At 38.6% G+C, this 72,089-nt stretch overlaps 4 protein-coding genes and 1 pseudogene across 5 annotated transcripts; 4 read left to right on the top strand and 1 right to left on the bottom strand.

Annotated features, from left to right (window-relative positions):
* Positions 1-7,896: 7,896 nt before the first annotated feature.
* Positions 7,897-15,598, top strand: LOC121997647 (O-fucosyltransferase 2-like). Of its 2 annotated transcripts, none has more exons than XM_042552167.1 (10): positions 7,897-8,445; positions 9,582-9,668; positions 9,772-9,871; positions 10,051-10,112; positions 10,841-10,929; positions 12,398-12,518; positions 12,626-12,769; positions 13,428-13,756; positions 13,891-14,131; positions 15,081-15,598. In XM_042552167.1, the coding sequence occupies exons 1-10, from the start codon at positions 8,023-8,025 to the stop codon at positions 15,411-15,413; spliced, it is 1,929 nt and encodes a 642-aa protein (XP_042408101.1). In that variant the 5' UTR covers positions 7,897-8,022; the 3' UTR covers positions 15,414-15,598. The 2 variants fall into 2 exon arrangements, with proteins under 2 accessions (XP_042408101.1, XP_042408100.1); XM_042552166.1 differs by having other exon boundaries at positions 7,897-8,475.
* A 2,255-nt stretch (positions 15,599-17,853) lies between these two features.
* LOC121997645 (glucan endo-1,3-beta-glucosidase-like) lies at positions 17,854-20,545 on the bottom strand. Its single transcript, XM_042552165.1, has 4 exons — positions 20,452-20,545; positions 20,305-20,368; positions 18,878-20,227; positions 17,854-18,050 (listed from the first exon to the last, which is right to left on the bottom strand). Exons 1-4 carry the CDS (start codon positions 20,455-20,457, stop codon positions 18,016-18,018), a joined length of 1,455 nt encoding a protein of 484 aa, XP_042408099.1. The 5' UTR covers positions 20,458-20,545; the 3' UTR covers positions 17,854-18,015.
* A 3,720-nt stretch (positions 20,546-24,265) lies between these two features.
* On the top strand, positions 24,266-42,472 carry LOC121997643 (mannosylglycoprotein endo-beta-mannosidase-like). Its single transcript, XM_042552163.1, has 11 exons — positions 24,266-24,479; positions 27,015-27,153; positions 28,653-28,880; positions 32,266-32,324; positions 38,009-38,057; positions 38,474-38,704; positions 39,686-39,855; positions 39,943-40,147; positions 40,345-40,995; positions 41,072-41,299; positions 41,380-42,472. The coding sequence occupies exons 1-11, from the start codon at positions 24,307-24,309 to the stop codon at positions 42,163-42,165; spliced, it is 2,919 nt and encodes a 972-aa protein (XP_042408097.1). The 5' UTR covers positions 24,266-24,306; the 3' UTR covers positions 42,166-42,472.
* On the top strand, positions 26,170-26,346 carry LOC121998907 (annotated as a pseudogene).
* Positions 42,473-42,676: 204 nt separating the features above from the next.
* On the top strand, positions 42,677-48,558 carry LOC121997644 (peptidyl-prolyl cis-trans isomerase FKBP53-like). The gene is made up of 12 exons (XM_042552164.1): positions 42,677-42,825; positions 42,915-42,988; positions 43,082-43,317; positions 43,402-43,544; positions 44,698-45,007; positions 45,087-45,302; positions 45,407-45,595; positions 46,247-46,478; positions 47,141-47,225; positions 47,313-47,354; positions 47,435-47,483; positions 48,149-48,558. The coding sequence occupies exons 1-12, from the start codon at positions 42,813-42,815 to the stop codon at positions 48,225-48,227; spliced, it is 1,668 nt and encodes a 555-aa protein (XP_042408098.1). The 5' UTR covers positions 42,677-42,812; the 3' UTR covers positions 48,228-48,558.
* The last annotated feature ends 23,531 nt before the right edge of the window (positions 48,559-72,089 follow it).

The raw sequence follows: 72,089 nt of genomic DNA, 5'->3' as shown, positions 1-72,089 counted from the left end.
TAAGCATGAACATAAATATAAATGTGATCACTACATAAACATAGCTAAGGTATCAAACATGATTGGCTTCATATAATTTTAAATCCCTAAAACAAATCAGTCACTAATCTAACATGCAAAGCTTGCCCACACATTGTTGATGTCGTAGCATTCAATTTCTAAAAATCAGTAGCTATTTTATCATGCAAAGGTATCCAAAATTGAGGTTGATGTCATAGCATTTTACTCCTAAAAAAATCAGTGACTAATGTAACATGCTAATGTATCAAAACACGGTTGGCTTTATAGCCACATAACCCTAGTTCAAAATTAATTTGTATTGTAATGATATCAAAACATAATTGTTAACTTTTAATTGAAAATAAGTAGAAGCAAAGTAAAAATATGATTATTAACCCCTAAAATCAGTGAGGAAAATAATTCCTACATAATCCGAAATTTATAAATTTTACAAACCCTTTCAAACATAAGAAATTTACTAACTTCTAAGTAGAAAAAATAACATGATTATGATTGTAGAGCAAGAACATGTTTAGCAACCCCTAACAACGATGAGAATAATAACTTTCATATGAACGACATTCCACCAAGTTACAAGAAGTAACTAATGCACGTACAAGATAGAGAATGTGCAAGATCACATGGTATGATACAACTATCAAAATATGAAGATTTCAGACCTCCTAACACCATTAAAACCGAACTTCAAGGGTATCTAAACATTCATGAATTTAAGGAACTAAATAAAGTATAACAAAGTATAGAACATGCCTTAAACCTTTGTTACCAAAACCCCACTACAAAAAAATGGAGGTTTCAGCATCGGTTTTTTAGAACCGGTCAAATGACCGCTCTTATGGCTTGAATCGGTTTTATAGAAACCGTTGCTATATATCTTGATTTGCAGCGGTTCACAAAATCGACTCTAAATTATATAATTTGCAGCTGCCAAATGTGGTCGCTACATGATATCAATATTAGAAGCGGTTTGTGACCGCGGCAAAAGGCATATTTTAGAATCAGTTTCTATAACTGCTCCTACAGCTGTAATGAGAACATTTAATTAGTAGCGGTATGTAACTGTGACAAAAATTATGTCAGAAAAACCCTTAAATAGTTATTTTGTGGGTCGATTGCATCCCTGTCTATACAATCTTGACTATGGGAAAAGTTGTGTTTACTAGCGAAAATATTCCGTCTAAATTGAATTTGACTGGTAAATAAAAGATTTACCAGCTAAATTGTACTTTGGCTAATAAATAATTTTAATTATCGACAAAAATTTATTTGGCAGACAATTTTAATTTATTATTGACGCAAGTTTAATATGGTAGGTAATGTGTAATTTTTTTACCTATCAAAATTAGATCTGGTATGTAATATTTAATTTGTTTACTAACTAAAATTTGATTTGGCTAGTAATAATTAATTTTTTACTTAATAATTATTATAATATAATTAAACTTTTAATCAACGCATGACCAATCTTAATTATTTAATTGTTAGTCAATAATTTAAATGAGTTTATAATCTGTTTGTTTTATTTTAATCCAGTCATACCTAATATTTTTTTAAAAATTTTCTTTATATCATTTTATTTCTTTCTTTTTTTTTAATTTTTATTCTCTTAGGTTTCTTTTCCCAAACCTCCTCAACGCACAACCCATCTCACGCGACCTTTCCTCTCCTCTATTCCCGCCGAAAAACCCTTCTTCTTCCTCTACTCACACCGAGAAGCTATAAATCTCCGTTAATCCTTCGTTCGAACAAGGTATAGTCATTCCTTGCAATTATCACTCGCTCCATTCTTTGGTTTTTAAATGTTCCTTTTAATTTGATGAATATCCTTTTGCGTTTGTGTCTTCTGTGCACTTATTTGAATAAACAACAAGGTTGGAATCCTAAGGTTTAGGGTTCTGGAAGCTAAGGCTTAGCGTACTTATCTGTATTTTTTTTTAATATGCAACTCCTCTCTTCACAGTTGTGAGTTGAAATCGCTACAAGAAGCAGCGACGCTGAGAGACCCCAAGAATCCAGAGTTTCTTCTTCCTCTTTACATCAAAGAAAATTGTAAGTGTAGGGATCATTTCGTTTATATTATATATTAGTATATTACTTTGTTGTATCTGATTTCATGTGAGTTTTTTTTCTTAGACAAAATAAATGTAATAGAAACAATAGTGAAAGTATAAGATGACCTATTCAGCCTTAATGGATCTTTATTGATACTAGATAAAGATCAAATTGAGTACTTATCTAGTTAAAATTTAAAATAAGAATGTCAATTAATGTAAGTAAGAATAAATTTAATCCTTACGAACTCAAATAACACTTGCCAATTTATACTTATACGAAATGAAAATAATCTATGAACATTTTATTATGACTTCTTTTAATTAGGACTAGAAGGAGGCACGGGAAGTACAGAGGCGAATAGAAACAGAGCAAATGATAAGGCAAATGCATGACCAACAACTTCAAAATTTTGCACATATTATGCAGAGTATGATATCCGGAGTTGTTGGGGGATCTCGTGGCCCAGAATTGTTACCGACACAGGTAATAAAAATATTTAATATTTATTTTTAACAATTGAACAATTCAAAAATATATAAATACATGCATCATTTTAACTAATATCTTTTTTTTAATAGATGTCGGCTATAATGACAGAGATTATGCAACGAAATATAGATGCTCCACCAAATGCAAAAGGAAATGATCCTACACCTCCACCGCCAACAGATCCATCTAATAATTAGATAAACGTTTTAGAGAAAACTTTCTTTAAATTATGTTGCCACTTGTTAGTGCTATTGTGTTATGTTGCTTTGGGGTTGCACATTTTTGTAAAAGAATTTTGTACTTGTTACTGATATGGTGGTGTTTTGGGGTATGCAGATTTTTGTAAAAGAAGTTCGTACTTGTTGCTGATATGGTGGTGTTTTGGGTATGCAAATTTTTATAAATGAATTTCTTATTGGTTTTGTGAATTGAAAGATTTAATATGAATGTTTTTTTGGATAATCTATTGGTATTTTAATTTTTTTTGTTGAATGTTTTGTATTGATTATTAAAAATTAGGAATTCAAAAGATTTTGTAAATAAATATTTGAAAAATGGAATGATTATAGGAGCTTCGTTGGGGTCCATAATTTGAAACATGGCTGGTTTTAAACTGTTGCTAATACACTTATTAGAAGCGGTAAATAACCGATCCAGATAAATAAATTTAGAAGCGGCTTAATAACCGCTCCTAACCATGGTACGCAGGAGTGGTTAAAAACTGCTGCTGAATTACTTTTGGAGCGGTTACAAACCACTACACTATTTAACTTCAGAATCGGTTTAATAACCGCTTCTACTACATACCAATGGAAATGGTCATTAATCGCATTTGTAGTAGTTAACAAGTGTGGTTAGCAGCCGCATCAAACCACATTTGGATAGGTTAAGGACCGCTGGTATTATAACCTATTAAGGCGGTTAATAACCGCTTCTATAGAGACATCAGCAGCGGTTGTTCTGTTTTCACCACCGGTTGCTATAACCAATGACATTGATTCTAGGAGAGCAAGCTGTTGGATCGGTCAAGTAAACGATTCAAAAGCTTTAGGATCGGTTGAAAACCACTTCTATAGTTTGTTAAACCCGCACCTAAAGACCTATTTTTTTGTAGTGCCCCCTCCCTCTCCTCTCCTTTGTTTGGAGCTTGATGACTGATAGAAATTGGTGAGGGTGAAAGCTCTAGGACCAACAGTTTGGAAGGGTTAAGGGGATCCTTAATTTTCTTTCTTCCCAAAGCTCCCTATCCGAATATCATAGGGGGATTTATATACAAGGTTGTGCCAAGTATATTCCAAAGAAAATTTGAAAGATTACATAGCAAACTAAAATTTTATACACATTAATTAGCTTGAGTCTTTGAGGGCAAAGTTTTTGGAAGGGTTGTGTCTACTTCTGGTTCTGAGGAGCTCACGAAGTTAAGCCTCATGCCTGTAAGTTCTTATGCCTTGTAATTTAAGTATAGGTAGCAAAGATGCTAGCTTAAATGATAAGTTAGGAGACTTGTTATGAGCTAAACTTAAATTTAATACATGTTGATTTTTGACTGTAAACAGCAATGCCTCCTAGACATTACATCCATGGGAACGCCGTCATGAAAGTGGAATAGTATGGTTAGCGTGTACCCAATCTAATGATTTTTATTTTTCTTTTTTCCCATAATATAGATATAGCTAGAACTAAACACATTCTTAGCATCCTTCGAGGAGCAGCTAAAGTTCAAAAGACTCTAGAATGAATAGCGAAGTTACACCTGTTCAAGCAGTATGAAATGGATATCAGACACACAATACCTCAACATCTCGAAGTTTGGAAGGAGAAACACCTATATCTGGTACATCTAGGACACCATTTTGAAGATAAGGATATAGTTTGATTTATGAGAGATTCTCTGCCTGGACGTTGGAAGAGCATTATCGATGAAATACTTAACCAAAGAGGAGCGATTATCTTCCTTAGCACGATAAGGCCATCGATGATTCTGAGATAGAGGAAAGAGATTTCAATTGAGACAAGGAAGTCACTAGCTTTAAAAATAAATGCTTTTACCCACAACTTGAAATTCGCCCCAACAGATAGCCTCTCATAAGAAATAATCAATATGATAATCTGCATGTGCAATGAAAAGAAATTAGATTATTTTTGTTGCTATAAATAGGACGATTGGTTATTATCTATCTTTATGAAAGGTTAACTATGTAAAACATGACATGTTTTGGGTTTCATAAATAAACAATAATGTTTGTTTTTATGTTGAGTTAGAAATTATTATGGTTAAAAATAAACAAGCTAAATCTAAACGTATGTTAATTTTATAGTAGCTTGGACTGAATGCAGGTATACCTCTTAGACATATAATGGTGGGACCCCGGAGGGGAGGCATGAGGAGGCTCCCCCGCCACTGCCTCAAGTGAGTCAGGAGCAAGTGCTCGTAGGGATGAATCGGTTCTTTGCATAGTTTAGTGGGCCTAATGCGAGGTTGAGTTGGAGGATGAGGTTGGAGACCATTTATGAGGGTTTCCGTAAGATGAACCCAAAGAACTTCACTGTAACTACATACTTGATGGTGGCGGAAATTGAATCAAGTCTGTCGTGGTTATCTTTCGATTCATGGAGTTGGACGATATAGATAGGGTGAGATGCGCTACTTATCTCCTCAAAAATGATGCTCTGCTATGGTGGGAAGAAGCAGTCGCAGGTATGGATCTTGTTATACTTTCGTGGGAGGGATTCAAGGAAGTGTTCTACACTAAATACTTTATGGAGGATGTGTGATCAAGACTGACTCGAGAATTCATGACATTAAGACAAGGAAGTCAAGCTGTCACTGAGTTTGTCAGGAAGTTTGAGCAAGGGTGTGGCCCTAATAGCTAACGACCTTAAGGAGAAACTAAGGTATTTTCTTGACGGTTTGTGACATGTTCTATGCCATGATGTAAGAATGGTCACCCTAAGAGTTTTGCGGAGATGGTGATTAGGGCCTTGAGGGCAAAGTAGGATCAGAAAGATATTGAGGCCGATAAAGCAAGAAGTCATACCCGACGACCTATCAATAGGCTAGTGGCAGAACAAGAGGAAAGTTGATGACCCACAAAAGGACCGATCTGAAGCCTAATAATTTTTCAGTATGTCTGACGCGCCAGCAAAACACCCAAGCGTCTGCAGAAAGGGATCGAGTCAATGCTACAAATGTGGGGTCACTGGACATATAATAAGGGAGTGCCCCCAAAATAAATCGCTCACTTGAGGGAGAATTTTTGTGATGCAAGTTAAGAGGGCAAAATCAGACACTACTATTACTACAAGTAAGATGCAAACTCAACGATTTTAATTATATTGACGGCGTAAGATACGAAGTTAAGTGCTAGAATAGTTACTACCCTTGGGTTCAAATGAAACTTTAGGGGGTTAACTTCCAAGCAGTAGTCGATAAACTTAGGAGAATCAAGTGAGTCATGAGAAATCGTTGTCCAGAATTATTTGGCAAGCTTATGTTTTCGAGGACGAAAATTTTTTTAGAGGGAGGGGGGGGGGGGGGGGGGTAATTGTAGTTCGAGGCGAACTTATGCTTCCATGTTAACAACATGCATAACTAGAGTAGGTCAAACTGTTTAATTGAAACAATGTTGATTTATTAGTCATAATTATGAATTTTCAGAAAAAGACCTCTCATCTAGACCGTTAAATAAAAGAGATTGTAGTTAGTTTAATGGATAAAGGAAAAACTAGTTAAGAGAATATTTTAGATCCACAACTGTAGGATGTCAATCTCAAATTCAGTGAATTAACAAATAATTTTTTCTTAATAGATAATTAACTTAAAACTATTGGGTTGATGGTATTGTGCCCAAAAGATATTCATATATCTCCATAATGACATGATATTATCCACTTTGGGTCTAGACTCTTATGGCTTTGCTGTTAGGTTCTACCCAAAAAGTCTCATGTCAATAAAGATATCTTATATCATTTTAAACTCATGATATTTTCCAAATTTTTCCAATGTGAGACTTTGATTGAATCTCGACAATCATCCCCTCAATGGTCCGGGCCTCTCTAGGAGCATCCGGTCACTCTAACCTGCTCTAGGCCTTCCTATGAGTATCTGCTTCCGGTTACTCTTAACCTACTCCAGGCCTCCCTGTAAGTATTCAATCACCTTGACCTGCTCTGGGTATTCCTCGCGAGCATCCGGTCATCTTGACCTGCTATGAACCTTCCAGACTTCATTCAAGGTCACCCCCATATACTATCTGGTCTGGATCATGACTCTGATACCATTTACTATGCTCAAAGGATGTTCACATATCTCTATAATGACATGATATTATCTACTTTGGGTCTAATCCCTCATGACTTTACTCTTAGACTCTACCTAAAAGATCTAATGTAATGAAAATATCTTATATCTTTTAAATGTATGATCTTTTTTAAAATTTTTCAATATGAGACTTTAATTGAAGCCCAACAGATGAGTCACTTACTGTGAGTATTTTTTAATTTATCCTAATAATTAACAAAAAAAAATTACTATGAGACTAAATGAGTCCTTTTAAAATTAACCGATGTAAACTAAATATCTAATATCAATTAAATTAAAAAACAGGCATATAAGAAAAGGCAAGAACAACGGCTCGGTGAGGAGAAGCTACGACATTTACTCGAAGGAATAACTTTTTGAATCCACAATTTTTAATTTATGATATTTTACTAAAATATGTAAATATTAAGATTTCTCATTATGCGTAGCAGCACATTCACATTATACGTCTCCTCCTTTCTTATTCAAAAATTGTTTATTCTCGTAGAATTTATATCTGAAAAATATAAATACACTAAGAAGGGATAAAATTAGCTGATGGATTTATATAATCTAGAATCATTTCAAATTAAATTTAATATATTTTTGAAAACCGTCTGAATGTACTTTTGCTATCAAATTTAATTTCGATAATATAATAATTTTTTAAAATTATAAATACTTAATAAAATTTATCACAAACCCATCAAACCTTGGATAATGAAACTAACCTACACCACTAATAAATCGTTAAGACTCCCAGAAAATATCGAAATTTTGAATTTTATATTTTAGAATTTCAAATGGAATTCGAATATCTCACACATTTGTCGAGCTCAACTTAAATAATAATAATATATTTGTTTATGATTATGTAGTTCGTTTGCACTCTTAGGTTTAGGGTTGTAGGGTTTAAGACTTTGGTGTCTTACAAAACAAAAACACAGTGCATAATAATAATAAGAAAAAGACATGATTTAAAATTTCCACATTATTATATAATAAATGTCTGCGACAACGTAGACAGGCTCCATATGGCTTTAGACTTAGGCTTTCCCTCGACGCCTTCCTATCGATCTCCCAGACTCCCCTCATTCAATTCTTCCTTCGCCATCGCGTCCCGTTGATCACCTTCATGTAGCCGCTCATCCGCCCCAATGACACCCGGCGACTCCGCCCAACCGCTTCCTCCTCCTCCTCTCTCCCTCGATCCCCTCCCCGCAACACCGATCGGCCGCCAGGGTCCCGCCGCCTCCCCCTTCTCCCTGGGATCCTCCCAATCCCCCTCCCCCCTCTCCCTTAGCCGCTTTTCCCCCTCCCGGGGCTCCCCGGATTCGCGGGACCGCTGGTGGAGGAAACCTCTCCCGCTCCTCGGGTCCATTCTCGGCTCCGACGGTGGCGATCGGCGGACGAGGAGGAAGAGGGCTGCTGTCGGCGGCGGCGTTGGCGGATGGCAGCGGCGGAGGACGAGGGAGATCGTGATGTGGGGCGGCTTGGTTGTCTTCTTCTTCCTCATGAATTGGTGGATGTTCTCCCGGCTCCAGGACACTCCCATCCGATTGCGTCGCGGGAATGCATCGGTCCGATCTTTGCCCCGGTCGTCTATTCTGGTACTTTTTTTTTTGGACCATGAGTTCTTACTACAAGTTTGAGCTTTACTAAAATCTAACTAAAATAACCATTAGTTGCATGGCCAAGGTTGTCAAGGACTAAAGATCTAACCTGGAACGGTGGGCGATTTAGTAGGACCAGAAGAAGAACCGTATTTGGTTATAATTCATCATAGGCACTCATCATCATTGTCACTATGCTATGCTTATCCCAACTAATTATGTTCGTCTAGTTGAATTTTTGTTTCTCTATGGAGAATTATGCAAGTATGTATCGCTAGTAAGTTTAAATCAATTAACCCATTTATAGTATTACCTAAAGTCTTCTTTGGCCTTCCACTATGCCTAGCACCTTTCACTCTATTCTATTCAGGTCTTTTAGATATAGATTTGTGATTTTTTCGTAAAAAAAATTCTAACGTACTGGTGATGAAATTTTAACATTGTGCCTGTATAGGACAGCTTGGAGTCTAAACATATTTCCATCCAAAGTGCAGAATTGGGTAGATTGATCTATATATTGAAAGTATTCAGTTTCATTGTAATTCAAAATAATGATTAGTGATAATTTAAAGTCCAAGGTAACTAAGTTATGATGGAAATATTTTTTCATTGATAAAAAGGGCAACCCACGAAGCTCCCTCTAATGTGAGGTCCAGGGAAGGGTCTATTGTATGTAGCCTTACCTCACTTTGTAAGTTGCAGTTTTCGAGACTCAAACCTGTGACCTCTAGGTCACACGACAACAACTTTACTGCTATGTCAAGACTCCCCTTCAAATATTTTCTCATTGATAATCTGACTAATTATTGAACATAGTGAAAAGGCACCATAAAACTAGAATTCCACTCTCAAAATGTAGCGGAAGTGTCATTTTAAGCATTTGATGTTGTCCATCTTGAAATATGTCAAATCTTGATGGGTTCTTGATTTTTTTTGTTATACATCGGATTGAATCTATCATGATAGTTTTATCATGCAAATGCGGTTTTCTCCAGGTAGATAATATGTTTTTAGAGTGATAGTACCATACTGTTACTTTTTAGAATTCTTTAATGACCAGTTTAGATCTTATATGATCTGGTGTCTCATATTTATACGTGCAGAAGTGGGACATTAATGGAAATAGTCGTAAGAATACGGGAGTCATGTTTTCCAGGTTGCTTGGTTTGGCTGCCCATGCTCTGGCTGAGGTAAAATTTCATTGTCACCTTTGTTGAGAAAGGTGAATAATGCAAACTGAGCTTTCTAACATGAATTAAGCTAGAATTTCCATGATATGCTTTTGTGGTTTAGGCTGATGGCAGTCCGGAGCCTCAGGATGTATGGAAGGAACCAATAGATCCTTCTACTTTATGGAAGCAATGTGCTTATAAACGTAGCTGGGAACCATGTGGTATGCTATTCTTTTTACTTTTTATTTTATTTTTCCTGAAGAGATTTTCTTGCAATTTTTGCTGTATTCCTATTTAACTTCTATTTTATGCTGTTTGACCAAATATTATCAGCTTGGTAATCCTAGATTGTTTCATTATTAATTTTCATTCACATATTGTCCTTTTTTGGATAATGTAGATGGACATAATGGATACATTTTAGTCAGTGCAAATGGAGGTATTAACCAGCAACGAGTTGCTGTAAGCAATCTCACTATCTTTTAATACCACTATTAATTTTACAATCACCATTTGTCTATTTATTGATGGTCTTTGGATATAGGAGATTAGAATCATTCTATTGCTAATGTGAAAACCATCAAGTTTAAGAATCTTAACATAAAGATACATGGTTTAGTTTGAAGCCTGAAAACCAGGAAGTTTATCTCGTGAAATAATTTTATTTTATTTATTTTCAAATACCTTATAAGAATTCTCTATTTGCTTTTGACGGTGTGCCATTTGTCTATATTATATTATCAATGCATGACTCAACTTTTAAAATCCTTGGTACCTTTATTATATTCAACACCTCAAAGAGAATCTGCTACAAAGAATGTGAAGGGGAGGGGAGGTTGCACTATATATCAAATTGAAGGTACTGATTCACTCTATGGAGATTGAAGAAGAAAATCCTACCCTGAAGAGAAAACAGTTTGGCACCAAGTTGATAAAAACTACTATATTGAGATAACACCTACAGCATTATGCAACTAAAGCTAATAACTCTAGCATGCAATATATGGCTATCAATTCAACATTCCTATATAACTATAAGACTAGCATGAATGAGTTAAAATTATATATTAAAAATTACATAAAGATATAATGTATTTGATGCATTGATATTTTCTCGTCTCGTTATCTCATTTGCATTTGCTGTCCTTCATTCCTGTTTTATGATATAAAACCTGGTCTTTGTGTGTCAGATCTGCAATGCCGTTGCTGTTGCTCGATTACTTAATGCTACTCTTGTGCTTCCTCGATTTCTATACAGCAGTGTTTGGAAAGATATAAGGTACGCTATTACTTTAGGTGGGCAGACAGCCTTTCACTAGGACATTTGCTGTATCAAATGATATTGTCAAAATTTTCTTGAAGTGTTTTATTATATATTTTATAACTAAACAATAAATGAATGCATTAAGAGCTGATATTATAGTGCTTGACTGTCATTTGGGGCTCTAATTGTGTGCTTTTGTTCTTCCTAAACCTTTTTTATTATAATTTGTAGATTTGTGATTGTGTAATATGAAGGGGTTTTGGTGTGGTAGCAGAGTTTGAATATGTGACTCTAATAGGATCTCACTTCCTATCTTGCTTCCATGGCATCTCAAAATTTAATGGTGATATGTTACCATCACTCATCCTAGGAGGCAGGTTTTGGACCTCCAATTCCACATTTATCGTATCAGAGGAAGTGGATCCAGGTTTATGGGTAGCAACGACTTTATGATCTCCCTATTACAAATTGAATCTCTTCTTGAATTGTCTTTAAGAAATAAGATCAGACCTAATCTTCTTGTGCCCTTCTCTGTAACCAATTAATCACTGATCAACCTACAAAAAATCAAATGTCTTATTAATCAGATTTAATCTACTCCTTTATGTTGTACACAGAATTGCTTGCAGTGCCAGATTTGCTCACCTGATTGTGTTTTTGAGCGAAACCTCAGTTGATAGTCGTCATGCATTAAGCGATATCTTCACTAGAAGAGCATGCGAAGTTCTGTAGCTACCATACCATTCTCCTATTCTACAATCCTCCAAGTATTTCCAGGTCTATGACTTTCGCCATATAGAAATTGAATGACAAAGTTATGACTCTTCGGTCGCTGCCTTCAGTGTATCGTTCATGGTTCTTGCCTGGGTTTACCAAGATTGTGGCAACAATCAGATTCTGGTGTTAGATATCATTGAAACAAATAATTTTGTTAATGACAACGACTAGAGTGGGCAATGATGGCAAACATGAGTTTGTATATATCAGATAATAACTTCAGGGAGACTGAGTAATTCTCAGAGAAGAGAAGAGAATTACATATAGAGATCATGACTCTAATACAATATTGAATTGGGGGGAAAAAAAATCAAAATCAGCCCCTAGATACCTTCTAATTTTGAGTATGTATCAGAGTAAGGGCAATTAATTATTCACAACGATTTACATATTACAAGTATATCCTGAACATTGAACAATCCCAAACTAGCATTCTCTTTTTGTTGGTACACAAATTCTAAGCGTGAAATAGTACAGAAATTATTCCTACACCGAACACTGAAAGTTTTTCTTCAATTGACTTGTGATGATAAGTAAATCCCAGTCCTATTTGTGCAAACATAAGTGACATGTAATTTTTTAGATTATGGTGAATTTGATGCTTTCCTATTTAAATATAGATTGTATAACAGTCTCCTATGCTTTCCATTTTTAGTTGATGATTATTTTAGTATAAACAATGACATGATTAAATTCTATATCTTAGCCAGTTTGGCGATATATACCAGGAGGAGCATTTTATCAATTACTTAAAGGATGATATTCCTATTGTTAAGGAATTGCCTGTTGAACTGCAGTCACTAGACTTGGAAGCAATAGGTAGCATTGTAAGTTTGTTTTCTCGCCAGCTATTTAAGGATTTTCATCCACAAACTTCTATGCTTAATTTGATGTTTATCTCATTGCTTCACTTAAAACTTGGAATTTTTTGCAGGTGACTGATGCTGAAATAATGAAAGAATCAAAACCAAGTATTTACCTGAAAAACATCCTTCCTATCTTGCTCAAGAATAGTGTGGTCCATTTTATTGGATTTGGAAATCGCTTGGCATTTGATCCTATACCATTTGAACTGCAGGTATGTTGTTTACAAGATTTTCTGTATCGATTGTTCATTATTTATTAGTGTAAATTTCATTTCAATCCTAGAATTTAACCTGGTTTTCAAAGTGGCCCCTAGAGCTCTAGTGTATTTAAACTCTTGTAATTTCACCTGCTAATCATCAACACCATTAGTTTACTGGCTGGAAGTGACATGACTCATGCATGGCATATCTACCATGTCATTATTCCGTTAATTGAATTAGCATTGTTAATGATTAACGGGTAAACAACAAGAGTTTTTAAAGTCCAAAGGATATCTAAAAGATATTTTGAAAATGAAGGTAAAGATCGCAAAGCCAAGTGAGAATTTTCTATTCTTGTATTCAGTACCACGACCTTTTTTATTAAATAAATATTTTTTTAACTTCAATGCCACTCGGCTTTGATTTTGATCTGAATGTCATTGGAATTTCAAAATAAAAAAATGCAGATATTGTGGTCCTATATTCCTGAATCCATTCCGTGTTATATCCTATTTTAAAAATCAGAATACCATTATTCAATTTGAATTTACTCTCATATCTAGCTTTTTTTTACTTCAATTCAGTGGACAGAAATCTGTTTGTTTTCACCGTTCATTTACTACTTATTTCGCCATAATGTTTCATTTTCTAATAAAAAGGATTATCTAGAGGCTTCGGTGCAGATGCAACTTTCATGCCCTTCAGTTTGTTGAAAAGATACAGGAGACTGGTGCCTTGCTTATACAAAGAATGCATCATGGTGGAACACTTCCAAGATCATTGGAACATAATTTAGTAGGTTCTTTTGCAGAAAGACTTAGTATAGAAGGGAAGAATAATACCCCGTCTAAATATTTGGCCATGCACCTTCGGTTTGAAATTGACATGGCGGCATACTCAATGTGTTATTTTGGAGGCGGCAAGGATGAAGAAGATGAATTGGAAGCATACAGGGCTGTCCATTTCCCTGCACTAATGCTTCTGAAAAATACCACAAAGTATGTGATTTGTTTATCTAGATTCTAGCGGAAGGCTATTCTTTTCTAAATCATTTCAATATTAACTTTATAGCCACTGAGATTATAGATGATAGCTATTTGAAATTTCTTAAATCAAAGCCAATATATTTCAGGGTGCCTTCTGCTGCATTCCTGCGAGCTGAAGGCCAATGTCCGCTTACACCCGAAGAAGCAGTGCTTATGCTTGCTGCTTTAGGTTTTAAGCGCAAAACATTCATATATGTTGCAGGCGCACAGATTTATGGAGGGAAGTATAGAATGGCAACTATAAATAATCTATATCCACGCTTGGCAACCAAAGAAACCCTTTTATCTCCATCTGAAATCGAACCATTTCGCAACTTCTCTTCTCAGGTACTGCTATTTTCAGTCCATTTTGGTGACATTTATTTGAGAAAGGAATGTAAAAACCTAGTAAGTTGATTAGAAGAACTTGGATTGTGTTATGACAAATAGTTCATATGACGATGTCATCATGCAAAAAATTCATAGGTGGAAATGTTTTGTTCTTCGGAAAGATAAGATCCTATTTTTTGTTGTAGGGAATACATCTGTAGTCCCTTTGATATGTTGGGTCTTTGTTTGTTGGGATTAAAATGTCTCTCACACCACAAGAAGGAATTCAGGACACTCTTGCACCATGTGTTAGAATTTGCTGCCTCAAACCATGTACTTGTTGATTCAAAATTGATTTCTTTAGAATGTGGGGTAACCTCCACGAGAAGCTGATGTCATTGAATCTCCTACTCCCTTAGTAGAAAGCAGAAACACAACGAAAGACAAGATCAATCAACAAAGTTCAATATAAGCCTACGTCAATGGTGAATTCCAAGTCTTTATAATAAGGGCAGAAAATTTAAAATTGGACAAATTCTGTCCACATCTTGTATTCTCAGTCTTCTGTGGATTTCTTCTCAACAATGATTAAAAAAATTAGGAACTTCTGTACCACACTCTACACTTAAAGCAAACACCTTTGATAAGAAAACTCTCTTCTCTGAAAGGCTTTTGATCTCCTAAAGCTTCCAAACCCATCCCATGGCATCTCTTTAAGTTCCAGAACATCCACCAGTGAGAAATTTATGGCTCTAACTGTCAACATCTACCTGTTGGACCCAATGTTGTAGAATCCAATATATATTTTACCCTTTTATTTATTTTATAACACCACTTTGAGCACCCAATAGAGGACATGAAGAATTTGCTTGATATATTGTAGAAGTACATTAACAATGTTTTATTGAAATTTGTTTGATATATTGTAGTACATTAACAATGTTTTATGTCTGATGTTGTCATGCAGTTAGCAGCTCTTGACTTCATTGTGTGCGCCGCAGCAGATGCATTTGCAATGACAGATTCTGGAAGCCAATTGTCGGCGCTTGTTTCAGGTTACCGAATGTACTATGGAGACAGTAATCTTCCTACAATAAGACCTAACAAACGCAGGCTAGCTAGTATATTTCTAAAGAACTCCACCATCGAGTGGAAGGAGTTCGAGGGGAGGGTGCGGAAGACGATCAAACAGACCAAACAAGTTCATGAAAGGCCAATCGCAAGGAGTGTCTACAGACATCCACGATGTCCTGAGTGCATGTGCAGGGTTGAGGGGGATCTCCCTCTTGTGCTTCCTTGAAGAGTTTCAGTTGCTTCTGTGAGATTATTTTCACTCTTCCCATGGAGGGTTGCATGATCTCTTATTATGCTTACCCTAGCAGGGAGATCTTGAAATATTGTTATATGAATTGCTATCAAAGATTATCCATACATGATTTGCGATCCCAGAAGGGGAGTTATAACAGCAGCTTCAATGATTGTTAATGGTGGTAATTATTGACGCTAATTAAATGTTTTGGATGGATGAATTCTCTAGAGCATTGTGACAAATTCTCTAGAGCAACTATTGCTTCAAATCATGTCTAACAACCTAAGTGAAGCATCTGTATGCTTTTTTAAGCGGCAGGTTAGTTTTTCCCCCCTTTTTTTCTTCGACTACATTCTGTATTTTTGATTCGCTGATTATTTGACTATTTGTATTATGAGCTGTTGAACCCATGAGACCGACAGTGGGATAGATGGTTGAATCTACGAGCAAATCAGTCATATTACAAATTATCCCTTGTACTCCAATGATTGCACTGTGATAGGGGTGTAAAAAATGAACCCGATCCGACGACCCAACTCGAGTCGACCCAAAAAAAATCAGGTTCGGGTTGGTCATTTTCGGGTTCGGGTTGGAGGGTTGGAGAGTAAAAAATTTTCGGGTTGGGTCGGGTCGGATTCGGGTTGACCCCGGTTGGCTTAAATATAAGGTTTTGTGAATTTTTTTGGGGTTAAATCAAATTTTATTTTAAAAATTTAGATGTTTTTATGTATATTAATATCATGTTTGTATGATAATGATGGAGTATTGAGATAAAAGTAAAGAATTAAAGGGGAAATAGTCTAAAAAAAGTCGTTTTGAATTTGATTTTTGGGTTATATGGGTCGGGTTCGGGTTGATCGGGTTGGTCGGGTTCGGGTTCGGGTTGAGATGTTTTGGGTTGAACTCGGGTTCGGGTCGGGTTCGGGTTGGGTTAAAAAAAAAAAAAAAACTCAATTTGACCTACCCAAATTGACACCCCTACACTGTGAGTTATCGAAGAAGTGACAAGTTAGCTCTGGTTTTTCATTGCAATTTTTTATTTTAGATTCATTTAATTGTTATCACATAAGTCGATTGTTTTCATTATGAGTTATTGACCTACAAGCCGCCCAACAATCATATTATTGGTTACTAAATGCAACGAGTCCATAAATCATTGAGTTCGTGTGTAGGGATGAGTATTCGGTTAAAATTGAATCGAATCGAATTAATCAAATCGAATCAAATACAAATTGAACTGAACTGATTTTTGATAAAAATCAAATCGAATCAAATTTTCAATAAAATCAAACAAATCGAACCGAATAAATTGATTTTTTCTAAAAATTTAGTTTGGCTTAATAAAAATTTGATTCGGTCTAAAATTTATGATATAAAAAATCGATTTGATTAAAAAAATTGATTTATTCGGTCAATTTGATTTAACCGAATAAAAAAATTTAAAACCAAATCCGAACCGAATTAATTGAATTAACTAATTTTTTTGAGAAAAAAATCGAATTTCTGAATAAATCGAACTGAATTTTTAAATTCGATCAATTTGATCAATTTAATCGAACATTATTTGATAAGTAGTTAAATTTAGTCAAGTTTAAAATAAATCAAGCAATTGTAATGATTGTTTAAATTTAATTAGATTTTTTTTTACAAGCTAACTTGATTCCAACTCAACTTGAGTTCAATTAATTTAGATATTATTTTAAATTGCCAGTTCATATGATTGTTTAAATTTTTATAATTTTAAATTTATTTGATTGATTATTAAATTTGATAATATAAGTTTATTTATTCAATTTAAAAATTTTATCGACTGGATTCATATGCATATATTTAAACTTGTTCATTTAATTTAATAAATTATTTAAATTTATTCATTTATATATATAGCCAATTAAATGAATAAATATTAAATTTGCTCATCAATTTTTGCCGTCCTAACTTTTCCCTTCACCCAGTTCTGTTATAAGAGAGCATATACCAAAATGAAAAAAAAAATCTACCAATAATTTTTTGGCTTCAATCTGGTGACAAGTGATCAAACACTCATAATCGATATTCAAACTGTCAAAGACACTTGAAGAAATTTCCATTAAACTTCTAATAACACTTTTTTCCTCTTTTACCAATTTAACTTTTTCCAAATTCTACAAAAAAAAAAAAACAGAAGGAAAAAAATCCCTGATTTTTTTTTAAACACAAACTTTGTCCGACTCAGTCACATGCATGCCATAGCACGTTGGATCGCTCTGCATGTGCCGCACACTACAATTTGTATGTTCTCAGATCCAAGTATCTACCAATAAATGACGCACATTACAGATAATATTAATTATTTTCTCTAGCACTAAAGTTATCTTTCCACTAGCAACTTTTTTTTTAAAAAAAATAATAATAATAAATAAATAACAAAAGAGAGACAAGAGTCAAAGGGTTACTGCATCAGTTCACATGCTATGTTGCCTAGTAGAGAGCTTACAGTTACAGCAAATATCGAACATCTATCTTAAAAACACATATATAATATTTTATAATAATTTTACTGCAAAAGAAATTGGGCTGATATTGCTCCTCCATGGCCCCCTTCCTTTTCCCGTCAGACTCCTGAAGGGAGGGCGCAGTTTCCAATCTCTGAAAAGGTAATTATTAGTAGACGAATTTATGTAAATATTATTATTATTATTATTATTTCTGATAATCATCCATTACAGTTTTATTATTATATTATGAGAACATTATCATTCATCATAATATTATTATCTTAGACAAAATCATGTCCTCATATTTCTACCTTACCTAATAATAATAAAAATAATTTATTGCTACAATAATAATAATTTATTGATATATAAATATTGGTTGAAAAACTCAAGAAAGAACATGACTTGATGAGTCATGTCATGTCAGGACGGTGGTCCCCATGATTTTTTGGGGCAGGTGCACGCGGTAAAGAATCCGATGCAACCCGACAAGAAATTTTATCATTTATGGGATGGAAAGATCAAAGCCGTCCACCGAAACCGAGATCGGAGAAAGGAAGCGATCTCGACCGTAGATTAAACACAAAATTGAGAGGATGTCTCACGATGTCCCCCGCCTAAATCAACGTTTTCATTTCACCGCCTATAATTTTAGAAAACATTATTTCACTCCGGACTTTTAACTTTTCAAGGATAATTTTGATTAATTTGAATTATTAAAACACGAGGTGCAAACTGAAATTTAAGAAGTATCTGAACCGGAAGGAGAGATCCGAACCGCTGACTGAAACGAAATCAATGACGAAAAGGGATCGAATCCGTCGATTAATAAACCGGAAAATTTCTGGAAAAGAGAGCGACGTGAACCGGGAATTTAACCAAATCCGTACAGAGGGAAGAATCCGGACCGTCGATTAAACCCAAAACCTAGGAGAGGAGAGATCTGAACCGTAGATAAGGTGGGAATGGGATACTTACTGGGCGATTGGGAAACGATGTAGGCGCCGCCGCCGAAGTAGCAGGAACCGCCGGCGCGGCCCTGCTTCTGGTAGTAGCTGTTGAAGGCGTAGGAGGCGTGCGCCTCCACCGTGTTGGGCTCGAAGCACGCCGCCCCTGGCTGTATGTACCGGCAATCCGCTCCCCCTTCCCCGCACGCGAAGTCCAGAGCGGCCTGCAACCTCGCTTTCCCCACCACGGCGTTCGCCACGCACCAGGTCTCACCCGTCGAACTCGCCCGCACCGTACCCCCTGCCCCCTCCGCCGCCGGAGGCGCAGAAGTAGAATTCGACGGCGACGGCCTTCCCCCGTCTTCCTCCCACCTCAGCCCGCCGCCGCCACCGCCGCCAAGCGAGAACTCGACGTCGTACACCTTCCCCTCGTCGGGGTAGAACAGCCCGTAGTTCCGCTCGGAAGCCGGCCCGAACTTCTGGTTCTCGTTGAACAGAGCAAAGAGGTATACATCGATGTCGGCCTGCGGCCGCAGTGGCGTGCCGCCGTTCCCAGACAGAATCCGCCGGATTAAGTTTCCATTATACGCCGCGGCGTTCTCCGCCGCCGCGCCGGTCTCCTTGGTGTCGCCCTTCGACGGCCACCCCGTCTCCGACACCACGATCTTGATGTCGTCGTACTTGAGCGCCGACATTGCCGCGAACACCGCGTCGATTTGGGCGTCGAAGAGGTTGTAATACTTGAGTCCGTTACCGGCGTCGACGACTCCGGAATTAGGACGGAACAGGGCGTAATCGAGGGAAATGACATCAGAATTCGCTTCGTAGGCGAAGAAAGGGTAGGCATTGATCATGAGATACGAGCCCGTCTGTCGCAGAAACTCTAGCATCGGCCGGATCACCGTCTCCACCAGCTCTGGCCGGAAGCTACCGGCGGAGGAGGGGTAGGAGTTTTGGAGCGCCGTGAGGGCGATGGGGGACGAGATCTTGACGTCGGCGTCGAGACCGAGGCGGACGAGGGCGGCGTGGACGTTCTGCATCGCCGGGACGAGGAAGTTGGTGATGTTGTTGCGGGGGAAGACGAAAACCTCGTTGCCGACGGCGATGGCGTGGATCTTGGTGGAGGGGTAGTAGGCGGCGACGTTGCGCTGCACCCATTGCTGAGCGAAGCCCGGACGAGCGGCGACGGAGGCGAGGAGCTCGTTGGGCACGGAGACCACCACCTTGATGCCGGAGCCGGCAAGGGCGCGCAGGACGGAGGGGTCGGCGTCGTATAGCTTGACGTGGCCAATGCCGTTGGATTTCAGCAGCGCCACCACTTTGGTCGCCGGAGGCAGGTTGTTGGCCACCCTGCCATAGTTGACACCGACGTTTCTGGCTTCTGCAACCAAATAAACCTCCATTAAACGAAAGAAAGCTAATTTAGAACTCAGAAAAAAGTGATTTTTCTCGCCGTACCGGAAACAGAGGAGGCGAGGAGGGTGAACAAAAAGATGGAACAAAATGGAAGAAGCTCCATGACCTGAAACAGAGCATGAGATGAGATGAACAAACCAGAGAAAAGAAGAAAAAAAATAGTAGATTCGAGGAATGAGGAGGACTCACCGCCATTGTAGTTTGATTTCTTCCCTCAGATTGCAAGGATTAGGGATGAGAAAGCGGCGGAGAGAGCGGAGTGAGCAGAGCGAAGGAAGAAGACGAAGAGCACTCTTAAATGGAAGCATGCAATTAAGGAAATTTCATTTTGGTCCTCAAAATTATTAAAAATTTTAATTGACCCTCATCGTGATAGATTGTATTAATTTGTATTTTTTTTTATAATTACAGATAAAATTCAAATGGGTTATACATGGTAGAAAAGAAAGGTGATAATACTCCTGCTTCCTGGATTACATGAAAGTCAGCTAGCTAAGTGTCAAGTTAAGTAGGGAGGAAACAAATGGGCTATCCATGTCAGTGTTAAATTAGTTTTAATAATTTAATTAACTTTAATATTATAGGGGCTAATTGATTTTTTAGAAATATTTTAAAAGATATTATATTTTATATTGAAATTTTAACATGATAATATTAGAGTTTATTTTAATTCATTTATAATAAAATTGGTGGGGTAACCGATTTGACTCCATAGAATTTTTCCATCTGAGATGCTCATGGCCGACGGCCAAGAAATTAAACATCCTTTAGTTGTGTACTTCATATGGAAGAATTTTTTTTTATAAATTTGTCATAACTGAGAATTGAACCATAAATATCTAGATGATAATTAAATATCCTGCCACAATAATATAGTCCTAGGGTCACTAAAGAAGGTCTGAGCTTAATAACATACTTGTAAAAAAAAATCTTATTAATCATTCAGGCACATACATTAATTAAAATAAATAATAAATATGAAAGATACTAGAATTTATTTGGTTCACAATTCTTAGGGTTAATGCATTCCATGTCTATAGATAGTTATCTATTATCTCTTTTTCTTTGATAAGATATTGGAGGTGGGGAAATCTTGCCCCTATAAGCGTAGTGTAGTTGGTACTCGGGTGGTAGTTTGTCATATTGGGTGAGGGATCTATTCTCATGCGATTCGCTCTCCACAAGGAAAAATGTCCAGCCACCTAGGAGGTCATTACGTACTGTGATTTATTTGTTCATATCTTATTAAGAGACTGACTACTGGATCGCTTGGGGTGAGCAAAATCACTTTTTTATCATATTGGAGATGGAAAAATCTTGCCCCTAAATGAAAGCCAAGTTAGTACTTGGGTGGTTGAGTTGCTTCATTAGGCAAAGATCGATTCTTGCATGATTCATTCCCCTGAATATTAACTGTCATCCTACCTAGGCGGTGGTCTCTTGATATCATAATTTACCTCTCTTCATCTCGCTGTAGGAACAGTGATGAAGAACACTTGTGATGAGCGAAATAACTTTTGCTTCATTGAGGTGAAGAAATCTCTTATACAAATCCAGTACAAAATACAAGAGAGAAAGTTTAACAGAAAAATAAGAATATATCTCTTCAAAGTGTGATTATGGTGATATGAACACAAGCTCTTGATTTAATTTTATAGATTCTAATCAAGTATTGATGTGATATATTTGATCGACTAAAAAATCATGTTTGATTTGGAATTGTTCACATGACATATCAATCTCATCCACGAAGAGGTCTTCGTTCATCATTGTTGTGGATGTGGCATCCTTGCGGTAGCTCGAACATCCTTTTGATCCACAACTTATATCTCTATTTTGGATCACATCCCATATGATATAAGGTTATCTAAACCTATTCATCGGACACCTAATACCACTCGCATCATATCTGCATTGTTGGATCAACTTTCATGTGATTTTTAAATCAGTATTGTCAAAATTGAGAGTTTAGGTAAAATTGTTAGAGCAATCATAAAATCGAATCGTATCGTAAAATCATAAGATTTTACATCATACTTTAAATCAATTTTAAAAGAAACCTTATATATTATTTTTAATTGATCATTAAATATTTTAATCCAAATTATAACATAAATCTACATATAGAACATTTTAATTTATATAATCATAAACTACACATATTTGAATTTTTAAACAACTAAATACTTACCATGAAAATACAACATAAACATAAATTCAAGTATAAACTTAAATCTAAAGATAAATAAAACACAAGATAACAAATTAATATAAATCATTCATAGACAAATGTAAATCTAAAATCGTCCCAAAACGATATCATTTTGTTCAAAATAATTCCCTTTTATTTACGATACAAAATCAATAAAATTATCTCAAAAATCATGTTTTTACAAATTTAAATGCGATTTTACGATTTTGATTCGATTTTACGATTTTGCTTCAATTTTATTTTAATACATGATCTTATCACGATTTTACTCGATTTTAATAAGTAAACTCGCGATTTTGATAACATTGTTTTAAATACTCGATATCGATTTTAGTCCACCAAAACTATTGGTTTGATCGATTGAAATATTTGATCTGTTAAACCCTATTTTTTTATGATTGAACATCCTTACTTAGTCGACTATGATTGAGTCTAAATAAGACGAGTCTATCTTTGTCTCAAATACCAAACACTCAACTTACCTTGTTCATATTTTCTTTCTGCTTCTTGTCTCTCAAATGCATTGAGTCATTATGACTCATTTTTTTGTACGCCTTCTCACTCTACTAGAATATTTTTTCATCAATCCACCAAAACCATTGGTTCGATTGATTGAAAGATTTGGTCCATTGAACCCCCATTTTTTATGACTATACCTCCTTACTTAGTTGACTACGACTGAGTCTAACTAAGATGAGTCTATCTGTGTCAAGGATCAATTACTCAACTTACCTTGTGCATATTTTTTCTCTGCTTTTTGTCTCTCAAATGTATTGAGCAATTCTTGTTGGTGCAATATCCTTCGGCCAAAATTGACCTGATTGACTAAGTTTGAGTCGACTCAAGCTTGAATATTGATGATTGAGTTTTGATGTTTGACAATATATGGAGATTGCAGATGTAATCATCTAATTGGAGAGATTGTTGACACAATTATCCTATGATCAATGATCGATCAATTAAATGTAAAGAATAGTCAAATTGATAAAAATTGATCGAATATTTGATTAGGAAAATTCTAACTGGAAATTAGATAGTGACCGATCAAGTACCAACTATGACTCCAAAATTGACAATTGACAGGATACTGGAGTGACAATTGACTCCAAAATTAATTGAAGTGTAAATACCAACTATGCCAATGGTACAGGTGCCTTTGAGATGAATAATAAAAATAAAGGGATCCCGCTGAAAAAAAAATCTAGAAACGGAATGCTCATGATGGTAATGGAGTTTAGTTGGCTTCCGTGTGGTCCGCCCACGTATTTCGAGGTCCCCACCCAGATTCCTGATCCGCTGTTTACCGCCGAAGATAGACCACCGCCATGGATTTCGTTTTTCTGGTGGTTGGCGCTTGGCACGACACAGTAGGCAACGTGTCGCAGCGAGTGTGACCTGACAGCTATTTGTTTGTTTGCCTCCCTGCACCTGATCAGATTTCGGCCCTTTGCTAAAGCGGGACCCACCCATGGCGGGAGCGCGATTCCGGTCCAAGTAAATGCAATCCGTAGCGGACGGCTTGGTCGTCCGGCTCGGTTATGGACCATGATAACGCTATTTATTTATTTATTTATATTCAGAATAAATTTATATTTTCAGAGAAATCTGTGGTTCAAACAAACTGTTCTCATAATTTGGATAATAATTTTATTTTATTTATTTATTTATTTATGCATTTTACAGTTTTTGATTCCTCTGTAGAGAGTTAAAATCTTAGGGCGCGATTTGGTATTATTAAAATTTTAAGGGGCGGAGTGCATTTTCTTTCTGAAAGAATGATAGAGTAGTGTTTGTCTTTCTCTGCAGTAGCGATCTCGATTCTCGACAGCGAGATGGGGCGAGGAGACTCGAAAACGGCGCGAGTTCAGATGGGGAAGACGAAGCTCGACTCGGGGTGGCTCGCGGCGAGATCCACGGAAGTATCCGCGACAGGCGTGCAGCTGACGACGACCCTCCCTCCCGCCGGCCCCAGCGCGCCGTGGATGGAGGCCGTAGTTCCCGGCACGTAAGTCGCCGCCCTTCTATTCTTCATGCTTGGTAAGGAACTTTCGACGGAATCCGGAGACGAAAAAAAACATCTTTGATAAGCCAATGTTGCTCAAGGATGCTGTTTGTTGGAGTAGTTGCAAAATCCCTAGGCCTCATTCGTGTTCTGGCTTCTTGAATCCTTGGAATTGGGTAACAAAAGAATCTTTGTTGCGCCACCTGTTGCTCAAGAATGCGGTTTGTTTTTAGTAATTTAGTTATCCCTAGTATCGAGTCCGGACTTAGGTATCAAATGACATCTTTGTTGCGCCAATGTTTATTAAGAATGCGGTTTGTTGGAATGATTTCCCTATGGCTAGTGCCCATTCAAGTCCTGATATCTTCAATCCTAACATATATTGGCAGTCTCATTTATGTGTGCTACTCAATGTGGAACTGGATAGCCAGATTGTGTTTGGAATGTGCTTTGCTATCCCAGTTTAACCGAAATTTAAGAAACTAACAGTAATAAATGCAACATCTGTAAAATTCTTAGGAAATTGGAGAAGTGAGTGCTTTAGTGAATTTTCAATTAGTAAATTAGACTTCCAAGTTCATGTATTTTCACAAACTAAGTAACTAAATTTCCTAAACTAGGTCCAATGGCCTCAATTCAATCATGTTTGCATGGATGAAAAGCAAATGGAAACTTAACCATGGGTGTTGAAAAATTATCATAGGATTTTCCAGAAAAACTGTAGAAATTAACATCTCCATTTGACGCGGTATACTTAATTTGGCTTTGTGCTACGGATTATTAATTTTTGCCATGTGGAAGAAATGCGCCTCTTAAAAATCTATCCACAATTGCCTATCTAGAATGTTGATTTGATTTGTAACTGCCTGATTTGTGAAAGCAGGGGGGATTGCCAAGCAAATTACTCAAAGAAGTTATGACTCATTGTAAGATTCTAGGATACAGGGTGCAAGAACAAATAGAAACGCAATGAGTTAGAAATGTGGGATTGGGTTATGAGCGTGACATTGCTTGAACCGGATTATGTATATGCATACACGTATAATGAATTGGTTCGATTCTTCATAAGAACTCCAAATTTGGTATGCTCACAGTTGAGGGAAGCTAAGCTACTTTGGAGTCAATATCACCATGCGATAGATTGTAGGGATGATAGTATGGACTATCGGTTAAAATGGTCTATATTTCATTGATGTCAAGTACATGGTGTGTGTTACAATTTGGTTTTAGAGCAAGACCCCTTTAATAAACCCCTTTAATTCTATTTAAAATTGTTCTAAGTTTTTAAGCTGTTAATTTTCTAATTCATTGGAGAATTGTTTAGGTTTATATTTTATAAATAAGTGGGACCTTTAAGGATGCATTGTTATAGAGAAAGTCAATTAAATCTTTTACTTGGATAAGTTGACGGATTATTTTATGAAGAATAAGTCATGATATTAATCTTACTATTTAATTAAGAATTTAGACCCTTTAATAACTAATTTTGGTAAAACCCAAAATGAAATTATGTTAATGTCCTTTTTTCTTTCCACACTAAAAATAATTTTAAGGCTTATTAGTAATTTCCTTTGGTTGTTTTTTATATAAAAGATATGCACTGCCATGGTTTTTTTGTGTCACATCTTAGAATTGACAACACTACGAGTAGAGAAGCTTCTATAAATACCTTGAGCCGGCGATGTTAGAAAGCCTACCTTTCTCGGCCTTTGTCTAAGATCAAGTGTAGTATCTGTTCTTATCAATTTAATATCTGATGTACAAATTAAATTAATTTTTTATGAGGGAGAGTCCATTACAGTAGCTTGCTGCTAGGGTTTTCGAGTGTCGCCCTTGTGTTTCACTACTGCATGGGCTTGGCGCACCCTTACCAAGTCCAATTTATAGGTCTAAGACACTAATTTACTCGTATTTATGCATTATATTACATATGCAATGCGTGTTCGTGATGGCTAGTCTATAAAAAGGGATTATGATCCCATTTATTTAATCCATTTTTTAGTTTTATTTTCTTTTGCCCAGAATACCTTTACCGGGTGAGAATTGTTCAACCGCTGTGCTACATCTTAGGCCCCATATCATGCCTTTTTATGTTTCATATGGTATAGAACCATAGGTAGTGGCATGTAGTTATGCAAGGTGAGGGCCCATTATGACAGTAAGATCCATGCATCGGAAAAAATGTAGGGGTGGAAACTAAGTGGATGCTTCACCAGATGCCATATGACTCACCATTTAGAACACCACAACACAATTCTTACTATTTGTCCATGTGATCCATGTACAAGAATGAGTGGCAGTAAGTTTTTTTATGTTTTATGTCATGATGAACTAGCCCATGTATATATAGTATTTTGATATGTTTGCAAAACAAATCTGAAAATTAATGGTTCCTATAGGATAAACTGATGCAATTGCTTTATTACAACTCATGATTGCTTGGTTGAAAATTCATGTGCATTCTAACAGTGAACCTAGATACCCTTTTTTGACATCTTGAAACAATTTTAGTTTTTATATTATTCTTCTCTCGGACAGAGTTTTGACAACTTTGCTGAAGAACAACTTGGTGCCAGATCCTTTCTATGGGCAAAACAATGAAGCAATAATAGATATTGCAGATTCAGGGAGGGAATACTATACATTTTGGTTTTTCACGACCTTTGAGTATAACATGGTAACATTCTTTTCATCCTTCATTTAATTTTGTTTTTGCCGCAACCATATAGAGTATTCAGTGTGAAGTTGGTTTTAAATAATCCTTCTTTGAATGAAATATTCTTTTTCATCATATATTTCTATCTAGCTTAGCCTTTCTGATTAAAGTTGGCAGATGAAGGATGATTGATGTGGTAACCTGTTATATCTCCTCATTGCTGACACTTTGGTGCACTATCAGTACTGGATGTACTTCTTAATGATAGCAAACAACAGTTTTCTCTAAACATAGATGACATAACCAAGATGTAAACAGAGAAATTCATAAATACTTTATGGACAGTTGATGTGGAGGAAGTACTGTTTGACCAATAAGAGATTCTGTTGTGCAGTGTATAGATATTAGATATTCTTACGCTACATAATTCATGAAAGAAAAAAAAAACAAGGAATATTATTGTTATATGAACAATATTATCACACAGTTGACCCTACCTAGTGGGAAAAGACTTGGTTGTTGTTGTATGAACAATATTATCACAAACCCCCCTGTCAAGTTAGAACATGGTAATCAACCATTCCTACCGTTTAGCTTGGAATTCAAAGTAGAAAATGGTACAACATGATGTCAGTTAAGAAATCAACAAGTTGATCTAGAACTGGTAAAGGAATGGAGATTTGTTTAATCATCACAGCATCTCTAATGACAATTAATTTTCAATATGATTCATTTGCTCTTGGAAAACCAGTTTTTGGGGAATTAAGTAGCTGCTTGGATTTGCTCACTTCATGAAAAACCAAAATTTGTAGATATCAAGTATACCCATCTTGTTACATAACTTACTGAAATACTAGAATGGTTATTTGAGGGCATCTCATATTCAATAAAATTGCACTGCATAATTGAACTTTTTTTTATATATTGACAAGAAGTTTGAAATACAAAGTTACATTTGAGTATTTTGACTGAGATCTTAGCAAGAAAAACCATATAATATGACTGCAGTCATCAATTAAAATAAGAAAATAATGAGAAGCAAACTGAGCAAGAATCCAACTAGGTCCCCAGATAGTGGAGTTGACTAAATCAAGTGGACAAGTAGATTGTTGATTATGGAAAAGGAACTCGAGGTAAAAAAGCAAGAATCAGACTAGGGCCCAAATACTGGAATTGACTAAATCAAGTGGATCAGTAGATTGTGCATTACGGAAAGGACACTCAGAGGTGTTTACCTGACTTTAAATAGTTGGGAGAAACACAACTTGAAGATGTCAATGCACTCAACGATGTCTACCATTCTCACAATTACCACACACTCGTTTATTAACTAAAAATTCTAACAGTCTTCTTTTTAATCTGATAATGTCTACACGTCCTTGTGGTATAGTTCTTGTACGTCATCCATTAAATAAGTAATATAATCATTTTGATGAAAATGTTGTGTAATTGATTTTGATTTTTCATTTCCTTTCAGTTAGCTTTGCAATCTCAGTAATTTTGTATCTTTCCTAATATAGACAGCAAATCAACATGTACATCTCAACTTCCGAGCAATTAATTATTCAGCGGATGTCTATTTGAATGGTCACAAAAAGAATCTTTCCAAAGGGATGTTCCGAAGGCATTCACTGGATATTACTGATATACTTCACCAGAATGGAATAAATATGCTTGCTGTTCTCCTTCATCCTCCTGATCATCCTGGTAGCATACCTCCTGAGGGTGGACAAGGTGGAGATCATGAGGTCTGAGCATTTCCTTAAGTATCTTTTTATTTAATTCCCTTCATAGTAAAAAATAATACGATTTAATTTATATTTGGCTAATTGTATTTTCTTTTTAAATTTGTTGTTTCAAGCAAGGATTGAAATCTCGTGCTTAGCCGGTCGAAATGGGCGAAATATTTTGTAATGCCCACCGACTGGCATGACTTGACACCAGGTCAGTAACTGCGGAGGCGTCGTGTGACCCCCGTTGTCGCGACGGAGGTGTCGTGTGACCTTGCTGCTGCTGCAGAGGGGTCGCACCGCCATTGCGGCAGCACCGGAGGGGTCGCGCGACCCCCGCGGCTACGGCGGAGGGGTCGCGCGACCCCCAACCACTGCGGCCGTACTGAGGTCGTGTTGTCGGGTTTTTAATTAAAACTAAACTTAGTTTAATTATCTCAATCAATTCTTAAGTATGATAAGGATAATCCAACAAGGCTTAATTAAATCCTAATAAAATTATCTAATTAAATATATATTTTATTTATTTTAATTCTAAAATATAAAATAAACTATTTATTTATTTATCTCCTAGCGATGTTATTATTTTTTTAATGGACCCAATTAATCCTTTACTTAAATAAATAGCCAAATATATTTCTTAAAATCCTAATCGAATTATCCCATTAAAACATATACAAATTTATTTAAAATTCTAATAAAATTTTATATATTCTTAGAACCCTCCACAGGGCTATGGTGCCGTGATGACCTCTGCAGAGGTCAATCGCAACCATGATTTTTTGGTTTAGTTAATTTTTTATTTTTAAATATATAATTTTTTATAAATAAACTATTATTAATAATAGTTATAAAAAATTAAAAATTATTTCAAAATTTTTAAATATTTTTAAAATTTAATAAATATTTTATAAAATAATTTTAAAATTTTAAAATTAAATATAAATTTAAAATAATCTAAAATTTAAAAAAAAATATAATTGTTAAACATTTCAAATAAATTTTTTAAAATTAAAAATTTACAAAAACATTAAAAAATAATTTAAGATTTTTAAATAATTTTATAATTATTTTTAACCTTTCAAATGATTTTATAATTTAAAATTTAGTTTTGAATTTTGAGAATTATTTATTTTTTAAAATAATTTTTATAAAAATTTAATAGGTATTATCGTATGATAAAATATTGAAATATAAATTCAACATTTCAAAATATAAAAATATAAAGCATATTTAATATTCAAATATTAATAAAATCAATATATATATTTAAAATGTTAAAAAATACTGAAACTATATTGGCACACCACACTATTATATTGGAACTGTATTGTTCTAGTCCAAGACCTGACCTAACCCTCGACACGGGTCTAGATTTTAAACTTTGTTTCTAACATTCTTTGTAAAATCAATTTGGTTTTGCTCATTCTGAGGATATCATTTTGCTCTCACATAATATAGTTGAATTTAGGTTTGCATTTATGCTACATGGTTGTTTCTGTTTCTTTTGGTTTGGGCAAGCAACAAAACGATAACTTCACTAAGCCTATAACATTTTCTCATTTGATTATGCTATTAACAAGCTAGACATGGTTGATGGTTATACTCCAGCTCAAGGAGTGTTAGACTACTTTATGTTACTATTTGTTGGACTAGTTTCGTACCAGTTCTTCTTATGGTCAAGGTTTAAAATCTCAACCTGTGCTGAGGTTTCAGTCCCGGACCGGAACGATATTGTTTCGGTATCATATCATGCGGTGCCGATATAATTTTATTTTTATTTTTAATTTTAAATATAAATAAATATTATTTTTATTAATATTTGATTATTAGATATGTTTTATATTTTGAGACATTGAATTTATATTTCAATATTTTCTCATAAGATAATGTCTAATAAATTTTTATATATTTTTTTTAAAATAAGTAATTTTCAAAATTCAAAACTAAATTTAAAAATTATAAAATCATTGAAAGGATAAAAATAATTATAAAATTATTTGAAAATATTAAATTATTATTTTTTGAATGTATTTGTAAATTTTTAATTTTAGAAAATATATTTGAAATATTTAAGAATTATATATATATATTTAAAAAATTTAGATTATTTTAAATTTATATTTAATTTTAAAATTATTTAATTTTTAAAAATTATTCTATAAAATATTTATTAAATTTTAAATTATTTTAAAATTTTGAAATAATTTTTTACTATTTTATAACTATTATTAAGAATAGTTTATTTATAAAAAAACACATTTAAAAAATAAAAAAATAAACTAAACCAAAAAAACTAAAAAAAATTATGATTGCGATGACCCGCGGAGGGCATCGCGACACTGAGGCCGGCCTCTGTGGAGGGTTTTAGGGATATATAAAATTTTATTAGAATTTTATTAGAGTTTTATAGAATTTTCAATAAATTTTTATATGTTTTAATGAGATAAGTCGATTAGGATTTTAAGAAATATATTTGGCTATTTTAAGTTAGGGATTGTTTAAATCTTTTAAAAAATAATAACATAGCTAGGAGATAAATAAATAAAAAAAATTATTATATGTTTTTAGAATTAAAATAAATAATATATATAATTAATTAGATAATATTATTAGGATTTAATTAAACTTCTTTGGATTATCCCTATCATAGTTAGGAATTGATTCAAATAATCAAACTAAGTTCAGTTTTAGTTAAAAAAAACTCAGTTGTAATTAAAAACCCAACGCGTGGGCTCGCCACGACCATGGGGGCGCGGTCGTTGGGGTTGCACGATTGCTTTGGTGCGGCTGTGGGGTCGTGCGGCTCGGCCGCTCTGGCGTGGCCGCAAGGACGTGTGATTGCTCCGACGCAACCGTTGGGGTCGACCCCTTTGCCGCAGGCGTGGGGGTCATGTGACGCCTCTGCCGCTTCCGCTGGGTCTAGTGCCGGTCGGCAGACGGAGTGAAATGTTTCTGCCGTTTTGATCGGCTCGGTACGAGATTTCAATCCTTGCTTATGGTACACTATGCCTATACTCTCTATAGATGCATAGATGGGGTCTTGTAAACAAAGTTGTGAATTTTTCTTCCTCAAATTTAAATGAATTGAAATTTAGTATATGGAAGAGTTTATTGGTTTAGTGATTTGGAAAACACAATCTAACTATGATTTTATTCCTAAATGTAACTTGCTAAATCAAATCAAGTGCTTTTATTTGTGTTAACTTAGTTGCATTTATTGATTTAATGTTCTGAATTGCTCCATTACCGTGGTTTAATTTACATTGACGGGCTAACCACCCAAAATAGATACATGCTGTCTCAGATTACCTGAATTTAGTTAAGTTTTGAAAAGATAAGAATTTAGAAGGATATACAACTGCCTTTGCTGACAAGTGGACAAGCATGTTCCTTGTATCAGATTGGAAAAGATGTTGCTGCTCAATATGTTCAAGGCTGGGATTGGATGACTCCAATAAGGTAGATGCTATCATTTTTGTTATTAATTCTTTAATCTTTCTGTGTTGATTGGCATTGCAAACTGAAATTTTGTACAATTTCAATGATATTCACATCCAATATTGATGTTATATCAGAAAACACTCCTAAAGTCTAATAAACATGAATTTGTACATTTCTAAAAAATTTCTCACTCTCCAACTGCCCCTCATCAAAGACGCAACTGTTTTTAGATCTCCATACAAAGTGTATCAAAACCGACATCGCAAGGTGTCTGACTTTAGTCAAGATAACGGTCTCCTTTGAAGACATGCCCAAAGACTCGCAACATCGGCCGATAGGTAGACATCTCCTACTCCATATGTAGCCACTCTTTGACCCTCCGCCATAAAATCGCTATATGAGGGCACTCAAAGAACAAGTGCTCCTGTGACACCATCTTCCGCCTACAAAAGACACAACACCGATCCTGCAGGTAGTCTAGTTTGTCTCTGGTGGGAAGTCGCCTCTGAGCCAACATCCAAAGTGTAATTGCATGGTTAGGCTGGATGTAGGGCTTCCATATTGTCGTTACTCGGGGCTTCTTAGGACTAAGATGCCTAAAGAAGTCATAAGTCTTGGATCCGACTCTGCCCTGTTCAAACCAATCTGCCAACTTCTGAATAGCACCTCACGGCGACCCAATAGCCGTAAGGATGAGGTCACGGATCTGCAACAACCGCTTGATCAGCGGGGAATCCGAGTGCACCGCCTCCCAAGTCCATACGTTCGCTCGCCTCAAATATGTATGATGCACCCATTTGATCCAAAGAGCATCCTCTTTTGCCTATATCCGCCAAAGTACATTAGCCAGTAAGGCAAGGTTCCAAGTTTTTATGTTGCGGAACCCTAATCCTCCTCCTTCTTTGGGCCGACACATATTCGCCCAAGACACTAGGGGTGTTTGGATGCCCACATAAAAGACCTGCAAATGTTATAAATGCGACCAATAATATCAAGGGGATAGGAAGTATAGAGAGCCAAAAGCATTCCCTCCTTGTAACACCGAGGTGATGAGTTGTGCCTTTCCCGCATAAGAAAGTGTCTTCTTTGGCCAACATTACTAGAGAGTCAAGGAGTGGGCTATAATCCGATATCCGTAGATGCTCCGGTATTCCCAAATATCAAATGGGCATAGTCCCCTCTTCGAAGCCCATAAGAGAAAGTAGCTACATGCGCGTTGAGTCATCCACTCCAGCTAAGTCCCGCAGTTACCCCAGACATTTGCAAACAAGAAGATAATGCCCCTACTAATGCCTTATCCCCCGACTGAATAATAATAAGTCATCGCGTACGCCAAGTGCACCAATCTGTGATGACCACACCAAGGATGAAATATGAAATCTGAACTGTCCGTGTACTGCTGTGTCTACTGCCGAATATCAAATAAGCAGAGAGAGGGCCCCCTGTCGTAGTTCTCTTGCCCCTTTGAAGAATCCAAAAGACCCAATTAATGGCTAGAGAAAATGTAGTGGTTACACACCACTATCCAAGATATAAACTTTGTAAGAAATTGTAAATCAATAAGCGCCTCACGTAGAAACTCCCAATGAACTAAGTCAAAGGCCTTTTGAAGGTCAACCTTCATAATGCATCTAAGAGAGATGTGCTTCCTGTGATATCTCCGACAGAGCTCCTGTGCCAGGTGGGTATTATCTGTAATGAGACATCCATGAACAAAAGTTGCTAGAAATTGATTATCCCTTCTACTACCTCGGACAATCTCGAAACCAATATCTTAGAGATGACCTTGCAGAATATTGTACAGCAAGAGATCGGTCTATAATCTGTCACCATGCTAGTGTGGGTTGATTTCAGGACAAGCACAATCAGAGCGTGATTCAATCTCCTATTTGTGAAAACTCCATAACCACAATAGTGAAGTCCGACCCCACAATGTCCCAAGAGTGCTTGAAGAATTTAGAGCTATACCCATCCAGGAATTTAGAATTTTCTGGCCGAATGTCATGCAAGAGTGAGGAAAATCTACTGTGTGGTCAACAATCTCCCCTAGCTGGCGGTGGAAGTGCTCTGTGAAAACGTTGACCACCTCACCAAATGCCCATCTGGCTTCTCCACTGCAATGATCTTTTTACATTTATTATTACGCTTTACCAGAGCATGAAAAAAAGTAGAGTTTCGGTCCACTTGCTTGAAGTAGCCAATCTTTGCACGTTGCATAGAGAAAGAGTGTTTTGCAACATTTCGACGAGCTGCAGTTTGCTGTAACTCCTTGTAATCCTCAGTCATATGTGATATAGCCATGCAATAAATCATCGCCTTGTGCCTCCTCTAGCCATACTCGGGCAGCAGCAGCTCAGACAGATATATGTTGATAATGCTCAGCGTTTAGCTTCTTCAAATCTGATTTCAAAGTCTTTAAGATATGTGAGAGCTCATATTGTTTGTTGCTGCATTCCAATTGTTGCTTGTATTCCACCCATTTCATTTCTACTAGTTGTGAGAGCGAGTCATGTTGGGTCCAAATATTGAAGAATTTGAATGGCTTCTGAATTCGGACTCCTTCACCCAAGATCGAAACCAAACACACCCAGGAGGTGTAAATTCTGCGAATCTCTGTAACTCAGCATCTAACCATTCTCTATTAATAAGCGCTCGATCCAATTTGCTACATATATTAACATTTGTCCATGCGCATCTTTAGCTTGTATACGATAAATCCTCCAATCTAGCAAGGCTCACAAAATTCTGAAAATCCGCAATGCAATGTTGAGTGACTGGTAACCCTCCACACTTGTCCTCAACCGTTAAGTAAGAATTAAAATCCCTAAGGACCAACCATGGCATTCCCTTATCTGCAGAAATGTGCTGAAGCCTTTCCCACAAGACCTTCCTCCCCACCTCGGTAATTTGACCATAGATAAACGTGACTGCAACGAGCTTACGAGACATCCTGCAACGGACTTGACAGTGAACGAATTGCTCATGCTACTCCGTCTCCTCCAAATCAACCCTCTAGTCATCCGAAATTAGAAGTATATGGTTCCTACTCCCTTGGTTGTCTTGTTGTTTCACTTGTAGATGTTGGAACTGACGTAACTTCAACTTTTGATATCCCTCATCCAATAGTTTTGTCTCCAACACACCCAATATACATAACTTCGCACTGCAAAAGAGGGACTCCACCTCCGTTTGCTTGAGGCCTTTGTTAAGGCCTTGAATGTTCCAAGAACCGATCTTCATGCGGCCTGAAACGGCTTAAGCCTTCCAGAGGTATGCGTATGCTGCAGCCCTGTATTTGTATTACATGGTGCTGCTGTTTGTTCTAGTCTCTGCTGTTTATCAGGCCGACGCAATGAGCCAGCCACGGCCCTTGGTCTCTCGTCCTCCCTTACTTCAACCTCTGTTGCTAGGGCCTTTCCTTTGCTGCAAGTAACTGAAGATATGTTTTCTGAGTTCCCTCCGGAATAGGGAGGCCAATAACATTTTCCAATAGCCTATTTTGTTGCACCATAGGAATCTGGTTTTGTCTTTTGTAGCTTCTCCTCTGATACAGGACGTCCCATTTCCTGTGGCCCCCTTGCGGTGGATCATTATCCTCTATGAGAGCCTCCTTACCCTTCTGAACAACCTGATGAGAAGCAACTCCCACACCTATCTCCACAGCCGGTTGTTCATTAACTTGACTCACCGGTTTTGGTAATTCCGGAACTGGATGATGAGTGTTCATTGGATTTTCTGCAGCGATTAACACCTTTGCATTCTCAATTATCTTAGGGCACATCGAGTCATCATCCCTCTTTACAATACTCTCCTTGCCTACCAATGTATTTGTTTTATGATGATGGACAGCAGGCTCCTTTCCCAGTGGAGACCCAGATTGTTCAGCAAAATCATTACGTACTTGTACTAGTGCTTGTCGACTCTAACCTTCCGTCCAGTGTGGATGTTTCTCACTTGTTATCACAGTCCCTGGATGTTGAATTACTTCTGCAGTAACATGTGATGGTGATTGGATGTTGCTCCCAACTCCGCATTGATAGAACATTTTTGTTGATTAACTTTGAGAAAGATATGCCTACTCCTGCTTATTTTACACATTTTTGTTAAATGGAAGCACTGTGTTGGTTTCCATTGTTTCCTATGTAGGTTAATATATTTTCTTATTTACTCAAAATTCTCCAAAATTACAGTAAGTGCATATTTGTCGATATATTCTTAAGCAAGCCATGTCTGTAAGCAGATTGCCATGTTAAGATGGACTTGTGCCTTTGGTTTTGTTATCCATTCATGAGTTATGTTCATCCAACGTATCACAATAAAATGATATATACGGCAGGAAATGATCCACATAAATGACTCTAGTAGTCAGGCACCATTTATTATTATTGTTGTACGAATCATGAAAATTTTAGATTGAAACACAAATGTTGACCGATATGGAGTGGCTTTGGCTAAGAATAAAAATACTCAAGCCCAAGTTATTTGTAGTAGACAGCATTCACCAGGCCATGAATATGCTTGTGAGGTATGACAGGACTACAATGTTATTCTGTTTCATTACATTCAGATGTGCTATGTGTGCCGGTACCCACCAATATGCCATACTTATTAGTGCTTTGGCAACCAGCCTCCAAGCGTTATTTGGACCATTGATTTTTAAGTTTATTAAATACTCTTTTAGAAACATCTTATGGAAAATCCTTTCAGTTCCCAAGACCACTTATGCTCACAAGGTCGAACCTCGATATATACTTATTTGGAGGATGTATGAGTTGATAATCACTAGATACCTTTGCCTTTTTAGTTTGCTGTAAGGTAAAGAATGATTCGAGTAACTGTGACATACCCAAATTGAAGAGGAGTTGATAAGGTGTAGCATGTATTGCAAATGAAAAGTTTTGTTCATGTGACCAATGGACTGCTGGTGGTGTTCACATAATGAAATAGTACTCTTAATTTTCTGTCTTTTTCTGACTTCAATAATAACAGATATTATATATTGATAAAACCAATTGTTCACTTGTGCTTCATCCACATGGTAAAACATGCCTTGTAGTAAAAATGTAGATCTTGTAAGCTTTTTAATATTAGCATTGCTCGGCTAGTGTTGGTAAGATTCACCAAAGTGTGTTGTTGCTTCAGTTTTATATTGTTAGACACAACTTGTTATTGAATATGAGTAAGGTTACTATAATATTATAATTTATAACTCCACGCGAAGGGCTAATATTGTTTTCCCAAACTAGCTGCTGCTAAAAAATCTGTTTGACTTATTATTCCACCTTTGGATATTTTTGTAATGTAATGATAATCACCATCAAGTAGTTACTTGAAACACAAAACATTGCATGTATTGTGAGATAAAAAATCAGCAGTTTCCTTCAAGTGACAAAACTAAGTTTGGGGGCTAATGTTGCGCTTGAGAGAGTTTAGCGCTGAGAGAATCCGAAGTGTGAGGTGAGAAGTACTCAAATAGCCAAAACATCCTACAAAAGCCAAGAAAATGCTAAATTTGCAACAAGTTTGTTTTATGCATGCGGCTAAGAGTTGTAAAATGGAAATTTCACACTAATGCTGCTTATTCGCCTTACCTTTTTAGCTCATGCTACAATAATTTTGTTGGTTTCATACTTTTATCGTAGTCAATAGCTGTATATTTTGGATTTTCTGGTAGCTTACATCTATTTTTCACTTAAATGCAGAGATAGGAACACTGGGATTTGGGATGAAGTATCAATTCAAGTTACTGGGGTGAGGTTTATTATGTTTTTTTTGTGAAGTCAGCATGCTTCTTTCTATAAATTATTGTCTTGCTACAAACACATTAGGTTTTTGTCTTACAGTATACTTCATACCTATCCCAGAATTTCTTCTACATTTTTTATACTATACCTATGTTCTGTCACACATTATATTTTCTTTTAATCTTATACTTCATTAGTGAGCATCAGAGTATAGTTGGATTTAGTGATGGCCAATGTTAGTTCTTGCAGCCATGGTGTTAGTGGTTTCATGCATGTCTTTCTGCATTTCTTTTGCATTAGTAAGTTATTGGCATTCTTTTGAATTTCCAACTAATTTATAGTTTGTATATGAATATTTGTGACAGCATAGTTAGGTTCCAATATTTTTGTGGTATATTTCATCGTTTCTTCCTTCTGAGGCAGCCTGTGAAGATTTCTGATCCACATTTGGTCTCAACCTTTTTTGACAACTTCAAGAGAGCATATCTGCACACTACTCTTGAACTAGAAAACAAAAGTTCATGGCTTGCAGAGTGCATATTGTCTCTCCAGGTTAAAATTGAAATAGAGGAGAACATCTGCCTGGTCGAACATCTTCTATCTTATGAGTTGTCAGTTCCACCAGAAACCCTGATCCAGTTCACTATACCACCGGTGTGTATATTCTTGTATTCTTTTAGCTGCTTTTCTACCTATGCTCTTTGATTTTAAGCAGTTTATACTTGTGATGATAGTTATGTAGTATGTGCTGTAAGCTAGTTTTATTAAGTAACATGGACAATGTTATTCACTTTGATGACTTGGCAATTTATAAACACCGTTTTTCTAGACCAACTCCAATTCTTTTGCGCAAAGCTGTGAGATCCTTCTAGAGGCTCTTTCTCTATTGTTTGAGGGCGTCATCCTCTGCCTACGTAGACTTTATAATATTGAGTTCATCTTTACAATGTAAATTAATTGTAAGAAAAACTTCAATAATCTTTTTTGTCATATATTCTATAATTCTTTAGACATTTTAATTCATCTTATACTTAAATTATTTATTTTAAAATAATATAATTAGTTTTATGCTTTCATATAGGTTTATATTAACCCAAATGACACAAACCATATGACACGATTAACATGGTATGACACACTGATTGCATTGTAGGTAGTTGCTTAATGCCTTCATCCTTTTCCCTCCTTTACACTATCATTTCATAAATTGACACTTGGCCTTGGCCAGTTTTGGTTTAAAAAAAAAGAAGCAAAATATGATGTTAGATTATTGTTTTAATTTCATCATTAGTTGATTTAGTAAACTACTACATAGTAATACTACTCACTCATCAATCAGTTTAAACAAGTATCATAGTAATATCCATAACGATATATCCAGACAAACATCCTTTCAAAATTGATAGGAATAATCAATTACCTTCTTTTTGTTAGATTTTCATAAGATTTACACTTAAAATCTTGTGGCATGTTTTAGAGACTTCCTCTAAGCTTGGTATCTAACACACTGAGTAATCAGACAACAAGCATTAGAAGCATCTATCTTCGTAGTTATGCACTGAAATTGCCATATCTTCTATATAATGTGGACAGTGATTTTTCAATATTAAGCCACTGATACTTGTTATATATCAGATGTTCTTCTACAAGCCTAATCTATGGTGGCCAAACGGCATGGGTAAGCAATCACTATATGACGTTGAGATATCAGTTGAAGTTAAAGGATTTGGTGAATCTGATTCATGGAGCCATTGTTTTGGCTTCAGGAAAGTTGAAAGTACTATAGATGATGCTACTGGTGGTAGGTACGAATTGAATTTGAAAATCTGTTGTATAGTTGAACTCTCTGTTTCCAACATTATGGACTACATTGAACTTGTACTCTTTTACAGATTGTTCAAGGTGAATGGAGAAAAAATTTTCATCCGTGGAGGAAATTGGATACTATCGGATGGTCTTTTGAGGCTTTCAAATCGGAGATACATGACCGACATTAAGTTCCATGCAGATATGAATTTCAACATGCTTCGATGTTGGGGTGGTGGAATAGCTGAGAGACCAGAATTCTATGAATATTGTGATAAGTATGGGTTGCTGGTAAGATGATCTGCTATCTGAAAGTTATAAATCTTGGTTTGTTTTCCATCTCTTCTGGTTTTTTTAGACTGTCAAGAAAACCATTCCTTGCCTTTCCTCTCTCTTTGTGATATGTAGGATGTTTTTGTTTGGCAAGGGATAGTGCTTTTTTTTTTTAAAATTTTGTCTAATGTGTCTTAGAAACTCTTTCTATACAGGTTTGGCAAGAATTTTGGATAACAGGAGATGTTGATGGACGAGGTGTACCTGTATCCAATCCTGATGGACCTTTGGACCATGACCTTTTCATGCTATGTGCAAGGGATACTGTCAAACTCCTTAGGAACTATGCTAGTCTTGCTCTTTGGGTCGGTGGTAACGAACAAGTTCCTCCAGAAGATATAAATACAGCTTTAAAAAGTGACCTGAAGCTCCATCCTTTGTTTGATGCAACGACAAAAGATTTGATTGATGATATGAAGGACCCAAGTCAATATCTTGATGGCACACGAGTTTACATACAAGGATCTATGTGGGATGGTTTTGCAGACGGAAAGGGTGATTTTACTGATGGGCCTTACGAGATACAATACCCAGAGAATTTTTTCAAGGATAATTTTTACACCTATGGGTTCAATCCTGAGGTTGGTTCTGTTGGAATGCCAGTAGCAGCTACAATCAGGTCCACAATGCCACCAGAAGGATGGTTAATACCGCTATTTAACAAGAACTCTGATGGTTACATAGAGGAAATTCCAAACCCTATATGGGCCTATCACAAATACATTCCATATTCAAAGCCAGGGAAAGTTCATGATCAGATTGCAGATTATGGGTGTCCGAAAGACTTGGACGACTTCTGTGACAAGGTGATCATCTCTCTCTCTCTACGTCAATATCTGTCGAAGTTTGTTTTCAGCAATGCCCTTGTTCAATTTGTTTCAGGCACAGCTTGTCAATTATGTCCAATACAGAGCCCTACTCGAGGGTTGGACGTCTCGCATGTGGACTAAGTACACGGGTGTGCTAATTTGGAAGACTCAAAATCCTTGGACAGGCCTCCGGGGTCAGTTTTATGATCATCTTCTTGACCAAACCGCAGGCTTCTTCGCTTGTCGATGTGCTGCAGAGCCAATTCACGTCCAGCTTAATCTTGCTAGTTATTTCATAGAGGTACCGAAGATCAAGCTCAAACCTTGTCCTCATTAATTTCAATCTCTTGAAGTTCTCAAGAGCTATCTTTCATGTGTTAGGTTGTGAATACAACTTCGGCTGAACTTTCAAATCTGGCGATAGAAGTTTCGGTCTGGGACTTGGAGGGAGGATGCCCATTTTACAAAGTTACCGAAACAATCGTGGTACCGCCCAAGCAAGTAGTAGAAGTTGTCAAACTGAAGTATCCAGATTCAAAGAATGCACGCCCAGTTTATTTTCTCCTTCTCAAGCTCTTCAGAGTGTTGGATTCTGCCATCTTATCTCGGAACTTTTATTGGTTACATCTGCCTGGCAAAGACTTCAGGTTATTGGAGCCATATCGAGAAAAGCGAGTACCACTTGAGATTACTTCAGAAGTTCTTATTTCAGGTCCAACCTACAAAGTCAATATGAGATTAAAGAACTTATCAAAAAGCTCTAGAAGTCTAATATGCAAGACAATGGATGACAAAAAGGACGGTTTTAGCGATTTGGATACATCAACTGAGTTCATGACCTCCGAACAAAACCAATGCGGCATCCTAAGGAGATTTTCTGGAGCCCTTGGGTTCTCGAGGCCAGTCAATGCACCCATCGTGGTTGAAGTAAACGGCGAAGATTCAGGAATTGCCTTTTTCCTTCATTTCTCAGTTCATGCTGCAAGGGAAGTTCAAAGGAAATTTGAAGACACGAGAATACTCCCAGTCCATTATTCCGACAACTACTTTTCCCTTGTTCCCGGCGAAACAATGAATGTGACTATTGACTTCGAGGTTCCTTCGGGAGTCACTCCGCGAATCACTCTTAGCGGTTGGAATTATCATGAAGATCTGGTTATCTTTTGAACTCCAACTCCAGCTGGTAGAACAGCTTATTAAACCCTTTTAGCTGGTAATTGAGCATGTTCCCTGACAAATAATGTTGGTGTAGGCTACCTAGTGGTTCGAGTAAAGTCTTCGATTGAGGGAATGATTGTCCTAAGTTGTAGTATGTGGCTAAGCTCGATCGATCGAGTGCTCAAAGTTGTTAGATGTCGAACAATGACATTGGCCTGATCTAGAGTTGTGAGATATCCTAAACTACTCTCTGATCTTCTATGAATTGGGCTAAAAGCTTTTAAGGAAATGAAATAAATTTGGAAAATTCTATAAATTTTGATATAGATTTGAACATTCAAACTACGAGGACTGGATTTTTTTTTTTTAAAAAAATAAATTTTGGAGGAAATTGTTTTTTTTTTCTAAAAAATTGTGCTATGCCAAATATTATATATCAAATAAATAAAATTTGTAATTGTTAGAAATTTTTGAATCTTTTGTGAAAAAAATCCATTTTATTCTCAATTGTGTGTGTATATATATAAACCTCTGCGATCGAACTCGTCGTCGCTAGGGTTTTGAGGGAGTGCCAGCTCCCGCCTCATTCCAAGTCGTCGGAGGTCAGATTACGACTGCGATTGCTTACTCCAACTCTTTCGAGGTCTCATCTCGCGATGGCGTTTTGGGGTGAGAATTCCTTCTATTCCGTGTATTCCTCTAACCTCTCTACCTTAATCGTTTTCCTCTTACTCGTCTATTTGCTTCTGTTGTCACAGGGGTGGAGGTGAAGCCGGGAAATCCTTACACTCATGCCTACGATGAAGCTCGCGGTAGGCTTCGCATCAGCCAGGTCTGTTACCTCCTAAAGACCCTTCTTGTGCGAGTTTGCTTGTTTCGGTTGTTTCTGGTCATCGAGGAATCCTGTCTTTTTCGTTTGTTGTAGGCGACGTTGGGAAATGGTAAGGCTACCGCAAAGAGCGTTGTGCAGTGTAATGTTGGCAAAAAGAGTCCTGTTTTGCTTTGCAGTTTGATTCCTGATAAAAGTGAGGCTTGTCGCTTGGAGCTCGAGTTTGAGGAGGAGGCTGAGGTTGTCTTCTCAGTTGTAGGGCCGAGAAGCGTCCACCTTTCTGGATATTATATTGGTGCTAACCGGGGCGGCTGCTATGGTGGAGATGAGACGTATCCTTATAATGTGTAGTCAATGTTGAATCTGTTTGAACTTGTTTTTTTTTCTTCTCTGGTTTGTTCTTTATTTGGAAATAGTGATTCATATGGTGAAGATATTGGAGAGGAGGATTCCGAGACCAATGAGGAATTTGACACGGAGGAGGATGAGTATGATTCTGACTTTATTGATGATGGTGATATTGAAATGTTCCCATCGTCTCCTCATCATAAAAGCAATGGTAGTTCATGTTTTTTTTTTTGGCAAGTTATTTCAGAAGCATCTAGAAAAGTTACATCTGTTCTTTGCTTGTTCATGTTATATCACATTATAGAAAATAGAAACAGATATCGTTGTAGCTGTGAAATACTTATGATATTTCTTCTTCGTGAATTGCCAAAGATATCAAAGTTATACAACAGAGACAATGCAAAGGTTAATTAACAGAAATTTAACTTACCCATAAGAGAGTGGAACATAAGTGAGCCAATGATCTCAAGAATATAAATCTCACATGTATTTGATTGTGATGTGAAAGTATCTTTTTATTTTACTGGTGGTAGTAATTTGGTTATTATTCGAATAGTGAGCATAAAAATAGGCGCCTTGAACATACTAAATGGTATACTATAGGAAAATGTGATGCATAATGGACTTGATAATGATTAAATAATAATCAACTATTTGGAGAACCTGAAATAGGAAAAATAATACAATCTTACTGCTAACAAACATACAATGTTTGCTGGTAAAAAAGTTTGTTATTATAATGGTTGATTCACGCTTTCCCAAGATTTTAGGCGTGTGTGAAGAAGACAAGTAGTGAGATCATTGCATAGTGTAAATGTGTTCATAGTGTTGGTATCGGTTGGCACAACTGGAAACCAAGATTGTGTCGCACTGGTAAAATAACATTTTCAGTCATGCTGACATCAGTTTCGTCTTATTGGTCACTGGGTAAGAGATCAAACATTAGACAAAGAAAGGTGGGGAAGTTGAGAAGCACCAACCAAAACACCAGCAATAACAAAGAGGAATAATGCTAGAATTAGAGATGTCCCTCTATATCTTGTTACGGTACATGTTCCAGCAATAATATATACATTTGTGTTTGTATTAACAGGTTAAGTGGAAGGGGGTTGTAGGGTTAAAACTCATTTGACTTGGTTCAATAATGCTTTGAATTGTGCCGAAACATGTTAAGTGTTGTCATGGCATGTAACAAAATCATATTATTCCAACAAGGGATCGAAATAGTGACACGGACAATTCTTTTAACTTGCATTATCCAACATAAAATAGTTATTGCATGACTCTTCTACTCAATATCTAACTAATTTAATAATGTTTGTGTCACATTGTTATTTACTTTACCTTTCTTTTTATCCAATTAGTTGTAATTGAGGAGATTGTAGATGATGAAACGCCAACAAATGGAAATGTTACTCATCACAGTTTAAAGAAAAAGAGGCAAGTGAGTGATACTGATAATGACGACGACGATTCTCAGCTCCAATTGTCTGTCAAGTCTAAGGCAACTGCAGTTGTTGAAAGTGAAGATGAAGATGGTTTTCCAATCTCTTTTTCGATAAGGAAAAGTGACACTAAGAATGAACTGGGAGATAAGAAAACAGGTAAGAAGAAAAATGCTGAGGACAGGAAAAGGAAGATTGATGCAATAAGCCAAGAGACTGAACCTTCAAGGTTTGACTTGTTCATAATATGCTTCGAGTTATTTTCTTGCTTGTTTCCTTTGTTTACAACAGTGTGTATCCTTTAGCAGGGATGTAACGAGCATCGAGCAGAACCATGACCTTTCCGAAAATGTTGAAACTCATATCGTCCAAAATGATGGGAAGCAGAAAAAGAAGAAAGAGAAGAGCATGAAGGAAAAAAAGCTTGATGCAGAAGTGATAAAAGGGGATGAAAATGCAGTTCAAAATGCCAATGGCATAGATCAAAATTATCCCTCTGAAGCTGACAAGCCACTTAATGAAAGGTGGGGCACAACGACTACTTTAACTCGTTAGACTTTTGAATGTGCCTACTGGTTATTTTTTTAATTTTTTTTTTAATTTTGAGATTGATGCTTTTTTGTTGCAGTGATCGAAGCAGTGGTGGCAAAAAGAAAAAAAATAGAAAGAAAAAGGTTAAAGATGAAATTGCCAATGAAAAAGCTGGTGAAGAGATTGCCATGAAGGAACCAGAAATGAATCAAGATGCTGCAGAGCTTATATTGGGCTCTCATATTGCCAAGGGGGAACAATCTGTTGAAGAGGCGGTCAATGATGAGTAAGATATAAAACCGTGTTATAAAAGTGTTCAGCACAAAATGGAGAAATAAAATCATGTCTTGTTATCGCATATTTTGGGATTAATTTAATAATTCTATTGCAATTGTTTTACAAAATTTCAAATCTATGATTATGTTAAAAAAATTCAAATCTATCGCAACATTTAAGTTTTAGTTTTAAATTTGCCTTCTTATTACATCCATCCATGTTTAAGTTGCTTTTTGTGGATTTGAAATTGCAGAACGTCAGATCAAATGATTTGTTTATCATCTGTTGATTGGGTAACAACTATGTCATGCCATCAATTTAAGTGGCAGGGGAAAATTTTACAAATTAATGTCTGCATTGTCCACAACATTTTTTTTCTTCACTCAAGATGGTGATATGGCATGCTGTAAACAACTTGGTTGATTTGGCATTCCACTATATTGTTGCAGTATCACTAACTTAACAGTTGATAAAAGGATTTTAGGCAAATGATAGATGTGAAATGTTTTGAATCTTAGGCATTCATGTTAAATGGTGTAATAAATTTTAAAATGTTAACCGTTGATGGGTTTGAAATTTCTTAAATGTTATGATAAATTTGTCATTTCACAGAAATGTGATCATGTAATTGTTAGTTAAAAACTATTTATCTTGTGTGCAGGGTTCCTGATGATGACAAAAGCCTCTCACAAAAATCCAAGAAGAAGAAGAAGAAGAAGAAGGCGAATAAGGGTAATAACCCTGAGAATGATTCAAGCGTTAATGAGCCTGTCAGTGTGCCAGAAGAACATAAACATGGACAGCACAAAACAAGAACATTTTCAAATGGTTTGACTATTGAGGAGCTGTCTATGGGCCAACCTGATGGGAAGAAAGCTTCTCCTGGTAGTAAGGTACTTTTGTCATCTATGATCTATCTAGGGATGCATGTTTATATTCATGCTTCTTGGTTCTATGCATTAAGTTGCTTTATATTTGTTTGATTGATTATATGTGGTGTTTACTTGGAGAGAAGAAAAGAGAAAGAAAATGAGACAACTTAAGTGAAAACAGAAGGAAAAAATTTATGTTATTTTTTACTCTTCATTTAGCTTTTGTTTTCTCTGATGGAATTTAAGGGAGAGAAGGATTCTTGCTTTTCTGTGTCATATTGTTCCATTTCCCCTCGATTTCAGGAATTCAGTTTGTTAACTAGGAAAGGAGGAAATACAGGGAAATGGAATAGAGTGAAAAAAAAAAAGAGAAAACAATTGTATTATTTTACTAAAACCATTGGTTTGTTTTCTTAGATGGAATTGCTGGGAGAGTACTTCGTTTTTTTTTGTGTGTTTATGAGATACATCATTTTATTCGAACTTCACATGATTTGAGTAAAATTAATAGAGGCAATGTTAAATTCTGCATGAATAAGCATAGCATAAAAAGGGCAGCCTGATGCAAGCATAGCATAAAAGAAAAGAATTAAATTAAATAAAATGGTTCATTTCTCTTAATTATATGGGAGGAACTTATTTTATTTTACATGAGAGTGCATGAAATATGATTTGACTTCCAGGTTTCTGTAAACTATGTTGGCAAGTTAAAGAATGGAACGATTTTCGACTCAAATGTTGATGCAAGACCTTTTAAATTCCGACTTGGTAAGCTTAAGTCAATCTTGTATCACCAATCCACATTGTGGTACATGTCATGCATGACTAGGTTGAGATATTACATCCTAATTGCAGGTGTTGGACATGTCATCAAGGGATGGGATGTAGGCATTGCTGGTATGTTGTCTTACTCTGAACTCACAACTTTACTTCAAATGTCTTAGCAAGATACTAATGTATTTGAGTTTGAATGGTAGGCATGCGAACTGGGGACAAAAGAAGACTCCTCATTCCACCATCAATGGGGTGAGTATTATCTTCGGTTTGTGTTGTGATCACGGTTTGAAATGTGGCCCCTCTTTGGTTGGCATGAGTGAAAAATCTCATTCTGCTTTTGAAACGAAGCCAATATAGGATTGGCACAAGGAATACATACCTCAAAAAACTCCATTGATGTGTTGCTGCCTCTCTACTTCTCCCTTGCAAGCTGCAATGGAAGAGCACGAGTGATCTGAAACAGAGGCCACTGTTACTCCCATCCACTTAAAATCTTGACAAATGAATAGCCTATAAATTCAGTCCTGTCAACCCATTATCAATTAACCACGTGAATCCAGAATCCATCAACCCATTGAAGGAAAAAAAAAATCATTTCTTCCCCCAGTTCCCTCTTTTATTAAAATGCCCTCTGGACTTTCAAAATCATCAAAATACACCTTTTGGTGATTTTGAAAGTCTGGAAATAATTTTGCTTATCAACCAAAATGAGGGCAACTTTAGTTTAGCCTCTTAGTTTTGGTAGGCAATGACACTAGTTTGTCGATGTAAGCAATTGCTGCCTCTTCCTCTCCTCCACAGTGTCACGGACATCAGCTGGCATAACACTAGATTGAAACTCTGGTTACTGAACCTTGATTATGATTATTCTTCACTTGGTGTCTCAAATTTAATTCTGCACGCTCCATATGCAGATACGGGGACAAGAATGTTGGAAATATACCAGCAAACTCATGGCTCGTCTTCGAGGTGGAGCTAGTGGATGTTAAATGAATCAAATTCGTTGGCTGGCACAAGAGGTATACTGGTTCTGATGCCATACTTTATATTTGGTATCCCATCGTCGAAGAAGTCCATCACTAGTTTTTTTCATATCTGAGATAGAAAATTTTGCCTTATTTTACTGAGCATGGTGATTAGTTTTTATGTTCTGCAATCCAGTTGAAGTGGCTGGTTTGTTCAGGGATCTTAACAATCACAAAAGACAAGCAAAATTTGATTTGTTTATATTGCTTTCAATTTTATTACTGCATTAAACATGTGAATTTGGATCTGCAAGTTCTCAAGTATTCAATGAAAGTTGGAAGTTATCCTGGTTTCCTTTTGTTGTTGCAGAGTTGTTTGAGTTTAGGAGGATGTTCATTGTTCAACTTTGATAATTTGTCAATGTTTAAATTTGAGTTTTTTTAAGGAAAAAACAATCAACAAATGAGTGTCTCGATACTGATTTTGATGAAAGGAACACCATATCAGTTTTCACTGGAAGCTCTCGTGGAGCTATGCCAACTGCTCCTCGTCTAGCTTCCTGAGATCCTTGTTGCTCATCTCCATGTTAGTTAGAGCCCTAGATTCAATCATTTGATGATTGTATGGACTCATTATATTATATTCTTGTATATTAATAAAGGCATTTGTTTGGTTATTATACTTATTTGTATTAGTGCCAAATAGACTAAGTATAATAGCGTCCTTGAGTAGAAGGTTCATACCTATATCAATCGTTTAGTTGAATCGATAGTAAGATGATATAGGGACACTACTCTAAATCATTCTTAGTCGAGTATTAACATTCAGGGACAATGTTAATACAATAAAACTAGCATGTAGGTCAGCTCGATGACTTGATCTCACAAGTCATGGATATAGAGATATCAAGCTGACACATGAGTATGCATTAGAGAATGTATACTGAATGACCCGCCATGAGAAAGTACCATGGATCGTTATATGAGTGTCATATACTTTCTCATGTGGCTATTAGTATGACTATTAGTCCTTTGACCTGAAGTCACCATGGATCCCTACATAAGGAGTTATGTACTTTGGTTTCGTCAAACGTCACCCGTAACAGGGTGGACTATAAAGGCGATTATTGGGTATGTAACAAATTATGCAGAGGGATGTGAGTGATGTAGATGAGATCTATCCCTCCCATATGACGGGAGCGACATCAATATTCTTGATAGAGTTAGACCACGAAGTGCATGACCATGCCCAAATGAGTCAACATTAGATGTTGAACTTATTTGATCGAGTGAGTCTACTTGGAGTTCAAGATTTAGATTGATTAGAGGATGACACGGTCTATGCCTCACATTGATCAATCTAGATGTCAAGGATAGAAGGACAATGTCACATATTGTGAGGAGTCACAATTTATAGTCACAAAGTGATGTTGGATTTCAACATTCTTGTAACTTGGGTAGCAATGATGTATTGCTAGATGCCGCTCATTGCTTATGTTTCTAAAGGAGTTTAGGAACATTGCCAACGTTACAAGAACCTATTGGGTCACACACAAAGAACAAGTGGATGGAGATTAGGTTCATATGATGAACCAAGAGGATTAGATTCATTTGATGAATTAAATTGGATTAAGAGTAATCCAAATTGGGCTAGCTTGAGTTAGACTCAAGTTGATTCATGTGTTCAATGAGTCTAATTTAGATTATGATTCATTGAATCAATTTAATTAAATGAATTAGATTCATTATATTAAATTGGCTTGAATTAAATGGTTGGATTAGATCAACCATGAGAGAGATTAAGTCAAGTTTGACTTGACTTGAGAGGAAGAGGAAGAGTCAAGTTTGACTTGACTTTGCCACATCATATGTGTGACTTGGCATTAAGTGGCCAATGATGATGTGCCACATCATCATAGTTAATACATGATTATGCCACCTAATGGAAGTTACACTTCCTTCTTTGTTTTAATGTGGCCGGCCACATTAATGAGAGTAATTACTCTCATTGTGGCCGACCACTCAAAATGAAGGGAATTGATGTTTTTCATTTTAATGGTTATTAACTCCTTCTTCTTCCTCCTTGGGTGGTCTCTCTTCTCTCCATGGTGCTGTTGCCGTGAGGTTCTCTCCATGGTGTTGTTGCCGTGAGGTTCTCTCCATGGTGCTGTTGCTGTGAGGTTCCAAGAGTGGAGAGGATGATTTGAGTTCCCAAAAGTAGAAAGGGTAAGTGAAGGTCACATAGAAGAGTGTTCTTGGTTTTTATTCTCTCTTCTTTGATCTCCTTTCTTCTTCCATTCCATCCGAGAGCCTTAGAAAGTGCTAGCACACTTGGGGTCTCTCTTCTCCATCCTTTGAGTGTGAGAGACACTCCTTGTTCGTGTGGATATCATTAGAGGAGTGTCTACGTTGACACTCTCGAGATCCGGCGTACCGTTGGACGAGCGGGATTTGCGAGGGCACGCTTCAAAGGTAAAACTCTCAACACACAGATCTAGGAGTAGATCTAAAGTTTTTGAAACTCGTACTTGTATTTTCGTTCGATTTTTCCTTTGCACGGATCTACGGCTTTGGGTGATTCGGGGTTTCCGCGACGCGGAAAATCCAACAGTGGTATCGAGCCACGTGCAAGGCTTGTCGAGTTTAATTTTGGTTTTATGAAAATTAAAGTTTTGTAATTTTCTGTAAAATTATGATTTTATAGTTTTATGGGTAATTTTTCAGAAGCGAAGCACAAGTGTCTCAACACTTATAGGCTACCCGGAAGATTTTTCCAAAACGGTTTTGCCCCAAATCCGTTTGGGACAGCGGGCTTGGGTGCCATTAGATCGCAAGGAGTAACTCACGATGGTTAGATCGTGGGTAGGGCACTTCCCCTAACCCCGCAAGGGGATTCGATTGCACCGAAATCGCTAAAACGAACTCGCCGGGAATTTTTCCAAACGGCAATGTCTCGACCCAAATCGTTTTGGGACAGCGAGTTTGGTCGCTCGCAAAGGAACCTCGCGATGGTTAGATCGCGGGTAGGCGCGCTGCCCCTGGGATCCGCAAGGGTAACCGCTAAACGGGACCGCCGGGAAATTTTACTCGTAAAAATTGTAAAAATTATTTTTAAAATTATAGAAAATTATGAAAATATATAATTTTTTAATTATATATTAATTTTGTGATAGTCATGGCCCAAAAACCCAATATGATTGGATTGTGTTGTAATTCATAATACGGCCTGCGTGCCGTTATGTGTTTGCGCGTGTTGTATGTTTTTATTTTTCCGCGACCTGCGCGTCGTGCCTTTCTCTTATATTCTTGTTGTAAATTAGATTTAGACTCGAATGTAACTCGAGTTTCAAATTGTAATGTACAAATTGGAGCGGTGGAGGGTCCACACGAGACAGAGTTCCGAGACGGGCACGAGCAACACAAGGTGGTCAAAGGGAGGAACTTGGAGAAGTTGTTGACCCTAGGTTGACCATTCGATCTTCTTATTGGCTTGAGAAGATCGTAGTAGGGCCATGACTAAATCACAAATAGATTAATTAGTTAATTGCTTATGTATATGATGCATGTTTAATAAGTAATTAATTAATTAGTGTCTTACGATTAGATTAGATCTAAGTCGTGCACATGATGCACCCTTGCGATTAGATTAGATCTAAGTCGTGCACAAGATGCATCCTTTTCGATTAGATTAGATCTCAATCGACTCAACTCTAATGCCTAACCGTGTCGTGATACCTATCACTACCTCGATCACATGTATTGTTGAATCTGCCAAAGCAGAGCAATACATATTATCTTGGTAGGGTACGGAGGGACAATCTTGGTCCCGCCTATCAATGCACAAACTCAATTAGATTGAGTATTCCTAGTTGTTCGGTTAGATCGAGTCAACTATAGGCATTCTTCCAACGGTTGGAAAGGATAGGTCAAAATCACATCTATATTAACTCTCGGGCGTATTAGCCAAAGCTAACTCGAGTTTTAATATAAATGCGGATATTGATTTTATAAACAAGAGTTGCATAGAGATGTAATTGGTAATCGTTACCTACCGATCGTACTAAGTCTTGGGCGTATTAGCCAAAGCTAACTCAAGGGTTAGTATGATGTGGATCTTGTTCCACAAGAATTATAATATTCAGTGGGAGCATCATTTAGTTAAAGGCCTAATTAAATGATTTTTAAAAGAATATGCTATTTATTTCTGCAAATTTTTGTTGTAGATAACCATGACGTCGAACACGAATTCCTTCTCCCTGCGATCTGTCCTTGAGAAGGATAAGCTCAACAGAGCGAATTTCCTGGACTGGTACAGGAACTTGAGAATAGTTCTCACTCAAGAACGTAAACTGTACGTTCTGGAGCAGTCCATTCCGGAGGCTCCTCCTACCATTGCCACGCGAGCAGACCAAGATGCTTACAAGAAGCATCAAGATGACGTATTAGATGTGTCCTATCTTATGCTCGCGATTATGAACTCTGAGCTTCAGAAGCAACATGAGTTGATGGGTGCTTACGATATGGTTGAACATCTTTGTCACCTATATCAAGGACAAGCAAGGCACTGGAAGAGGAACTCCAAAGAATACCTGGAAGATCTTAAGAAGAAGAGAAATAAGATTTCTATTTCAGGTATACAATGTTATAGAAGTCAACCTCTCTATTTTTTCATCGTGAGTATTAGATACCGGATGTGCTTCGCACATTTGTACTACTGTACAAGCGCTGAGAAATAGCAGGGCATTGACGAAGGGTGAGATAGACCTACGAGTAGGTAATGGAGCACGAGTTGCTGCTATTGCTGTAGGAACTTATCATCTATCTTTTCCGTCTGGGCTTGTACTAGAATTAGATGATTGTTGTTATGTACCTGCCTTGACTAAGAACATAATTTCAGTTTCTTGTTTGGACAAGAAAGGATTTTCGTTTATAATAAAGAACAAATGTTGTTCTGTCTATTTTAACGATATGTTCTATTGTAGTGCACCTCTGATGAACGGACTCTATATTCTAGACCTTGAGAGCCCTATCTATAACGTTAGTACCAAGAGGTTCAAATTGAATGATATGAACCACACCTATCTCTGGCACTGTCGCTTAGGTCATATAAATGACAAGCGCTTATCCCAGCTCCATAAGAATGGTTTGCTGGACTCATTTGATTTTGAATCATATGAGATATGCGAGTCATGCCTACGAGGCAAGATGACCAAGACTCCCTTTAGTGGGCACAGCGAAAGAGCGACTGATTTGTTAGGACTCGTACATAGTGATGTATGTGGTTCTTTCAATATCGCTGCTAGAGGCGGTTATAGATATTTCATCACATTTACTGATGACTTCAGTAGATATGGTTATGTGTACTTGATGACACATAAGTCCGAATCCTTTGAAAAGTTCAAAGAATTCAAGAATGAAGTACTGAACCAGCTTGGCAAGAGTATTAAAATACTTCGATCAGATCGAGGTGGTGAATACTTAAGCCATGAGTTTCGTGACTATTTAGCTGAGTGTGAGATTCTATCCTAACTCACTCCTCCTGGAACACCACAGTGGAATGGTGTATCCGAAAGGAGGAATCGTACCCTATTAGATATGGTACGATCTATGATGAGTCACATTGATCTTCCGACATATCTTTGGGGTTATGCTCTAGACACGACAGTTTTTATACTCAACAGAGTTCCATCCAAGGCCGTGATAAAGACATCATATAGGATATGGACTGGGAGAGATGCTCAGGTATCTTTCATGAGGATTTGGGGTTGTGAGGCTTATGTTCGACGTCAAGTCTCAGACAAATTAGGACCCAAATCGGACAAGTGCTATTTCATCGGATATCCCAAGGAAACTAAGGGATATTACTTCTACATTCCCAGTCAGCACAAGGTAGTTGTGGCAAAGACTGGGGTCTTTCTAGAAAGAGACTTTGTTTCTAGAAAGACTAGTGGGAGCACGTTCAATCTTGAAGAAGTTCAAGATGCGAATACTAGCACTGAAGCCTCGATGGAAATTGAACTGGAACCACAAAATGTTGTGGATGATATTGTTCCACAAAGAGTTGAGGAACAACAACCAGTTCAAGTAGACATACCTCTTCGCAAGTCTGATAGGGTACGTCGTCAGTCTGAGAGATACTCATTTCTCTTGTCTGACCATGATGACGTTATGCTCATAGAGGATGAGCCTATCACCTATCAGGAAGCTGTGATGAGACCAGATTATGAGAAATTGCTAGAAGCCATGAGATCCGAAATGGAATCCATGTACACCAACCAAGTATGGACTTTGGTTGATCCACCTGAAGGGGTAAAACCTATTGGGTATAAGTGGGTCTTTAAGAGAAAGACTGACATGGATGGACTTATCTATAAGGGTCGCTTGGTAGCTAAAGGTTTCAAGCAGATTCATGGTATTGACTATGATGAAACCTTTTCTCCAGTAGCGATGTTTAAGTCCATTCGGATCATGCTTGCTATTGCAGCCTACCATGACTATGAGATATGACAGATGGATGTCAAAATCGCGTTTCTGAATGGAAACTCTTCGAGGATGTGTACATGACACAACCGAGGGTTTTGTAGATCCACGACATACTAGCGTATGCAAGTGCGTAGGTCCATTTATGGACTAAAGCAAGCTTCTCGAGTGGAATCTTAGATTCGATGATGCGATCAAGCAGTTTGGTTTCATCAAGAGCGAAGATGAGCCTTGTGTCTACAAGAAGGTTGTAGGGGCGTAGTTGTCTTCCTCATATTGTATGTGGATGACATACGCTCATTGGAAGGACATCCCTATGCTTGATCTGTCAAGACTGGCTAGGGAGTTGCTTCTCGATGAAGGACTTAGGTGAGGCATCCGCGTTCTAGGGATACGGATCTATAGAGATAGATCTAAGAAATTGCTTGGCTTAAGTCGAGTACATACATTGACAAGGTACTCCTTGGTTTGCCATGCAGAATTCTAAGAGATTTTGCGATGTCACATGGCGTGAGTCTTCGAAGACTCAAGGTCCCTCTTCTAGAGAGGAGAGAGATCGCATGGATCAAATCCCTTATGCCTCGGCCATAGGATCGATCGTATACGCCATGCTATGTACTCGACCGATGTCTCGTATGCTTTGAGCATGACAAGCGGATACCGGTCAGATCCGGTGTCATCGGATAGCGATCAAGAATATTCTTAAGTACTACGAAGGACTAAAGAATATTTCTTGATATACGGAGGCAATGATGAGCTAGTCGTAAAGGATTACAGTGCCGCTAGCTTCCAGACCGACCAGGACGATTATCGATCGCGATCGGGGTTCATATTTTGCATTAATGGTGGTGCGGTGGAAGAGTTCAAGCGGGATCGATGGTGATTCTACAATGCGAGTATATTCTTTGCATCGAGGCGAAAGGAGGCGCTGATCCGCAAGTTCATCACTGAACTTGGGGTGGTTCCTAGCATCGCTGACCCAGTTGAGCTCTATTGTGACAACAATGGAGCTATAGCACAGGCGAAGGAACCTCGCTCACACCAGCGGACCAAACACATACTACGACGCTTCCATCTCATTCGAGAGATTATCGATAGAGGAGATGTGAAGATTTGCAGAGTATCTACAGAGGCTAATATCGCAGATCCCTTGACCAAGGCTTTGGCACAGAGAAAGCATGATGGTCACACTAGGTCATTAGGCCTTAGAGCCTATACTGATTGCACTAGTGCTAGTGGGAGATTCTTAGTTAGAGCCCTAGAGCCAATCATTTGATGATTGTATGGACTCATTGTATCATATTCTTGTATATTAATAAAGGCATTTGTTTGGTTATTATACTTATTTGTATTAGTGTCAAATAGACTAAGTATAATAGCGTCATTGAGTAAAAGGTTCATACCTATATCAATCGATTAGTTGAATCGATAGTGAGATGATATAGGGACACTACTCTAAATCATTCCTAGTCGAGTATTAACATTCAGGGACAATGTTAATACAATAAGACTAGCATGTAGGTCAGCTCGATAACTTGATCTCACAAGTCATGAATATAGAGATATCAAGCTGGCACATGGGTATGCATTAGAGAATGTATACTGAATGACCCGCCATGAGAAAGTACCATGGATCGTTATATGAGTGTCATATACTTTCTCATGTGGCTATTAGTATGACTATTAGTCCTTTGACCTGAAGTCACCATGGATCCCTACATAAGGAGTTATGTACTTTGGTTTCGTCAAACGTCACCCGTAACAGGGTGGACTATAAAGGCGATTACTGGGTATGTAACAAATTATGCAGAGGGATGTGAGTGATGTAGATGGGATCTATCCCTCCCATATGACGGGAGCGACATCAATATTCTTGATAGAGTTAGACCACGAAGTGCATGTCCATGCCCAAATGAGTCAACATTAGATGTTGAACTCATTTGATCGAGTGAGTCTACTTGGAGTTCAAGATTTAGATTGATTAGAGGATGACACGGTCTATGCCTCACATTGATCAATCTAGATGTCAAGGATAGAAGGACAATGTCACATATTGTGAGGAGTCACAATTTATAGTCACAAGGTGATGTTGGATTTCAACATTCTTGTAACTTGGGTAGCAATGATGTATTGCTAGATGCCGCTCATTGCTTATGTTTCTAAAGGAGTTTAGGAACATTGCCAACGTTCCAAGAACCTATTGGGTCACACACAAAGAACAAGTGGATGGAGATTAGGTTCATATGATGAACCAAGAGGATTAGATTCATTTGATGAATTAAATTGGATTAAGAGTAATCCAAATTGGGCTAGCTTGAGTTAGACTCAAGTTGATTCATGTGTTCAATGAGTCTAATTTAGATTATGATTTATTGAATCAATTTAATTAAATGAATTAGATTCATTATATTAAATTGACTTGAATTAAATGGTTGGATTAGATCAACCATGAGAGAGATTAAGTCAAGTTTGACTTGACTTGAGAGGAAGAGGAAGAGTCAAGTTTGACTTGACTTTGCCACATCATATGTGTGACTTGGCATTAAGTGGCCAATGATGATGTGCCACATCATCATAGTTAATACATGATTATGCCACCTAATGGAAGTTATACTTCCTTCTTTGTTTTAATGTGGCCGGCCACATGAATGAGAGTAATTACTCTCATTGTGGCCGGCCACTCAAAATGAAGGAAATTGATGTTTTTCATTTTAATGGTTATTAACTCCTTCTTCTTCCTCCTTGGGTGGTCTCTCTTCTCTCCATGGTGCTGTTGCCGTGAGGTTCCAAGAGTGGAGAGGATGATTTGAGTTCCCAAAAGTAGAAAGGGTAAGTGAAGGTCACATAGAAGAGTGTTCTTGGTTTTTATCCTCTCTTCTTTGATCTCCTTTCTTCTTCCATTCCATCCGAGAGCCCTAGAAAGTGCTAGCACACTTGGGGTCTCTCTTCTCCATCCTTTGAGTGTGAGAGATACTCCTTGTTCGTGTGGATATCATTAGAGGAGTGTCTACGTTGACACTCTTGAGATCCGACGTACCGTTGGACGAGCGGAATTTGCGAGGGCACGCTTCAAAGTTAAAACTCTCAATACATAGATCTAGGAGTAGATCTAAAGTTTTTGGAACTCGTACTCGTATTTTTGTTCGGTTTTTCCTTTGTACGGATCTACGATTTTGGGTGATTCAAAGTTTCCGCGATGCGAAAAACGATTTTCGCGGCTCGAAAAACCCAACACTCCACCACCTTGTCGTATGTTCTCCAATCGCTACATATTTTGTCTTCTGGATCTGTCTTGATTGGTGCCACAAGGTTGCCCTCTGAAATGAGATTTTTTATTCCATATTGATTAATATTATATTATATTATATTATGATAATCCCTCTGAAATAGAATTTTTTATTTCATTCAAGTTAATATTGATTAATATTATATTATAATAATTATTATTATATGTACAGTGTTAGTTATGATAGATTATAATAGTTTTGAATTTTAATTACTATAATAATATATATAATTACAATTCTATTAAAAAGGATATTATTTTATTTTATTTTATTTTTGTCCAAAAAGAATGGTTTGAGGAATGAAGAACATATGGAAATATGTATTGTATTTTAAACAATTCGGTTGTAGATTATTTTTTAAACTATTCTTTGGAGTTTTATTTTTAAACATGACATCACATTTAGCAATTGGTTGATAATCGAATCGTTTAAATCAGAAGAGAAGAGCAAGAGCTGAGGAGAGACATTAATTACAAAAATAGGAATTTTTTTAAAAAAATCTGATTAAAATATAACTAAATTTGATTTAATTAATTTAATCAAATTCAAAATTTTAAAATCAAGATCGATTTAATCAAAATAATTAATGTTTTTTAAAAAAATTAATTTTTAAATTAACCATGCAGAACTTTTAATTTTGATGAGTTGATTTAATTTAATTGATCTTTTTCTCATCCAAAATGTCTGTATTATGTATTAACTTTGGACTTATAGATATCTTCATTTACCTCTCATCTTTTACACCAACACAAAGAGTAAGTAGTTTCTCAACTCAGGAATAAGACGGTTGAACATTAATGTGACAATATAATCTCTATTTGCATAGGGAGCTGAAGACAACATTTGCTTGTTCGAGTGGTGCGGTAGTTAAGGTATAAAGTATTGTCATATAAAGTTTTGGGGTTAAAATTCGGTAAGTCTGAGCAAGTCTTCCTCCATATCTTAGCACTAATAATTAGTAGTCATCCGTGATATGCCTCCTCCGTATTGGTCTAGGGACGGATTGACGGGGGTACTGAGGGCGAGTAAATCGCCTTTTGCCATATAAAGACAACATTTACTAGAAATTTAAATCATTACCGTCCATGGCAAGGATCGACGGAAGGTCCATACATGTACGGATTATAGGGTTTTATAAATTGAACATGAATCTCACTTATGATTATTAGCCAACCATGAGAAGATCTGATAACGGTGTTGTTGATGTAAGAAATAGAGTGGTAAATCATACACTCCGACCCTCCCCTGGGTTGAAGAACTAGTCCACATGCTCATTGATGTAGCCCGAGCGACATAATATAGTTTATCGGTTCAGCATTCCTCATAAGATAATTTTTTATAATGGAAAGTAATTTCAGGAGCGGGGAATCAGAGAATGGTGTGTGAATTATAACATAGTACAAGCTTTTACGTCCGTGGCTTATTCCTAAAGCAATGGCCAGGTGGAAGTCACTAATAGAGAAAATTATTAGAGGACTCAGAATCCATCTTGATCATCTCAAAGGAAGTTGGGTGGATGAGCTTCCTAGCGTGTTATGGGCTTATTGCACTACACCTCGGGATTTTACGGGCATAACCTCGTTCCATCTAATTTACAGAGGAGAAGCGATTGTACCCATCGAAATCAGTGTTGAATCCGATCAGATACAATTGTATGGTAAGGAAAATGTCGATCGACGTCTTATGAAACTAGATTTAGTGGAGGAAATCAGAGATAAGGCCGCTCAGGTAGACCTGACCACGGTTCGAAATCGACGGTTCGACGATTTAGAACCACCGATTCGACAGTTCCAGACATGTCGACCCTTAACATTAACTGTCCAAGATGGTTACGGTTCACGGATTGAAACCGTCGGTTCACAGTTCGATTCACGGTTCGTCACGGTTCGCCACAATTCAAGATTATTATGTTAAAAAATTTATAAAATTAAAAATTAAACATTACAAATTAGAAATTAAAATTTATTGGAAAAAGAGCTTGCACTTATTTAAGTTGCCTACGTATCCTTTTAGGGGAATCAAAGCTCATGTAGTTCTTTTACATTTTTATCCTTTTACATTTTCACTCACTTCCATTTTCTGTTCCTTTCGTATTTGTTCCTTCAGTATCAAAATCTTCAACTTTGTCATCTGAAAGTTGCATTTCTTGGATTCTTTTCTCTGCTCTGGTCCAATCATCCAGTAATGCTTGGGTTTCCAATGTGTCGGGAGACAAAGTTGATCGTCGTTCATCTAATATATTGCCGCCGGCACTGAACGTCTGCTCCACAACAATAGTTGACAATGAATAAGCTAATATTTCTTTGGCGATCATGGAGAGGATGGGAAAGCTTTGAGCCTTCTGTGACCACCACTTTAAGATATCGAAATTTTCGCTATCTGCTTCATTAAAATCAAAAGAAGTCGTAAAATATTTCTCAAGTTTCTGTGTAAAACTTGAGGATCCTCGTGGGCGTTTTGTCCGTTCTTTTAATAAGAGTTGTGCTTTTGTAACTTTTAAACTACTACTAGTAGTTTGTTGTATTTGTTAGAGTGTATACTGAAAGTCTAAGCTTTTGTAGACATTTATTTTGAATAAAGAATCACATTTGGTCAAATTATCTACATTTATTTATAGTTGTTCAATTAATCTATATTATAGATAACATAATATGTGGTGTCACATACAGAAGATAATGTTGTCAGTACCTTATAAATTATAAACAGTAGCTCACGACTAAGATGGAAAGGAACAAACCATTGGAAGGTCGTAGTGTAATTATGTATTAGTTTATCTTAACTATATAATTACACTAGTACACTTAGAGTGTATTGAGTAGAACTATCAGAGGTCGTTTCTTTTATACTGACTTTATAAAGGAACAAAGACCTCAGTTATTATGGAAGTGTGTGCTCTTAATCCTAATATAATAACAAGCACATATATTTGATATTTATTTCTTTAATTTATCAATGGGTGATATTTAGTTCGATAAATCAATAAGCCCAATAAGTTGGGAAATGATATCACTTATAGTATGTGTTGTTGATTATAGAAGGAAACTGTGTCCTAGTGATTTAGGTTGATAATGCCCTCAAGAGGAGCTCATAAGGATTATCATATTAAACCCTACAGGTGGACTTAGTCCGACATGACGATAAGGTTGAGTGGTACTATTCTTGGACTAAGATATTAATTAAATGAGTTGTCAGTAACTCACTTAATTAGTGGGCATTCGACATCTTAAACATAGGGAGACTAACACACTCATAATAAGAAGGAGCCCAAAAATGTAATTTGGGATTAGTGCGGTAGTTCAATAATAGTTCTCTAGTGGAATGAATTATTATTGATAAAATTAAGTTGTGTGTTCGGGGCGAACACGGGATGCTTAATTTTATCGAGAGACCAAAACCAATTCCTCCTCTCGGTCTTTATCGTAGCCTCTTAGTTATAGAGTACTATACCCACCTATACCCACCTTCATACCCATGTTGTAGGGGTCGGCCAAGCTAGCTTGAGGATCAAGCTAGGGCCGGTCAAGCCTTGGTCCATGGGTGGCCGACCCTAGCTTGAACCCAAGCTTAGGTGGCCGACCCTATTAAATTAGAAAAGAATTTTAATTTTAAAATTTTCTTATGTGGAAGATATAATTTAAAAGAAAGATTAAAAATTAAAATATCTCTTTCTACAAAAGATTAAGAAAAGAGATTAAATCTCTTTTCTTATTTGTAGATTGAAAGGATATTTTATTTTTCTTCTTTGTAAATTATTCACATGTTGAAAAATTAAAATTATATAAATTTATTTTTATCAACCATGAAGGGATTTTAAAGGGAAATTTTATTTTTTAAAATTTCCAGAAACAAATAAGGAATTTTAATTGGTTGATTGAAAATTGCCTTGTTTGCTCTTCCATGAGGTGGCCGACCATGACATGAGTTATTAGGAAATTTTATTTAATTTTTCTTAATTAATTCATGTCAAGGAAAGTTAAGAAAATTTTATTGTAATTAAATTTCCTTATTTGCCAAAGCTAAGGATTATAAAAGAGGGGGTTTGAGTGCCTTCAAGGTGAACAACCTCTATTATTTTTCTCCCTCTTTTCTTCCTTGGTTTGGCCGGCCTCTTCCCTTTCTCTTCTCTCCATCTTTGTGGCCGAACCTCTTCATGCTCTTGGAGTCTTGTTTGGTGGCCGGATCTTAGCTTGGAGAAGAAGGAGAGAAAGCTTGCATCCCTTGGAGTTTGGTTGGTGGAAAAAGATCTTCATCCTTTGGAAGTCTTGCTTGGCCGAAACTTGAAGGAAGAAGAAGAAAGGTGCTAGGTGGTTCTCGTCTCGGAAGATCGTTGCTCACACAACGTCCGAGATTAGAAGAGGAATACGGTAGAAGATCAAGATGTCATTATCTACTAAGAAAGGTATAACTAATATTGTTTTCCGCATCATGTTAGTTTTATCTCTATGTAAAAATACCAAATACAAGAGGTATGTGATTCTAGTTTTTTGAATTAGTTTTCGAAATTGTGTTCTTTTGTTTTTTCTTTTCCTTGTGATTTGATTGTTCTTAGAGGTTAACCTAGGGTTACTATGGGAAGGTTAAATATATAATTTCCTTAAAAGGCCTTGTCTAGTCGGTGGTGGTTGCTCCTATATCCAGGAAGACCATGTGCCTCGTCATGCTGTACTGGAAGCCGATTTTTGAAATAGATATTTAATTGTCTTCGTGACCTAGGTGATTTGGATCGAACGTGTTAAGTTCCGCAGGAGATTCAAGTCTAAACCTAAAAGAACAAATAAATTAAACTTAGGATCAAACGTGTTAAGTTCCGCAGACAATCCAAGTTTAATTTAAAAGAACACATGGTAACTAGGAAAAGGTTCAGACCTTTGTACAAAATTTTTATACAGTGGAACCGTTAGGTTTTCCGAGTAGCAACCAATAGTATTTCAGAAATATTAATTTGTGTTCCATATTTTGCATAATATTGATTATAAATATCATATAAATAAATTCCAACATTATATAATATTAACTAGATTAATTAGGAGAAAAAAAATCTTTAATTGGAATTAAAATGTCATAATATAAAGTTAACATTTCTTGTAAAACTTCTAATTTAAATCTAGGATCTAGAGCAAATGCAATTAAATAAATTTCAGGAATTAAATAAAAATAATTTCCCCATTTAGTTTTCATCGCTAAGATGCAAAGAGATAAAGATTCATTATTAATATGTTCATTTAAAGCTAATAATATATTAGAAAAATTTTCTAAAACTAATTGAGCAGTGAGATAATAAACACCGGAAAGTTGTTCGATTGCATCATTAAATACTTTTAAAATTTCACAAATACTACTACAAATATTACATTATTGTGAAAATAAATATATATTAGTATTAGTATTTTGTGCAAAAAATGAATATAATTGATCCTGTCCGAACCAGGGGTCAACGAACGCTGGGGATGTGGCGCTCCCTGCTGGATCCTCGAGTGCTCCGGCGAACCTGCAACAAAACCGAGCCGGGGGGGTGTCCCGGCGACGACCCTCCGACGATCAAGTCAGGCGAGGGAATAGATGAAGAAAGTGGCTGCAGGATGAAGACTCTCGTACCTCCGGTGAAGAAATGGAGACCTTATATAGACCTCTTGAGGGAGCCTGGGCGCGCCAATCAAAGCAATCACCTGCTTTCGACCATGCCCAGGTATGGGTCTGTCAGAAGGGCATCCATAAGGCCATACCGCTACTGTATCAACCTCTCCATGATGTGACGGCAAGATCCTTTATCATGAAATCTTGTGTACGGCATAATCATCAGACTTGCCTTTGCTGACATCCCATAGCCGAGCGAATAGACCGCTCGGCTAACCTGTATCCTCGCCCTTATCACGGTCGAGCGGACCACCGCTCGGCCCGGTTCGGTAGGCGGACACCGCTCGGCCATTGGTCCTCCATGGCGTGAAGCCAAGCCTATGGTGGGTTATCTCGCTCGCTCGGACACCTCAACTACTTGGCCATTACGCTTAGTCGACCCTCCATCCGTCCTCGGTGGGATCCTTGATGAGTCCCCATTCTTCTGCGGATCACTTGCCTCCCCTTGAGTCTAGTCGAAGGAGGCGGTGAGTCCGACTGACTGTCCGAGCGGGCGGTTGTCGCCTTACCGTCGCTTATCATATCCCTTGAGCCGTTCGGCCTTTATGCCAAATTCAGCCACTCGGCTCTTCGTTTTGGATGTCTTGGCGCTCAACGTGGATGTTTGCTTGTCTAAATCTTCTCGAAAATCACGCAAATCCTTTTCATTAAGTCGAAGCATGCGCGGTATGGGCGCATTAATTGCGCTGGGTGACAGGGCGCCACGTGGCTCTTCTCGCGTGGCGGTGATGATCCGTACGATGGGGCGCCGATTGTTTTGAAATGGACGGTTAGATGATGACCTCGTGACCTGCATCCGACGGACGAGGCTGACCAGCCTCGTTCGCATAAAGCCTTCGTCTTCGCCCTTACACTGCATTCTCTGTTTAATTGCGCGTCCTCCGTCGAAGGTGCCCACGGCTGCGTCGTTCCGGCTGTCCTAGTTCTTGCCTCTTTGTGGTTTTCGGCTTTCTGGTGATCCTCTCCGTTCATCTTCCCTTAGTAAGCTTCTCCCTTCCTTTCGTTCGACCTTTCCCTTTCGCGGGGAACTCCTTTCGTCCCCTTGCTTGCGAACTTTTATCTGTCCTCCGTTTCCGAGTTTCTTTCGGCTTCCTTCTTTCTTTTTCTTAGTACTTTAGTCATGGCGAGCACTTCCGTACCCGCTGTTGAGGTTCATGGTCCCTGGTATATGACCATAGAGAGTAAATTTGACGAGGAGCGCGCTTGGCGTCTTGTTCGGACGTACGGGATCCCGGACGACCATGAAATAGTGGTAGCCGACCCGACCGACCGGCCCCATAACCCGCCGATCGGTACCATTTGTTTTTTTCGACCAAGGCGGCCTTAGATTTCCTACCCATCCGTTTATTTTGGAAGTTTGTAATTATTTCCGCATCCCGCTCGGCCAACTTGTGCCGAATTCCTTTAGGCTACTGAGCGGGGTGGTCGTCCTCTTTAGGCTGCACAGTATCCCCCTCGACCCCAAGATATTTCACTACTTCTTCTACCCCAAACAATCCGAGTTGGACACTTTTATTTTCCAAAGTAGAATAGGCTTCAAAATTTTTTGATAATATGCCGACCTCTAACAAGCACTGGAAGGAGTTCTTCTTCTACATCGACTTCGAGACATTCGAACAAATGGCGGACATTGTCTGAGCCAGTAGGAGCTCGGCAAATTCGAAGCAATCGGCCTACCTTCATGCGTGACTGGTTGTCGGTCGGTACAAAATCGACCGATTGCTTCTCAAGGGGTGTTATACATTTTGGATTATCTCGTTGGACCAATCTCCCCTGCATGAGTAAGGACTTTTACTCTCTTCGCCTTTTTTGTCTAACGATTTTAATTTCTTCCATTGTAGCTGAAGTCATGTGGCGCTCAAGGCTACTGATCATCTGAAATTGAAAGCCGTGGAAATTGGTGACTACCAAAAAGAACTCGCGGCGGGTCTAATCCCCGGCCGGCTACGGGAGAGGGGGCGGTCATGCAAGCAGTTACCCATCCGCCCAGCGGAGGTTGAGGCGGATCACTTCCTCTGCTCGGTAGGGTTGGGAGTCCCAGGGGATTCACTGCGGAGAGACTCCAGCCTTCCTCCGACCCAAGAGGGCGAACCACAGGCGCCGATCGATGTCGCTTCGCCAGATCGCACACCGTCGCAGATCGGGACCTCAGTGGCCTCGCCCACCGCACAGCCCTCTGGCTCTCCTCCTCGGAATCGTCGTCGCTTACGACGGTTGGGCGAAACATCAACCATAGGGGAGTCCTCGGGCCAGGCGACTGCGGCTGAGGAAGTGGCCACCCGACCGTCAAGACTACCCTTCGATTCCCATCGGAGGAATATTTATTGTCTGCCGATCGGCCATCAAGCCCGTTCATGAAATAACCTTGACGGGTCCGCTTGCCAAACTTTTCGAGGCGCCTAGATTCGGGCGCTTAAGCAGCTCGGCGATAACCACATGCAACAGGCCACTCAGGTAGGTTCATTTTTCTTCTTGTGCCCTGCTACTATTTGGTTCCTGATTTTATAATTTCCCTTACAGCATTGGGCCGAGCAAATCGCCACTAGCCATCGGCTAGCCGAGCTGGAGGATCTCCTGGAAAAACTCCAAGTCTCGGGGGGTCCATCGGCCGAGCGGGAGAAACAAGCCCTCGAGGCCGAACAGAAGAAGTCCGCCGACCTGGCTACAGAGGTGGCCCGACTTGGAGACTTGGTGAAGAAGCGCGACGGAGAAGTGAAGCGCGCCAGTAGCCGGAAGAAGCGGGCGATTGCTGATCTGGACAAGATGAAAGTTGAAGTCCGAGCTCTAGATCAGCAATCTAAGAATCTAGAAGCCCAACTAGCTGCCGAACGGGATGAGCGCTCTGCTGAACGCACTAAAGCAGAGGTGGACCAAAAAGTTCTCCAAGATTCACTAATCGCCTCCCGAGCGGCGCTCAGAAAGTACAAGGAGGGGGAGCCGAGTCGCCTAGCAGCAGCGCGCCAAGAATACCTCCGCTCGGAGCGGTTCGGCAAAAAGTTCGGTGGCAACGTCTCCTCAACTTTCGCCGAGGCGGTCAAGGTCACCATGGCGTACTTGAAGAAGGGTGGTCACCTCCCGGCGGAAATGCACATTCCCGCCTCCGATCTGGCGACCATGATAGACGACATCCCGGACGGTTTCTTTAACTTTGAAGACCCGGAGTGAGGCGAGTTCTTCCAAGTACTTTCTGTATTTCAGTCGCTTTGCGGATGTAAAATTTTGTTCGGCATAGTTGTGTTCCTTTGCTTGTATTTTTGTTTGCCCTTCATTGCCCTTCTTTTGTCTGTTTGGTGCTTATCCGTAGAGTCAGTTAAGCTCCACGTGTTTCCCACTAGACGACCGATCGGGTCAATCAATTGACTCGATTTCCTTGAAATCGTTTAGCGATTGGCTATACTGTTTGCATTCAGTGAATGCAAAGTATTGGCAAACCGATAGCCGATCGGACTTAATTAATTTAGTACTTGCGAACGCTTGTTATTTGGCGTCCTTAGTTCCATCCAGTAAGTTCACAGTCGCGGGTCCGACGTGGATATTTATAGCCGATCGGCGCGGCTCTCGATTTTTAACGACGGAGCTCGTCGGTGCGGATATTTATAGCCAGTCGGCACGACTCTCGATCTTTAACGACGGAGCTCGTCGGCGCGGATATTTATAGCCGGTCGGCGCGGCTCTCGATTTTTAACGACGGAGCTCGTCGGCCGTCGGTCTTCTGCTCGGGGATTTATAGACGTCGGCTCGTCTCTACGGTTTAACGTGGGCTAGACGGTCTTCCGCTCGGAGAGTTTACAGACGCCGGCTTGTCTCTACGGTTTAAGGTCTGGGCTAGACGGTCTTCCGCTCGGAGAGTTTATAGACGCCGGCTCGTCTCTACGGTTTAACGTCTGGGCTGAACGGTCTTCCGCTCGGAGAGTTTATAGACGCCGGCTCGTCTCTACGGTTTAACGTCTGGGCTAGACGGTCTTCCGCTCGGAGAGTTTACAGACGCCGCCTCGTCTCTACGGTTTAACGTCTAGGCTAGACGGTCTTCCGCTCGGAGAGTTTATAGACGCCGGCTCGTCTCTACGGTTTAACGTCTGGGCTAGACGGTCTTCCGCTCGGAGAGTTTATCGGCTCGTCTCTCTGGTTTAACGTCTGGGCTGAACGGTCTTCCGCTCGGAGAGTTTATAAACGCTCGTCTCTACGGTTTAACGTCTGGGCTGGACGGTCTTCCGCTCGAGAGTTTATAGACACCAGCTCGTCTCTACGGTTTAACGTCTGGGCTAGGCGGTCTTCCGCTCGGAGAGTTTATAGGCGCTCGTCTCTCGATTTAACGTCTGGGCTGGGCGGTCTTCCGCTCGGAGAGTTTAAAACCGGCTCGTCTCTACGGTTTAACGTTTGGGCTAGATGGTCTTCCGCTCGGAGTTTATAGACGCCGGCTCGTATCTACGGTTTAACGTCTGGGCTAGGCGGTCTTCCGCTCGGAGAGTTTATAGGCGCCGTCTCTACGGTTTAACGTCTGGGCTAAGCGGTCTTAGCTCGGAGAGTTTATAGGCAAGCTCGTCTCACGGTTTAATGTCAGGGCTAGCGGTCTTCGCTCGGAGAGTTTATAAACGCCAGCTCGTCTCCGATTTAACGTCTGGGCTAGGCGGTCTTCCGCTCGGAGAGTTCTGACAGCTCGTCTCTACGGTTTAAGGTGCAGGCTGAGGCGGTCTTCGCTCGGAGAGTTTATAGCCACCGGTCTCTCGGTTTAACGTCTGGGCTGAACGATCTTCCGCTCGTATAGACGCGGGCTCGTCTCTACGGTTTAACGTCTGGGCTAGGCGGTCTTCCGCTCGGAGAGTTTATAAACCGGCTCGTCTCTACGGTTTAACGTCTGGCTAGACGGTCTTCCGCTCGGTTCTCGACGCCGGCTCGTCTCTACGGTTTAACGTCTGGGCTAGACGGTCTTCCGCTCGGAGAGTTTATAGACGCCGGCTCGTCTCTACGGTTTAACGTCTGGGCTAGACGGTCTTCCGCTCGGAGAGTTTATAGACGCCGGCTCGTCTCTACGGTTTAACGTCTGGGCTAGACGGTCTTCCGCTCGGAGAGTTTATAGACGCCGGCTCGTCTCTACGGTTTAACGTCTGGGCTAGACGGTCTTCCGCTCGGATATTTATAGCCGGTCGGCGCGGCTCTACGGTTTAACGTCTGGGCTAGACGGTCTTCCGCTCGGAGAGTTTATAGACGCCGGCTCGTCTCTACGGTTTAACGTCTGGGCTAGACGGTCTTCCGCTCGGATATTTATAGCCGGTCGGCGCGGCTCTACGGTTTAACGTCTGGGCTAGACGACGCGGATATTTATAGCCGGTCGGCGCGGCTCTCGATCTTTAACGACGGGACTCGTCGACCTTTCAAGGCTAACTCCTTACCAGGTCGAGCGACCTTGGCCTTCGTATCATATCCCGCGCTAGAACAATATTTATGCCCGGCCGAACAGCACGGGTCATTCGCTTACGAGTAAATATATACACTTCCTGGCCGATCGGCTCGAGGGCCTTCGCCTTTTTGAGCATTTTGCATGAATAATTTACCTCCGGCCGAGCGGCTCGGGGCCTTCGTTTTTTTGAGCATTTTGCATGAATAATTTACCTCCGGCCGAGCGGCTCGGGGCCTTCATTTTTTTGAGCATTTTGCATGAATAATTTACCTCCGGCCGAGCGGCTCGGGGCCTTCGTTTTTTTGTTGACGATGCCTTATATTTGTTCTCTTGATTTTTCATTTCTGCATTTCAAGTATTCAGTCGAAAAAAGTACACAGGATGATTTACATTGGCACACCTTTCACCCCGCCCGGTAAGGCTGGAGATGGTTCGCGCTCCACGGCCTATCTAGCTCCTCATCCTCCAAATAATACGCGCCCGAGCGGAGCTTTTCGATGATTTTGAAGGGGCCTGCCCACGGAGCTTCAAGCTTGCCGACGTCGCCGACCGGCTTGACTTTCTTCCAGACAAGATCGCCGACCTGGAATGATCTGGGAATGACGCGCCAGTTGTAGTTTTGCTTTATCCGTTGACGGTACGCCATCAGCTGAACGGATGCCTTGGCTCGCTCCTCATCAACCAAATCCAGCTCCATGTTCCTCCGCTCGGCGTTGTCATCATCGTAACATTGGACCCGGACGGACTCGACGCCGACTTCAACCGGAATGACCGCTTCGCCGCCGTACACTAGATGAAAAGGTGTGACGCCCGTTCCTTCCTTAGGAGTCGTTCGGATGGCCTATAAAACGCCCGGCACTTCATCCGGCCAACTTCCCTCTCAAGTGGTCGAGCCGAGCGCGCAGAATACGGAGAATTTCTCGATTGGCTACTTCGGCTTGACCGTTGCTTTGGGGGTAAGCCACGGACGTGAAGTGTTGCTCGATGCCGTAGCTTTTGCACCAATCTTCTAGCACCTTCCCTGTGAATTGCCGCCCGTTGTCGGAAACCAATCGGCGAGGGATGCCGAACCGACAGATGATGTGTTGCCAGATGAATTTTTTGACCATCTGTTCGGTGATCCTGGCTAGTGGCTCGGCTTCCACCCACTTGGAAAAATAGTCGACGACCACTAGCAAAAATTTCCTCTGCCCGGTCGCCATCGGATATGGACCGACAATATCCATTCCCCATTGATCGAACGGGCATGAAATGGTGGATGCCTTCATTTCTTCGGCTGGTCGGTGGAAGACGTTGTGATATTTCTGGCACTGTAGATACTGTCCGAGCGGCGTCTGCTTGCAAAGTTGGCCAAAAATACCCGGCCAGGAGGATCTTCTTGGCTAACGAGCGTCCGCCCCGATGCCCCCCGCATGATCCCTGATGCATTTCCTGGAGGATGTAAACCGAGTCCTCTGAGCTCACGCATTTCAATAACGGACGCGAGAAAGCTTTCTTGTAAAGCTGATCGCCGATGAGTGCGAACCGACCGGCCCTCCTTCTTAGCAACCGGGCTTCATACGCATTGGATGGTGCGGCGCCCGAGCGGAGGAATTCTATGATGGGTGTCCGCCAATCGCTTGAAAATGTAAGGCTTTCCATCCGGTCGACGTGCGCCACCAGCAGTACTTTTTCAACTGGTTGCTGAATGGCGACCGGCGTTATAGAACTTGCTAGTTTGGCCAACTCATCGGCTGCCTGGTTCTCCGTTCGGGGAATCTTCTGAATAAGAACTTCTTGGAAAGTAGCTTTAAGTTTTTCAAAGGCCTCAACGTAGAGTTTAAGCCGAACGCTGTTGATCTCAAAGGTGCCAGAAAGTTGCTGAGCGGCCTACTGTGAATCCGAATAGAGAGTCACCCGACCGGCTCCCACATGCCGTGCTGCCTACAATCCGGCTATGAGGGCCTCATACTCTGCTTCATTGTTGGTGGCTTTGTAGTCCAGCCGGACGGATAGGTGCATCTTTTCTTCTTGGGGTGATAGCAGCAATATTCCAATCCCACTTTCGAGCCGAGTGGAAGACCCATCCACATATATTTTCCATATAGCCTCCGGCTCTGGCCTTTGCACTTCGGTCACAAAATCAGCCAAGGATTGCGCTTTGATCGCCGAGCGGGGCTGGTATTGGATGTCAAATTCACTTAGTTCTGTCGTCCACTTGATGAGCCGTCCGGACGCTTCTGGATTCAACAGTACTCTTCCTAGTGGACTGTTCGTCCGGACAATGATGGTGTGAGCCAAGAAATATGGTCGAAGGCGCCGAGCGGCTAGAACCAAAGCAAAGGCCAACTTCTCGAGCCCAGTGTAACGAGATTCGACATCTTTTAAAATGTGGCTCAGAAAATACACCGGCTGTTCCTCGCCGCTGGACCTTACAAGTGCCGAGCCTACAGCATGCTCGGTTGAAGACAGGTAAATATAAAGTGACTCACCCCCGATCGGCTTGGCTAGTATAGGCAGAGAATTAAGATATGTCTTCAACTCTTCAAATGCTCGGTCGCATTCCTCGTCCCAGTGAAATTTAGTGGTCTTGCGCAAAATTTTGAAGAATGGTAGGCTCCGGTCGGCGGTTTTGGAGATCGGGACAATCCGGTTATCCGACCGGTCAAACGCTGCACTTCCCTTGCATTTCTTGGAGGCGGCATGTCTTGTAGAGCTTTCACTTTGCTGGGATTAGCTTCAATTCCCCGCTCGGTCACTATATACCCCAAGAAAAGCCCTCCTTTTGCTCCGAACAGACACTTCTGGGGATTTAACTTGACTCCATATTTGCGTAGCGTTCGGAAGGTTTCTTCCATGTCCTTGAAGAGATCGGCCGCTCGGGCGGATTTGATAAGAATGTCGTCCACATAAACTTTCAGATTCCGCCCGATCTGCTCCCTGAACACTTTGTTCATCAAGCGTTGATAGGTGGCCCCGACATTCTTCAATCCGAACGACATCACATTATAGCAATATGTGTCGTCGGCCGTTACGAAGTTTACTTTTTCTTGATCTTCCCGGGCGAGCGGCACTTGATGATAGCCTTGGTAGGCGTCGAGCATACAAATTA

This window comes from Zingiber officinale, chromosome 6A (assembly GCF_018446385.1).
Source record: "Zingiber officinale cultivar Zhangliang chromosome 6A, Zo_v1.1, whole genome shotgun sequence".
Classification (NCBI taxonomy): Eukaryota; Viridiplantae; Streptophyta; class Magnoliopsida; order Zingiberales; family Zingiberaceae; genus Zingiber; species Zingiber officinale.
The sequence above is the reverse complement of the archived record's forward strand: the minus strand, read 5'-3'. Positions and strand labels throughout refer to the sequence as shown.

Bases quoted from the DNA above. Each gene is read 5' to 3' on its own strand.
- LOC121997647 (XM_042552166.1), top strand. From the start codon at position 8,023: ATGACACCCGGCGACTCCGCCCAACCGCTTCCTCCTCCTCCTCTCTCC. The intron at 8,476-9,581 runs GTACTTTTTTTT...TTATACGTGCAG, and splicing joins TGCCCCGGTCGTCTATTCTG to AAGTGGGACATTAATGGAAA. The intron at 12,519-12,625 runs GTAAGTTTGTTT...AATTTTTTGCAG, and splicing joins TGGAAGCAATAGGTAGCATT to GTGACTGATGCTGAAATAAT.
- LOC121997645 (XM_042552165.1), bottom strand. The intron at 20,228-20,304 runs GTACGGCGAGAA...ATTTGGTTGCAG, and splicing joins CCTCGCCTCCTCTGTTTCCG to AAGCCAGAAACGTCGGTGTC. The intron at 18,051-18,877 runs GTAAGTATCCCA...TTACCTTTTCAG, and splicing joins CATCGTTTCCCAATCGCCCA to AGATTGGAAACTGCGCCCTC.
- LOC121997643 (XM_042552163.1), top strand. From the start codon at position 24,307: ATGGGGCGAGGAGACTCGAAAACGGCGCGAGTTCAGATGGGGAAGACG. The intron at 27,154-28,652 runs GTAACATTCTTT...TTCCTAATATAG, and splicing joins CGACCTTTGAGTATAACATG to ACAGCAAATCAACATGTACA. The intron at 41,300-41,379 runs GTACCGAAGATC...TTCATGTGTTAG, and splicing joins TTGCTAGTTATTTCATAGAG to GTTGTGAATACAACTTCGGC.
- LOC121997644 (XM_042552164.1), top strand. The intron at 43,545-44,697 runs GTAGTTCATGTT...TTATCCAATTAG, and splicing joins TCCTCATCATAAAAGCAATG to TTGTAATTGAGGAGATTGTA. The intron at 47,226-47,312 runs GTAAGCTTAAGT...TCCTAATTGCAG, and splicing joins ACCTTTTAAATTCCGACTTG to GTGTTGGACATGTCATCAAG.